The following is a 55,015-nucleotide window of genomic DNA, read 5'->3' as shown; positions in this document are numbered from 1 at the left end:
CGACCGGTCGCACCAGCCATGAGAAGGCAGTTGGTATGATGTCTGTATGACGTTCCTTTGGAGATGTTTGGTTTAAAATAAAACAATTCAAAAATCTTGTTTTTATTGCTTGAAAATTACTTCGGCTAGATTAAGGGACGTAAAAATGTCCTCTGTAGTTAGACGTGGCATTTAATAGACACCACACGAATATTGCAAGATTGTACCGTAAAATTGTGGCAACCGGAAGTGTGATGGACCGGGTACGGATGCCAAAGCACTAAGTGACTATTACAATGTTAGACATTTTTTTTGATATAGGGACAAACGCCGAATATGGTGTAATTTTCCCCCCGAATTTTTAATTAGTACAAACATAAAGAGCACTAACACAAAGAAAAAATAGAAAGTTTTTCCTCCAAAACATCTGAGCACGATTTTTCTTATTTTCTCTGAAATGGTCATTACTGAAGAGAAAAGGTGTAACAATAAAATTCCCCAGAGAAATTTCTCTCGCCGAGCACTGTAAAATTGATTAATATTCAGAAATCTATAATTTAAAAAAAAAATCAATAAATTCCAAGAATCAACAAAGATATTTATAGTATTAAAGTTATTTTACTTCAGTAAGTTTTTTTCTTCTAAATTCAAAAGGTTGGTAAACCTGAATTCTATTAAATACATCCACTTTTTATATCTACATTAGTATTTTACTTTTTCATTGTAGCTTGGTATTTTTTTTTTTTACTTCATCGTAAATACACAAAACAATTGAAAAAGAATTTGTGAAATACATGACTTGGACTTATAAAAATTTAATAGTTTCAAATATACATTCTCTTTCCAGAATTTATTTGGTTTGCAGATGGATACACCAAATTCATTCCATTTGGGGTTGAATCTTGATTCATCGATTCAGATGCCATATTCCAGATATTAGCAATAGAGGCCATGTCAATGCCTCTGTTTCCGTTGGACATTTCACTTGTTAAATCGCTTGTCATGGTGTCTGTCTTGATGGGGCCATGCCTATTTATTTTGTTCGTAGAAAAACCAGAATTAGGTGGACCTACGGCTGGAGGTCTATTCAAACCGAGCGGCTGAGGTGCGCTAGGTTGGGCTGGCTCTCTTGGGGTGGTTAGTGCGCTTACCCCAGCATTACCAATAAGAGCTGGTTGGGTTGACTGTCCTCTTGGTCTAGGCATCAAAGGCTCATCATTGCACCATGGTCCACGACAAGGTTCTGGACCACATGCAGATTGGCATTCCAATTGGCTCTGGAAATTGTTGTCATTTCCACCATTGCATCCACTAAAATAAAAAGGTCGACAGGTGCCCGAATATCTGTTGAAATACCATCGGCGGGTGTTTGGATATGAACAAGGATAGACTCCGCGATCAGGGTAGGTGAAGCATGCACAGGATCTGATACAATCTTCCCGTGAGGAGTAACTGTTAAGATTTCCTCCACAGCCAAGATAGAAGAAGCTTTCACATCGTCTGCTGTAGACATTGAAGAAATACCTTGTACCTGGGCGGGGATAACCATAGGGGCAGAAGTAACCAGAGTCACGGTACATGGTACACTCTGTAAAGAAAAAGTTTATTTACATCAGTCTACAAGATTCACGAAAACACTTAAAGATCATTGAACTTTTGAACAAGTTAAACTAAAACAAATATGTAAGAAATTGTTCTCGAAGAAAACGATCCTTATTTATATTGTAGAAATTCAAATTGTATTAGAACTTACGATAAGGAAGTTCATTTCCGGGAAATATTCCTCCAGGTTTCATGTTTTCTCCGTGCCTATTTGGTTTTTGTGGTGCATTTGTTCTGGTATTAAGCGTTTGACCAAAATGCAAGTTAGGGGTTTGTCTATTCGCTCCGTTAGCCCCTGACCCATATGTGGGTCCTGGAGGCATTATAATCCCCAGAGCAAGAGGAAGTGCCACTAACAACCCTAACTTCAGAATCATCTTACCGGAAAGATAACCTATAATATGTAAAACAATATTGCATGTAATATTCCATATTAAATTGAAATTTAAAACAAGTATCATAATAGTCAATTAAACCAAGAGTTACATCAAGAACTGAGTTTTAAGCAATTCAAACATAAAGCTATGAAAATTGACTGTACCTTTGATTCAGCAAAGATGGTAAGATGTGAATGGAATCGTACCGATTCCTTTTATAGTAAAGATTGCATAACGGGACATGTAGTAATACGTTGATTGCATCATGATCGACATCCTAAGTGTAAAAATTTACACAAAGAAACACGAAAAAGGTTAACTTTAAACATTGTAATGTTTTCATGAGGGAAAAAAAGAATGTTTATCTGTAAATTTTGGTATGTTTTAACATAAATGTTGTAATTCAAGCACAGGATAGAATTGTTGTCAGCAGGTTCTAACATCTTCGGAGAAGTTTTCTTGGCAGGAGACTAGTTTGTACAGTCATGTAGCTTCTGCTACAATGAATCAGCATTATGATAGATGATGTTTGTGTCCACATTAGCTTTCTGATATACATGTATTTTATTTAGTTCAGCCATCGGTAAGTCATCAATTGTAAGTAATTTTTAAAAGTTTGAGTACGTCTACCTTTGAGATAAAATTCCGTTTAAATTTTTATAGATATTAAAAAGATTGATGATGTTTTACCAGAAACATATGTACCTCTTTTTAAAAGGATGGTTTACATCCATTTGTCTATGCTTTCTTAATTTTTATTTCGTACTTTAGTTTTCAGCATGATTATATGGAGCTCACAATATTGACCCACTAATATATATTTTAAGTGGAAGAGATTTTGAATAATATGTTCCGGGTATTTTGAAGTATGCATAGTTATCACAGCAATTCATACATTAAAACAGGGATGTTGGAAAGTATTGTCTATCTAACCATTGACAGTGAGGGTCTTTAAAAAACTCTTCTTCCTAAACTATACTATGACAGATATTTTGTTAGGTTTATATTATTTGGTATACTGAATTTGTCGTTAGAATTTTCAAATGATAATGGCATACCTACCCCAGTTCAGAATTATAAGGTAGTACGTATACGTACACTGTACTTAAATTGGAATGAACGAAAGATTATCTTTCTTAATCTCTTTACTCTTCCAGCTCCCTGGTAATGTATTGTATATAATAATTTTATTTTAAGTTTTTATAAACGTAAATGTGACTTCCAACATGAAAGATCAAACTTATTGACTTCGACATCTTTATTTACGTCGATATGCAACTTATCGACATGTGCAACTTGTCTATGTCGACAGGCATCTTATTTATGTCGATTTGCAACTTATGTATGTCAACGTGCAGCTATTCAAATTAAAACTTACGTATGTTCAAATGCAATTTATATATGTTGACTTACACAATTACAGATGTAGCCTTTTACATATATCGTTGCATATAGAATATATTCAAGGAATAACTGTCTATAGTTTTTTTGTTTTTGTTTTTTGTTTTGGTTTGTGATGTGAACAAGCAATTGGCTTGCATGATTATTTGCATGAAGAGGTTTATGGATAAAATTATCACGCGAGCCAATTGTTGACGATCATCATAAACCAAACAAGAGGCCCACAGCCCACAACAATCACTTGAGTCAATATGTTGTTCTTCAGGAGCAGATTTTTTTCTATTATATATTCCTATGTAAAACTTTGATACCAAATACAGGGATAGACATTAACAGTTAATTATCCGCTTGCCCGGGGCAAGTAAAATCTCGGTTCGGGCAAGTGAATCTATCAGTATACTTGCCCGATTGGACAAGTGAATGATTTCTGAAAGAAACATACTAGTACATCTTTAGCTTATATTCATAGATGAAATAATAAATTTTCAAAATACTTGATTTCCATCTCTAGATTTTAAGTCATTGCATATCAACATTCACTCAATAATTAGGTTTGCTTTTCTGTTTTCTTTCATTCTAGATAGAAAATTCAAGCTCTCAGAAAGACGATTTTGTTTTTCATATTACGAGATAAGATTATGATGTAGTTTACCGGTATTTGCTAACTTACAGAATAAATCAAATAAAATAAATACACATGACACATTAATAATCCTGATCACGTTATGCAAATGTCCCTATTCAGGATGGTTTTGCAGTCATCATTATTTTGGAGAAACAATTTCTGGAGTTGTTTAAATGGAAATGATTAAATGAGTTATTTTCTTCATATTAACTTTTAGCAACCAAGCTTTATATTCGGACAAGTCAAGGTTTGAGATGACTTACCAAAAGGGCGAGTGGATCTGAAAGTTAATGTCAATCCCTAGCTGCATTGTGACACCAACCTATCCCAAGGTGTCGTGATTTGTACACTATCTGAGGATGCTTCCATATTCATATATCTAATCATGGCTTTGATGTTCTTGGGAAGCACGACTACTTCTCGAAAATATTTTGAACTGCTTTACGAAAATTATTGTTTTATAATCAACATCTCTCAAGATTAACTCTTTAACGTTTTTCTCTCTTCTCTCCCTATCATTTCTTTATACTGGCTTCTACAAGTGAAATAATTTATGTCAACCCATCTGGCCACTTTAAATGAAAGCCGAGGACGATTCCGTTTAGATTCTTAAGGAAGGAAAAAGAACGTACATATTTTTCTAAGTCCCTAGATTGGGAAATAATTGGAGAGAAACTAAAGAACTCATAACAGATCAACTAAATCACACCTTGGACATTGTAAATCAACACTGAATTATTAAGAACAAATCATCGCTATTTTTATCCTTTTTAATATAATATGGATATTGATTGTTACACAAGCTGGAAATTCGTAGTTGCAGGACTATCATGAACTGAAAATTCATTGCTATTTTTATCTTTTTTTAATATTCATTTACTCATTTTATTAACATTTGAAAGTACAGCCAACAAATCAAAACTCTGTTTAATATTAAAATGACACCGGTAAAAATCTCTAATTTAGAAACTGTCCCATTATGAATAATTACATATGAGACCAGAGTTCCACTTCCAAATGAGGTTAAAAAGGTTGTAGCCTAAATAACATGATACTCAGGTGACACTTAAGGCCTATGGGCCTCAAAAAATAAAACCTTTTTAACATATTCATCTGACGCTAATTCTTAATTTGAACTGATTTGTAAATTCTTGTAAATTAACAACCTCACATTCCATTGCTTGTACACGAAGCTGATCGTTTGCAGGAGCTGCTTTTTGGCACGAATCACTGGCGTGTAAAAGACTCCGCAGATCATTTTCTATACTTGTTGGCTAGCATATACAAATATACGTACAAATTTATACAATTTAAATATAAAACGTATATATATATATATATATATTTTTTCATTTTGTTTGAAATCAATGTTAACAAGAATTATATTGAAAGGAGAAGAGTACTTAATAGTGAAATTTACTGCCTGTATTTCATACATGTAATTAAAATATTACTCATAAAAAACTTCATATCGGGATTATCTCTTTTTTAAATTAATATTTCACCATATTGTCATTATTTTATATTAAAAAAAACAACATGTATTTATACCAGTGATTGCAGGATTCGAACAGGTTAAAGAAGACAAATGCGGTTTATACGGCCATCCTGCTTTAACCAATTGACCAATCCGGGTAAGGTATAAAACTGAGTGGTTTAACGTATACTTCTTGCATTTTAGGGGATTTTTTCTTGAATTTGTAGGATTTTAAATATGTGCCTCTTTGAAACAAAAATCAGAAATGACAGTTTTGAAGAGAATCAAATTAATTCTGTTTCCAGGAGGTAATTATATCATGAAATATATGTAGATAACGCACAGTTTCATGCAAAACATAGGGATTCCCTACTTAAAACGCACAAAATCAAATTTTGCTCTGTGACTTAATTACATTTCATTTTATCATAAGTTAGAATTCGATATGAAGCTTCCAATTATAATTCTACATAACATATACATATGATAATATCTAACTTTCAGCAAAAAATATTGTAGGAACTGCAACACCCTCTTTATCAAAAAAAAAAAAAAAAAAAAAAAAAAAAAAAAAAATCCTTACCGTGGTCAAAAGAAGATTTAATAAATTTAGTTTGTAATATTCAATTTCGTTCGAAATCATTTAAACTTATAAATATTAATTTCTTATAAAACGATGGTATTGAAAGGAGGAATTTGCCACGGATATGAGAATGGAACACGAAAAATTTATCTTAAATATTTAAAACTGGATAACTAAAGAACGTAACCTTTTTAACTTAAATTTCTATTGATCATAATTCTATGGTCCATGTTCCAATCAAATATCAAGATGGCGTTTTCATCTTTGCACCAAACATCGTCAAGATAATAAAATAGACACAACCGAAACACATTTGAAGTCTCAATTCAAAATATTTGAAAGTATGATTTATTTTACAATTTTTTTTAAACATACATGGCTTTTCGAATTCCAGAATCCATTTTATTCGTGGTGGGATAAACCATACTCATTTTATTTGCATTGGAGTTAGGATTCATAGGAGAAAACGCCATCTTAGCAAAAGAGTTCATGTCGATTCTGTTGACGAAGGTATTTGTGTTGGTGCCTGATGAACCTCTGGTGTTGGTGGGCATAGCAACATTCGGTTGATCGATGGCAGGCATTCCATTAATTCCAGTCGGTTGGCTAGGCATGGCTGGGAATGGTGCCTGTGCTCCAGTATTTCCATTAGCTATTTGAGCAGCTGCCTGTCCTCCTTGCCTTCCGTCTCCCATCCCAATACCACCGCACCATGGTCCATTGCAAGGTTCTGGTCCACAAGCAGATTGGCATTCTAATTGGCTTTGGAAATTATTGTCATTTCCACCATTGCACCCACTAAAATAAAATTGTTGACAGGTACCTGAGTATTTGTTGAAATACCATCGGCGGGTTAGATGATAACAAGGAATGATTCCGCGAGCAGGGTAGGTGAAGCATGCACAGGATCTGACACAATCGTCTCGTGAAGAGTAAGTGTTAAGATTGCCTCCGCAACCGAGGTAGAAGAAGCTTTCACACCGTCCTGAATACGTATTAAAGAAGTATCTTGTACCAGGGCGGGGGTAACCGTAGGGACAGAAATAACCGGCGTCGCTGTACATCGTGCACTCTGTCGATGAAAAAAAGTTAAAACCGGACATTCATAAAAGGAGTTAAAATATTTTATTGAATTATAATAACGCATCTGTCAAATTTAGTTAATCTGAATGGAATGACTATAGGATAGAAATACATATGTAAGGTTTCAAGACCAACTTACGATAAGGAAGGTCACCTCCAGGGAATCTTCCTCCTGGTCTCATGTTTCGACCAGCATTTCTATTGGTGTTTGGATTTGGTAATGTATTCATGTTATTTGGTGTTATTCTGGCTGTGTTGCTGGAAGATCCCGTGTTCATCCCAGAGTTTGGAATACCTCTATTAGCCCCGTTCGCCCTGGATTCATATTTGGGTCCAGGTGGCATGAGCCCCAAAACGAGGGGAAGAACAACTAGCAACCCTAACTTCAGAATCATATCACCTGAAACGTTAATAAATGTGCATGCTTGCTTTTCAAATGATTCGAAAATCACGACAAAAACCTGATTATTCGAACATAAATAAATACAATTATTGTAAATAAATTGAGATTTATAGGGGTACTCTTTTGAAAAAAATAATGGATTTATCAAAAGATAATGTCATTTATATCCTTTAAAAATTTTCACAAAAGTCCGTTTAATACTTTAATATTGTGAATAAGATAATTAATATTTGCATGTATTTTGCAAGTGATAATAGGTATACATTTAAACAGAAATGCTATTATATACATTTGTAAAAAGAGATCTAAGAATTCATGAAACTGAGGAACCCCAGTTTTCAGAAACTTATTACAGGAGTTCCTAGAAATTAATATAGCAAGCTTCATCTTTACTTCCATTGTTTTCTTCACTTAAATTCCAAACTTAAATATTCAAAAGGAAGAATTTAGGACTAAAATAAAATATAACCTTTTTGATAGAACCGGCCGGTCCCTAAAGAGATTGTTATAGTATTGGCACTGAACGACTCTTTTTATACAAATTTATTGCATAACGTCATATGCATCATATCACCATTTACATAATGTTCAACATCCTTAGTGTGAAAATTTACACGAGGGACAGTTAGCCATATCAAAGAATACTGAAAAAGGTTAATAGAACATACTGTTGAGGTTTCATGAGAGAAGAAAAGAATGTTTCTGCATGTTTCTACATAGATAACTGAGGTCAAACATGCATACGTTTCGGTTTTACTGATTTTCGCCAAAATTTGGAACGTTTATGCGTAAAAGACTAATTGTAACTAATCTTTCAATGAATCAGCCCTGTAATTGATAATTTTCGAGAAAATATAAGAACACACAGGCTTTTATGTAGATCCGATTGCTTGTTTCCCTTATACAAATTTGAATTGAAATGGGTTATATGAAATATGAAGATAAGAAACAGTAATCAAGCTCAAAAGTCTATTGAAACAATACAAATTTGAAGCAGACAAACACGGACCTCTAAAAATATCAAAGGTCGGATCTGGTGCCATGGAGAAGTAAGCATCCTTAGTCGACCGGTCACACCCGCCGTGTGCTCTTTGCAATTGCCATGATCGGGCAAACGAAAAAATCCGTAGACAATTTAATTTGAGAATAATGGCCTAACAATTTGTATAAAAACGGCAATCAACATTCGATGTAATGATAATTGTATTTGTATCGACCATAGAATGTCTACTTTAAAAGAGACTGTTGATATTTTTGTTTCATGAACTTATTTATCAGTAGCTTGCCTTGTTTTAGAAATTCTTAGTATGTAGAACAGCTGTTGTGTATCGAATCAACTGGGAGACGTAAACTCCATATATATGCAACTGACAATGGTATATTACTACATAAATAAGAGCAGTTAACGATAGAAAAGTTGAAAGTATCACTTTATCATAAAGTTTTGTTGTTAGGTTACCATTAACGTCTTTTTCTCGTAAAATATCCAAATATGAATATGTATCAGACTCAGTGGTATCTTTTATTTCGAGTTCAAATGAATATACCTAATCAATGTAGGAATGAAAATGAATATTCTTAGTTAATTGATGAAACGTCATCGATATATGTAAATGTTGAATTGAAGGCCACAGCAAAAGATTTCTTCTTTTCATGTAGAAGTGGCTGTATCAATTCTGTCTCATGAATATAAAACAAAGATCTGCTTATAGTACTCATTGGGATTCCGAATTGATTCCTCTCTGTATATGTTTTTGATCTTCAGTTTTTGTTTTATCAATATTATTCATTTAGGCATTATTTTAGCAAAGGAAAGATCACATTGAGCTTTGATTTGGAAAGGAAAAATTTAACTTTTCCAGATTGCTTTATTAAGTATTGCCTTCACGGATTTATCATGGATTTAAATTTCCTAGAATCTCTTGTGTTTTAATGTAAGAACACTGCAATATTTGATTTTGAAGAATAGTGTTTACAAATGTATATATAGCTTTTTTCCCATATAATTCATATATGCTAAAATATTGAAAAAACTGTTTTTGAAAAATGCGCCAAATGTTGCTACTTGTGACGTAAGAGAGGTATCTTGTTCACTGAGAACATCAACACATCTTGTTTCGAAAAGATATGGATGTTTATTTGCATTGACAATGTTGACAGTGAGACAGTACCAAGTTTTCTCTTGATGTGTCATTTTTTAGTTTAGCAAAACACAGAGTTAAACCTCAGATCTGTGGAAATAATCATTTGTTGAACCCAGTTCGATCTAAATTGAAAGTAGATCTATCTAAAGTTAATACCTTTTAATCTTTGTAATCTAATGAGCTTTAAAATTAATATGTTTCATTACATTTCTACTTATCTTTTTTTAAAAAACAAAATCAGACAAATTCTTTCTTTATATGATTAATCGCTTTCGTCAAACATCTTTACCTACTTGATGCGGAGTAAGAAGATGGCCCTTACATTGCGGGGTCGAATCTCACTGTAGGACATGGCGACCGGTCCTTCGGATGAGAATCGAGGTCCCGTGTCGCAGTAGGTGCTGGTACGAAAAAGATCCCTCAATGCTCAATGGCCCTCAGTGCAGAGTATAAATCTGAAATTTGCAGCTCTCCACCCCACCGGCAAGAAATGGCGTCTCGATACGATTGAAAAATTCTCGAAAGGGACGTTAAGAAGGTTGGATCCTGCTATCAAAAGTAATGAGAATTTTTTTTAACAAGTATATGTTTAGAATCTATACGCATATGTCAATTAAAAATCAAAATACAAAAAGGGGTTAATGCGCTTCTTTTGGCGCTACGGAGCATTTAGTATGACCTTTTAGCACTGTAATTTCGTCTAACACATAAATCAATTTTACGAAGTTTTTCCTCCAATATTTTTTATTTAAATAAATTATCGGAACAAACACAGTCTCATTTCATCTTGAATAGACCACAGGCACTTGGTGGCTGAATCTCCCCCCTTTCCATTCTTTTTTTCTTTTTTAAATCTGGGATCGACACATCTTTTTCCTATGTTTGTATTCATTATATGCACTATATGTTATCGATAATGCAATCCTTTTATCTCAATAAGCTGTTTTTAAATATATCGTTTTCGACTGATACATTTTTTAAAATGTGCATTATTTATTTTGTTAATTATTTACATACCTAATTCTTTCAGAATTTGTGACTCACTGCAAATCGTTTATCGGTAAAATTAAAGTGCGAACTTGAAATTGCAATTGCGAAATATTCATATGCACCGTCTTAAGTATTTTTGATAAAAGATTACATATTGTTGAAAAATTATTCAGAATATAATTCTTGACTGCATTAAAACTCAATTGTTAATGAAATTAATTTTTTCCCATGTACACTGTCACAGTTGTTTTCTCGGACGCATCTATACTTATAAATTAATGAATTTTCCGAAACGGGTGCACCAGAGTTCTTACTAACTCCTCTATGAATACACTAGATACAAGATGATGTCCGTAAACTATATTTAGATTTCACTCGCATAGTAAGTATCGTAGATTAAATTAAAATTCTACTTTCATTTTCGATAAACAGCCATGAAATAGCAAAAACGTGAGTACGGTGGCGGTTCCGGTTGGCGGATCTAAGTTACTGGCAATTTTTAATGAAACTGACAACAAGCAATCGTTTATTTATTTCATAAAACGTCATCACTGAATTATTCAATCAAAATTTGATTTAAATGATATAACAGAAATAAGTTGTGATAACCGATTAAAAAAGGGAAATATGCAAATTATTTTCGTCATTCACCGATCTTAATATTGACAGAAACTTCTAGAACATCATATAGCATCGAACCCGATGTTAAAAAGAAAAACGAGGCAATACTAGCTGCATGAACATAAAAAAAGCTTTTGTGTGAATGGTCATTGAAATAATGGTAAATCATCGATAACACTATAAGTTGTGAATATATTTATATATCGGAAGACTATTACTAGGTTTTCCTAATAAATTTTTCGGTAAAAATTTGTGTATTCACTGAGAGCATAGTGGCAACGAACCCGAAGTACAATTTGTACTTTGTAATAAATTTGCTTACATGAAAAGAGAAAATTAATGAATAAGGTATTGTTCAAATACAGTTAAAGCTGTTAAAATTTTGTGCTTTAATCAGTACATTTCAGTTTTTTTTCTGAATACAGTCTTTAGTTTCAAATACCCGGCCTATTCCAATGGCGTTAAAAGCTAATTTTTTTTTAAATCATCATTAAAATGTGCATATTCGCTTCGCTGCTTTTATGCTTTTATCCTTGACGGAAATGAAAAAAGAGCACCTGAAGTACAATATCCATAACATAGTACATGTATAACAAGTTTTACAATAAACGTCAATTAATGAAATTGTTATTTTGGAAGTTTTTTACAAGGGGGGGGGGGGTGACTTACATCTACTTTTGCTCCAAAGCTAAATGCGAGATTTTGAACAAAGTATTACTTCCTGCCATAAGCTTGTAGGCTGTCAGTTTCAACTAATATATATATAATTATATATATATATATATATATATATATATATATATATATATATATATATATATATATATATATATATATATATATATATATATATATATATATATATATATATATATATATTACTGGAATTTTTCTGTCAGTAGTGGTATAAATTCAATTCCCCACGCTTGCGCGGGATTTCATCTAGTGCCACTAAATAAACATAGTGCCAGGTAAGCGATACAGGTGATAAAGAGACAATAATTGTTTAGGTAAACGAATGAAAACTCGACCAAAATTAGCCCTCGGGCCTTCGGTTCTCGGCCTGATATTGGTGTCTCGGGCTGAGACAGGATGTGATATTGAAAAGAGTATATATTATCCTTTATTTATTTTAAAACAATTGAAGTTAATAGAACAACTAATATACTGCATGAGTATTTAAAAATAAATACCTTTTCCCCTAATGTCTGGTTAAATCTTAAAATATACTTATTGATCAGTGTTTATTTAGAATGCATAATCAGTGCTTTTATTCACAGTTCCTGAAAATATATTAGACATTTGAATTTTTCTCAATATAATATACATTGTAATGTTTTATGATGATAAACTTTGAAGAACATGAGTAAATACATTTTACTTTGTGAATTTATTGACATTTTTGTGAGCATTTTCAAGTACTTACTATTATTCGCAGATTTTCAGAACATGAGGAACTGATCATCTTATTAAATTTGGCTTTTTTTTCCTAGTAAAACTTGAATCTTAAAATTTCCTTCATATCCTAATAGGTTTTATCTGGGAACGGTTTAATTTCATTTTTCAACCTTCTAAATGAATTAGCCATATATGTGTTCAATATACTGTAAAAGTATTATATGTTTGACAATGTACTCTATATAGAATCTTTCGCAGAAACAGCTTCCGCTAAACTAAGTACTACTAGTACATCGCTAAATGTCTTATGTATACATGTATATATTCATATAAAGCACAATCAAAAAGCTTTAAATCAAATCTACCCTTACTTGCTGAAAAATCAATTTCCGCCAAATATCTTACACACTAATGAAATACATTAACAGTAGTTCAACGAGTTGTACACTATTTTCTCTATCCCTCACTGCTCTATTTTGAAGGCGACTAAGATCCAGCATTAAAATATTTAAGGTATGATAGAAATTAAATATTCAGATCCTTAGTCTGTAAAATTACATGAGTGAATAAGTAAAGGAATTTTTGTTAGTTATAATATTTCGAATATTTCATAAGATTGTGAAAAAAGTTTTTGCTAAGCTCTTTTGCAAGACAAAACCCAGATTAATTAGAATTTGTTTCTTTGTTTAATGTCCCTCTCGAGAATTTTTCACTCACATGGAGACGCCACCACTTGCGGTGGAGGGCAGCAAATTTATACCTATACTTGGCACTCAAGGCCATTGAGCAATAAGGAATCTTTTTCTTGCCAACACCTACTGTGACACGGGGACCTCGGTTTATACAGTCTCGTCCGAAGGACCGGTCTCCACGTCCCAATGTAAGCAATTAGGTATAGCCCAATTCTGTAGATTTTCTTACAAAACAAAGGTATCGTAAGAAAGAGGTTGCCAAGGATATGAGATTGATTGATTGACTGTGTGTTGTTTAACGTCCCATTCGAGAATTTTTCACTCATATAGAGACGTCACCATATACCTGTGAAGGGCTTCAAATTTTGACCTTTACTCGGCACTCAGGGCCATTGAGCAGTGAGGGATCTTTATCGTGCCAACGCCTGCCGTGACACGGGGCCTCGGTTTTTAAGGTCTCATCCGAAGGACCTGCAACTTTCACTTCAAGGTGTCGAGCGCATGGCGAAGGAACAGTTGCTACCCAGTTTTTATCGACTTAGGTCAGTCGCGGCCGAGATTCGAACTCACGACCTCCTGATCATGGAGCGAGCCCAAGGATATGAAAATGAAACACGAACATTTAAAACTAGACAATTAAAGAGCATTAATACGTTCTAAGTTAAGTTCTAAGATCATAATTTTGTGCTCTATGTTCATTCAAACATCAAGATGGCGTTTCAATTTTTTCATCCAACATTAAGATAATAAAATGAAGACACAATCAAAATATATTTGAAGGCTCAGTTCAAAACGTTGGAAAGTGCTATTTATTATACAATCGATTTTTTAAATGTACATGGCTTTTCCAGAATTCATTTGATTCGGAGTAGGATAAACCATGCTCATTGTATTTGCATTGGAGTTATGATTCATAGCAGAAGACGCAATCTTTGCAAAAGAGTTCATGTCGATTACGTTGTTTGCGTTGGCCATGCTATTTGCCATATCGATAGTCATTCTGTTGGTGCCCGATGAACCTCTGTTGTTGGTGGGCATAGCAACATTCGGTTGATCGATGGCAGGCATTCCATTAATTCCAGCTGGTTGGCTAGGCATGGCTGGGGATGGTGCCTGTGCTCCAGTGTTTCCATTAGCTATTTGAGCAGCTGCCTGTCCTCCTTGCCTTCCGCCTCCCATCCCAATACCACCGCACCATGGTCCATTGCAAGGTTCTGGTCCACAAGCAGATTGGCATTCTAATTGGCTTCGGAAATTGTTGTCATTTCCACCATTGCATCCACTAAAATAAAATTGTTGACAGGTGCCTGAGTATCTGTTGAAATACCATCGGCGGGTGCTCTGATGATAACAAGGATAGTTTCCGGGATCAGGGTAGGTGAAGCATGCACAAGATCTGATACAATCGTCTCGTGAAGAGTAAGTGTTAAGATTGCCTCCGCAACCGAGGTAGAAGAAGCTTTCACATCGTCCCGAATATGTATTAAAGAAGTATCTTGTACCAGGGCGGGGGTAACCGTAGGGACAGAAATAGCCGGCGTCGCTGTACATCGTGCACTCTGTCGATAAAAAATGCTGATTAAAATCTGGTTACATGACAAATTAAAGCTTGATTAGAAGCTTAAAAAAAGTTTAAAATATTTTTGATTTATCCTCTGTCAATGATTCTGAATTAAATGACATATAGAATAAAAATACATATGTAAGGTTTCAAGACCAACTTACGATAAGGAAGGTCATTTCCAGGAAATCTTCCTCCTGGTCTCATGTTTCGACCAGCATTTCTATTGGTGTTTGGATTTGGTAATGTATTCATGTTATTTGGTGTCATTCTGGCTGTGTTGCTGGAAGATCCCGTGTTCATCCCAGTGTTTGGAATACCACTGTTACCTCCGTTCGCCCTGGATCCATATGAGGGTCCAGGTGGCATGAGCCCCAAAACGAGGGGAAGAACAACTAGCAACCCTAACTTCAGAATCATATCACCTGAAACGTTGAAAACGTTAATAAATGCGCATTGGTTGCTTCACCTATAATTCTTAAATCACAGCAAAACCTGAATTCTGGGAACTAAGTAATTACAGTTAATGTAAATAAATTCAGATTTATCGGGCATCCCTTCGAAAAATCATTATATTTGAAGAATAAATGAATGAATTTATTCAAAGATTATGTGTTTGTTATCCTTTAAAGTTTCCACAAAAGTCCCTGAAACGTTTTAATATGGTGAATTATAACAAATATTTGCATGTATTTTGCAAGTGATTATAGGTTTATAGTTATACAGATATGCTGTCATATACATTTGAAAAAAGAAATCTGACATATGACAAATTTATATATATATATATATATATATATATATATATATATATATATATATATATATATATATATATATATATTTCAAGGAACATTAGTTTTCAGGAACTTATTACAGGAGTTCCTAAAAATTAAAGTAGCAAGCTTTATTTTTTACTCCCATTGTTTTCTTTACTTAAATTCAAAGTTGAAAATATTCAAATTGAATAACTTAGGCCCACAACACTTTGATATTAATGATAAAGTTACCTTTTTGGTAGATCCAGTCGGTCCCTAAAGAGATTGTTATGGTATTGTCACTTATAGGCTCTTTTTATACAAATTGATTGCATCATGGGATATGCAGTATCACACTAATTACATAATGTTCAACATCCTTAGTGTGAAAATTTACACGAGGGGCAGTTAGCCATATCAAAGAATACTGGAAAAGGTTACTAGAACATATTGTTGAGGTTTCATGAGAGTAGGAAAGAATGTTTATCCCAGTGTTTCTGCATGTTTCTACATAGATATCTGAGGTCAAACATGCATGCGTTTCGGTTTTACTGATTTTTGCCAAAGTTTGGACACGTTTCTGCATAAAAGACTAAATTGTAACTAATCTTTCAATGAATCAGCCCTGTAATTGATGATTTCCAAGAAAAAATATATGCAAAAACACAGAAATATGTTGGTCCGATTGCTTGTTTCCTTTATACAAATTTGAATTTAATTGAGTTAAATATGCTTTCATTCCTCTCTTTATATATGTGTTTGATTTTCAGTTTTATTAATATTATTCATTGAAGTAATTTTTTTTAGCTAAGAATATAATGTCTTGTATCTCAAATTGAGCTTTGATTTGAGGGAAAAGATTTTTGTTTCCTGATTGCTATATCTCATAATGTTTTCATGAATTTATCATGGTATTACATTTCCTACAATCTCCTACAATCTCTTACATTTTTCAATGTAAAAGCATTGCATCATTTGATTTTAAAGAATACTATTAAGGGATGTTAAGCAACCAACCAACAAAAAAAAAGTTGTGTTTTCATCTGCATAAACTGTTTTGAAAGTAATTTACTTAGATTTAAATAATTTTTTAAATGTCTTTTGAGCAACATTTTGGCTGATATATTAATCAAGAAACAATATCAGTTCTCTTGGGAAAAAGAGAAATTCTGTTGATTAAAATGCATTTAGTTATTCTGAAATATGGGAATACAATATTGTTGTTAGAAGGATATGTTCTTAAATTATACATGACCGATATTTAAGTTCCTCACACGATCGTCGTTAACCTTGGTATTAAATTAATGTCCGTACATTAACAGGCTACACATAAAAATCCTCAGTTCTTCTAGAATTACAGCCAACTGCCAAAGAATTTTAGCTTTAATAATATTTAAATAATTTAATGAGAAGTCGGTAGTCATTAAATTTGCTTATGCTTAACTGTAGCATTTTTTACCAAAAGGAAGTACAACGTAATTCGAGAAATGTTTGTAATCTTTATTAATCAATTTGGGTTCTAAAAAATTCCAAAGAACTTTAAAAAAAATTGAAATCACAAAATTTTGCCAAAACAACACCATCAAAACGTTTAAATTTTCAACACATTAGACTAATATTCCCCTCGAAAAATCATAGACCAGGCGTTTTGACATCACAGTCAACACCTGCTTCTTCTTTAAAAATGAGACACCGAAATTTTCATATCTTGTGATCACCTACAATCTTACTTTTTAACAAAGAAAACCCCCATTCTGATTCTACAAACACATACTCTGAAGTTGATATAAAGAAGATGCTTGAGTTCGTCATTGACAAAATCTATGAAATATTTGGAGACGACGTCTTCTAACAATCTGTTGTAAATCCGATGCTTTGAACCTCTATTAGCAGGCACTGAATTGTTATAAAGCAGAATTTATTCAAAAAATTAGAACTATAAACATTCTTCAGGAAGAAATCTCTTGCTGTGGTCTTAAATTCAACATTTAACCGTCATTGTAGCTGAGTCGGTAGAACGCTCGCGTTCATCGGAACTCGTTGGTTTAAGAGCCGGTGTAAAGACGAATAATGACCCCCGTAGAATAATGACCGGGGGTCATTTTTCGACGTCGAAAAATGACTCCCGGTCATTATTCGACGTCGAAAAATGACCCCCGGTCATTTTTTGCCGTCGAAATATGAACCTTTTGCCTGTAGAAAAAGTGGCATCACCCTTAAAATCTGCATACTCTACGTGAAGAAAAATGACCCCCTTAGAATAATGACCCCTGGTAGATTTTATTAGGAATTTATTTTTTTGGATTGAAAAAATTAAGAACTAAAAAATCTAGATGGCCATGGATCAAAATGCTCACCTGGGGGTAAATTGAAGATATTACGATGATTTGTTGTTTTCATTAAATCTTTCAAAAGTCTTTTATAAGGAATCGTTTATGTACACTATGTGGAAATGCTTTCATTATGATTTGACTTTTGTATCATTGTTTTTAAAAAACAAAACAACAAAAACAACAACAACATATCTTTTTATTTTCGCTTATACTATCCACCAGAGAGAGAGAGAGAGAGAGAGAGAGAGAGTTGCTTACAATGTCTATCTACCGGTTAATTAAGTTGCGTCCGAATGCCCTTTTTAAGTCAATGATTTAAATTGTGTTCTTAAAGCCAATGATTTAAATAGTGTACATACATGTAATTTTCGGACATATAGCAAGAGTTCCATACAATTTTTAAAATAAGAAGAATTTCATTTGAACTTCAGTAGCTCGAACACGGATATCTCGAATACCATGGATATGTCAAATTGATTGGGAAGTCCTAACCACGTATTTCTTATGTATTTTAGTTTTTTTTCTCAGTCCCATCGAGTTAACGAGACTTGACTGTACTTGATGTTTTAGAGACATCTAAAGTCAATGGTCATAAACGTCTATAATCAGTACAATATTGAAATATGAAACAAATGATAAAAGGACCAAGACTAGAATGTATGCTATTGCAAGCAGTGGTATGGGGGGCGGAATTGGTATTTACCACCATTAAGTGATATCACCGATTCAAATATGTGATATCACCTATTCAGTTTTTGATATCACCTATTCAGCTTTTGAATTGGTGATACCCCATATTTGAATAGGTGATATCACTTATTCAAATTAAGCATGAAATAACAACTGCTCACAAGACTATAGTGCATACATTTACTCTATACAGGAAGTAAAAAGTTCAGTTTCTTTTCACACATATAAAGAGAGAAAGTAACAATAAATGTGGCTAAACTGACTGCAAGTGAAATTTATTTAACTTCAAAGAATTTAAAACAAATGGTGTTTTAAATGTCTTGGACTAAAACACAGGGGAAAAGGACAGCCCGATTGAAGCTTTTTGAAAGCTCATCCTTTACATTGCATTGAAGCTAGATTGTCTTGATGAAGGGAGCATTCATATTTAATGTTATAAGAAATGCAAATAGGTGATACCACTAATTCAAATAGGTGATATCACTAATTAAAATTGGTGATATCACCAATTCAAAAAAATGTGATATCACCAATTCCAATAGGTGATATCACCTATTCGAATAGGTGATATCACGTTTTCAACTCAAATAGCTGATATCACCAATTCCAATAGGTGATATCACCTATTCATTTCCAATAGGCTATTCGAATAATTGATATAACTTATTCAAATAGGTGATATCACCTATTTAATTGGAATGAGTGACATCACCTTTTTAAACAGGGGACATCATCTATTCGAATAGGTGATTTACTGAATGGTGTAAAGACGAATAATGACCCCCATAGGATAATGACCAGGGGGTCATATTTCAACGACAAAAAATGACCCCCCAGCCGTAGAAAAAAATTATTTTTTTGTAGAAAAGGAGACCTAGGGGTCATTATTTTATGTGTGCATCCTATAAAAAATTGACACCGTTGAAAAATGACCCCCTTTCCAACAGAATGCATGATACAAAATTTATAACTGGTGATTGATGCAAAGGTTTGAACCTCAATGTTTGATATTCTTCTTCATGCCTTTTTCGACCAACACTGAACGAACGCGCAATTAAAATGCAATAAAACCGCATTACATTTACCTGCATATTTCTATCTTTTAAGCCTACTGTGTTCTCAGCACATATTGAAAATCGCAAAATGGCTACTATTGGTTATAACTGTTAATGTAATTTCCCTTTATGATTGTCTTCCATTTGTTTCATATTTGGATATTTGACTGATTATAGACATTCATAGCCAAATAACAGACAAGCGGGATGTTCTGGCTTTTCATTGGTAAACATGTCTCCCGAGGTAATCAGCATGCTTTGAGTAGGATCAAATTTTAAAAAAAAAATGAAGGAAAAAAAGAATGAGATAAGTTTTCAGAAATAAATACGGAAAGTTATGCAATGTAATATATATGTATATTTTGAATGACATAAAAAGTCGTGCAAATGAGATAGAATGTATCGAAAATGACGTAATAACTCGTGCGATAGACATACTGACAATAGAAAAGGCTGAAGTCACCCCGTTTGTCAGACAATTTAGTTGTTAGTTGGTCCTTATCGTCTATAGTCAGTAGAACGTCCAAATATGAAGCAGACATGACAAACATAAGAAGGACATAAAATTTCTGCATGTCTGAAATATATACAATCTTATAATGTGCATTCAATTTTATTTATAAACAGTGGTCTACTCTATGCAGATTTCTTTTCAAGTATATAGAAGTAATACAGGAGAATCCCAGTATAATGTACATTCAAGTCTGTTAACATGGTCATCTGAGAATAGGATACATACATGTAAGAGGAATATTTTTTATTCCATTTTAAAACAGTGATACATTTGTCAAATCAATATGGAAATATTTTTCAATACAGTGTATATTGAAGTAGATTAATGTCTTCAATTTATAATTAAAGACAGATTATTTTATTGACCTTCAAGGTGAATACATGTACATGTATAAGGATTTATTTTTCTTACATTGAACTAAAAATAGATTAAAAACAATTCTGAAAAGGTATTTCACCTGCATCTGAATTCTACTCAAGTGAACATAATATTCAAGCACAAAGAATAAGAGAAGAGGGAGGTATTGTTCCCCCTTTTCTGAGTGTAAATTTTAGCAATTTCTAATTTGAAAATGTTCATTGAAAGTCTGGTAACCACCCCCTCTTTCTTATACAGTATAGTTAACAAATCTCTCCTACTTGAGTGAACAAGATTTTCACTTTGATACAGTAGAGTAAAAGAAAATCCCACTTACATCAATAAACTTTTTAAGGGGTTTGTCAAAGATATTTTTAACTAAAAGTATTTTTTGCCTCTTATAATGCACCATTTCCCCTTTCGATGCTATCATCATCATCATTGTCCTTTACATCCTGTGGTGTGTAGGGCAGCAACAAACTTCCTCAACTCTTGTCTATCCTTGGCCAGCCTCGTCAATGATCCCCAGGTCGGTGCATAGCTTTCATCTCGCTATCAACTGTCCTTCGCCATGATGTTCTAGGCCTCCCCTCTTTCTTTTGCCCTCTGGGGTCCAATGCAGTGCTGTTCTTGTTGTTGACTGGGGATCTTTTCGGAGAACATGTCAAATCCATCTCCATCGGCGATCGGTAATGATGGTACCCATGTCCTCTTGTTTGCATCAGCGCAGCAGGTCTTCTTTTGTTATCTTCTCGGGCCAGAAAATCCTGAGTATTCGGCGGAGGCGTGTGGTATGGAAGGATCGTAATTTGCTAAGATCCGTCTCTGTTATTCTCCAGCATTCCAATCCATATAGGCTATTTGATACAACACAGCTCTGGTAAAGCTTCAGCTTGGTGCTGGTGCTATACTCTGCAGATGTTATTCATTTCCCTAAATACTCCCCTGGCCTTGCCCAGTCTGCTGTGGATGTCCTCCTTTGTGCCGCCCTCTGGTTTAATGATGCTACCCAGGTAAATAAAATTATCCGTCTGGCGTAGTTCTTCACCATTGATCTTAACAGCAGCAGGTAATTCCACATTAAGTGTCATTGTCTCCGTCTTCTTCGTACTGATGCGTAGCCCCACCTGATGTCCGTAGATTTGCAGCCTGTTGGTCTTCTCTTGGATATGCTGGTGTGTGTGAGACATAAGCGCAAGGTCATCCGCAAAGTCCAGATCCTCTAAAGTTGAGAACAGGCACCAGCGGATCCCCCTTGGAGAGTCTTCTGTTGTCTTCCGCATGACCCAATCGATGACCAAGTTGAATAATACTGCAGACATTACGCATCCTTGTCTGACTCCGGTTTTAACATCGAAGAAGGTGTCATTGTGTCCTACTGAGCATCTGAAGTTGTTATAAAAACTCTTGATCAGGTGGACCAGTTTGGATGGAATACCATAATGACGTAGAATGCTCCAAAGGCTATCTCGATGTATGCTGTCAAATGCCTTTTCAAAGTCCACAAAGTTTACATACAGTTGTTTCTGCCACTCTGTGCACTGCTCTATGATGTTGCGGAGTGCAAAGATCTGGTCGATGCTATGCCTGACATTTATTTTTTCTACATTGTACCAAAACTAGATTTTAAATGCAAAAGTTAATACTGGTTATGCTTATGTTAACTCCTATTCTTTCACTGTGTTTGATTAGGACTCGAGCAAATGTAAACAAGAAACTTGACATGTCTGCTTAATCAGTTTGTATCAATTTAATCGTTGAATCATATAATAAAACAATTATTACTGTTTTTTTTGTCAGGACGATCAGTGATTTTCCACCATCGAAAAACAATGCTCTCCTCACCCTTTGGAATCGATAAATCTTTAACTCCACTAGATTCTGAATTATTGAATTGACCTTAAAAACAGCAATGATTGTATAATGTAATGAGATCAATATATCATTGATTTATTCCCAATAAAGCTCAAGTCAGCATTTTGGGCAACAGGTCTCTTGATTTATTATTTTTTATTTTGCCCCCTAAAAGTTTCAACTTTAATCCGCTTTAGTTCACAAGGGGTCATTATTCTACGGGGGTCATTTTTCTTCACGTGGGGTATGCATGTTTTTAGGGTGATGACACTTTTTCTACGGGCAAAAAGGTCATTTTTCGACTTCAAATAATGACCGGGGGTCATTTTTCGCCCATGAATAATGACCGGGGGTCATTATTCGACGTCGAAAAATGACGCCCAGTCATTATTCTATGGGGGTGATTATTCGTCTTTACAAATGGCAATAAAGAATGAGTGCACTTTAGTACGTCATTTGGAACCTTTTCGGCTACCCATTTTAAGCTTTACATTACAATATATCGCTTAATTAATCTATGATTATTGTGCAAGCATATTCTTTTGATATTTATTCCTTGAATTTTTTGTCATACATATTTCTATAATTACAGACAATGTCATTGAAAAGAACATATACAAACCTTAAATTCCGGAAATTTAAACGGGACCACTTACGAATTTAAGGTATCCGCAAATAGGCGGAGTCATTTAAATCGCATGGATGTGGAATGTAAACATTAGCACATATATGATTTTTTTTTCGCACTGCGAATTTAAATGGAGAAGAGAGAGATTGTGTAGTTTTATGGTGCACAAATAATAAATGATTCTAGTGTTTAGGGATGGGGAAGATGTCTCGCCCTGCAGACCATTATACAGAGGCGACATGAGCCTGTACATGTACTTACTAATCACACTGTCAATACCAGAATTCTTTCAAAACACCCGTAATGAAAAATACAAAGTAAAATAAGAGACATATAATCTTCAAACCCTATTAAAATTTGCGCAAAAATCTTCCATAGTTTGAAGTTGAAAGTACGATATATACTGTCACAATAGAAACTTTCAATAACAAACACAATGAAATGCTCAATGAAAGCCTTAGCGTATCGAACAGTGGAATGTCACGTGAGTAAAGTGATTATAATATCAATCGTTGACACTCGGTGAACTGTTAATTTAGTGGCTAATTCGACCGTAGTTTGGAGACTTTTTCAAAAAATTAGATATGAGCCGCAATTTGTCCAACATTGTCCTTTGGATATGTTGAAGTTTAAATCAAAATACACATTCTGTGCAAATGAGACCAATGGACAAGTTGCGGCTCGATGTAAACAATGTCGTTGAAAACTGGTATGCATATGAATAACAATAGAAATGTGACAAAACCGTTAGACCCCCGTCTCAAAAGCTAGTGTCGCTCGGCATTATTAAATACTTTCATGTAGTATAATATACCAAAACCTGCTCTTAAGACATTGTTTAATACCTATAAAACATAAAGTTTATGAACTTTGGAATTTTATTTTGCGCAAAACACCGGGACCCAGCTCTCATAGCTTAAGTGCACTCATCCTTCCAATGCGGCGCCTCACACAATAGACAAACACAAAGATCCATACAAAATAATCATGTAACGGCAGTTTTGTACCTGTGCACGTTAGTTCACTCTTTCGTTGTAAGAAAATATTTGTCCAATCGTTTCCATGACAATGGAAACAGTTCCAAAAATCTTAAATGTAAATGCATTTGTGAAGTCTCACAAAGATTTTACAAGCTAACCGTAATAATATTAGTTGACATTTTTTTCCCATGACAACGGTGGTCAGTTTTAAAAATCGAAATGTATAATAAACATTTAGAGTTGCTGATCGTCATTTCTGAAACGTTTCATTAACTTTATCCAAGTCATGTTAGAGAAAATGTTCGGACAAAATAATAAGTCTAGCGATAACGATATGTAGTCCTGACTTACCTTTAACCAATAGCCACTGTGACGTATCTATTGTGCAAATTTAATTTAGAGCTGAGAACACAATAGAAAGAAACACATGCAATGTTTTTAAACAAATCTTAATTGCGTTTACGTCTAGTTTTAATCAGAAAAATGTAAGAGAATTACCCGTTCAGATCCAAACCTTAGCATCAATCGTCTATTTTGAACTTTGTATGGGGGTCATTTTTCAACGGGGGTCAATTTCTTATAGGTCGCACAGGTAGAAAACTGATCCCTAGGGTTCTTTTTCTACAAAAAATGACATTTTTCTACAGCTTGGGGGTCATTTTTCGATGACCCCCCCCCCGTCATTTTTCTACGGGGGTCATTATTCGTCTTTACACCGGTCGCAACAGACATGTCGATAAAAATAGGTAGCAATTGAGTGAATTCAAAAATGATGACCCACAAATTGATTTTTTTAAAAAAGAAAATCAACCTATAATAACATATTTTTCAATTATAATATCATACAAATGCATAGTAAAGTTTCAGAATTTTTATAAGTAGAGCATTATTTGAAAAGGGAAAATATTACTACATCCTTAAAAACTTTATGAAATAAATAATCAAAAGAAATTATAGTTTTTATCCTTCATACTTGTGTCATTGATGTAAATGATAAGATCTTAACCTTGATTTAGTTTCTTCTCTTGTACGAGGGTTAAAATATTAAAATAAACACAACCCTGGGTCTCGTTTATCGCCGCACGGCAAAAATGTATCGACATCGTTATGACGTTTCTCTTTGACACCCATTTCGAATCAGATGATGCATAAGATTTACGCAAAAAGGAATGATTTTAGAAATAACATTTGGGCAAGGTTAAAAAAATTTTAATACTACAACTCAAAATAAGACGGTTTGTAGCAAAATGGAAGTATTAAAAAGTATCAAGATATTTAAAAAGAAGCACGTGAGGGGCTAAAAAGATTTGCGGGTGAACTGAAAATGAGTGCCGAAAAGTAACGTTATAACGGCGTCGGTAACATTCTTGCCGTGCGTCGATAGACAAAACCTAATGTTGTGTTTATCTCAATATTTTAGAAATTAAAGTATTTTATGTAATCAAATGAAATTTTAAGTCAAAAATCAAAATAGATATTGGTATTTGTATGTGTAATTGTGTTGATAACATTTGATTATTAAAGATTTTAGAGCTGACATTGCTTTTGGATCAACCTTCGTATTTGTGAAAGAAATTGGCTTTTTGATTGTTATTTTACATTAATTGTTTCAATTCTGGTTTGAAAAGTTTTGATATGAAGTAATATAATGCAACAAATTCCCGAATTTTTTTTTCGTCCATTTTAGTAAATTTTTTTAAATATAGGCCATTTTTAAAAAAAATTTATCTATTTTCTTACAAAACATACCAGATTTTGAAGTGATCCTATTTTACCTTATTTTGTGGCACTCTTATGGCATCAGACTTTTTTTTTTAATTAAACATTGCTTAAAAATTTATTACACACAATAATTCATTCAAAGTTTGTAAAACAGTTCGTCGTTCTGCTATTTTTACGGCAAGTTTTTCATATTTTAATGACTTCAAAATATGATTGTTTGCTTATGTAATATAACTTTTAAAATATATGTTTGGTGATGAAAACTATTCTGTGAATTGTCCGTAAAATGTCCAAAAATATCAGTAATTTGTTGATAGACATAATGATCTCAACTACAAAGAGTATCAAACATTTTCTGCAATTTATTTTTAGTAAAGATAGATGAAGTTCATTGATAATAAAAACAGTTGGTTGCACTCCTGACTGCAGTAAAATTTAAAATTAAAACGGTAGAACACAAAAATTTATAAAGTGTTGGCAACATAAAGTTGGGACTCTACCACTTGAAATAAAAAGAAAATTACGATCAATGTCAAATTTCAGATATTAAATAAGTATTGAGAAATCTGCTCCACCATCGTATTTTGAATATGCTAATAGACGATTTAATGCTCTTTATACCAGACTTCGTCATGTCTGTGTATTGAATAACGACCTTCACAGATGCATTTTAATCTCAAGTTCTCTATGCTCGTGTCGAGAAATAGAAGATACATATCATTATTTCTTTTATATGTTCAAAGTATTTGAAATCAAGAAAGGAATTTTTCAATAAATTTTAACTAGTTGATAAATTCACATTTCAGATACACGTGTCTTATTATAGAGGATAGATTCATTGAGTGCCGAAGAGAATGAACGTCTTTTCTCTTCTGTTTAAGTATTTATTAAACATTCTGGTAGATTTCCTTGTTTATATTGATAAATATACCGGTATATGTATATACAAAATTACATACATGCATCTACAAAATGCATTGATCTGTACATTTTGCAAATATTGTATGCTTTAAATCTTCATGCTTAACTGTGACTTAATTTAACTTCAAATTTAAACTGTAATCATGTTTCACTTTGACTCAATTTAAATTTGTAATACACATGTAGGGAGAGGGCGTAATAAGTTTTTAGAACTTGTGCCCAATATCTTTGTAATTTAAAGTATAATAAAATGTGTTCAAACAACTAACCAAGTCATCTTGTTTGTCATACAAATTAGATGTTAGTTTGCGCTTATCGTTTATTGTCATTAAACATCCAAATATGAAAAAAGTGTGGCAGACTCTGTGGTGTCTTTTCTTTCGAGTTCTCACTAGGATATATCGAGTTGACATATGATTCTTATTTGTCTTTGTCTATCTGATAAAAATGCATAAACCTAAATGAAAAGTTGTTATTTCCGCTATTTTAATATAGTTCTAAGTTGCTTGCCATGAAGCAAGGGGAACCTTTAAAAATGTTACACAAAGTTTTTTACGAAAGAAGGGTGAGAATCAGTATCCTATGAAGTAGTTTAGCAGTAGATGAATTGCAAAAAATATTCAATAATTCAGAAATGAAAAAAGAATTAGATTACACGATCAGTTTGCACTGGTCCCCGCTAACAAAGCAGGTCACTTCTCCGTGGCACCTGATCCCACCTCTGATGTTTTAGAAGTCCGTGTTTGCTTTGCTCCTGATTTGTATTATTTGAATGGACTTTTGAGCTTGAACACTGTTTCTTTATTCATATTTCATTATATGACCTTCCTTTTTGGATTAACTTAAGAATAACATTTAAACTCAAAGACAAGATCGTCATGGATGTTTAACTTTGAAGTGTTGGCTAGTTTTTAGAGCTTACTTTTCCTTTTCTCATTGCCGTATGCAATACCAATATTCCATATAAATATCCAATACAAATGTGTAATGCTGAACCCGAAGTTAATTGGCAAAGCATATGGCCAATGTAGCAATTATATATGCAATATGAAAGCACCATCATTCAATTGTTTATCAATGTGCACTTATCAATTGGTACTGGGGACCAATGAAATATATGGAGATAACGAACAGTAATCGAGCTCAAAAGTCCATTAAACAATACAAAGTATGAGCAGAGCAAACACGGACCTCCAAACATCAGAGGTGGGATCAGGTGCCATGGAGAAGTGAGCATTCCTTGCCGACCGGTCACACCCGGCGTGTGCTCCTTGTCATGATCGGGAAATAACGGGAAAATCCGTCGACAATTCAGTGTATGAATAATGGTCTAGCAATCAGTATGAAAAACGTCAGTCAGCATTTGACTCAGTGATAAATTGTATTTGCTGACAAGGTCATTGTATCGACCATAGAACTTACAAAATGATGACTTTAAACGAGACAGCTGATATTCTTGTTTCATCAACTTGTTTGTCAATAGCTGGCCTCGTTTTAGAAATTGTACATATATAGAGCGTATCGAATCAACTGAGAGATATATACCCTGTATGCAGGTGATGAAGGTATATTGCTGCATAAGTAAGGGAAGTTGACGATTGAAAAGTTAAAGTCATCACATTTATAATAAAGCTTGGTTGTTAGATTACAACGTCTTTTTCAATTAAAATATCCAAATATGAAACAGATGTGTCGGACTCTGTAGTATCTTTAATCTCAAGCTCACCGGGATATATCGTATCGACATAAGAATGGAAATAGCCATTGTTAATTGACAATACGTCGTCGATATATCTAAATGTCGAGTTGAAGGCCACAGCAAGTGATTTCTTCTTTTCACGTACAAGATTTTGGACAAATTCTGCTTCATATGAATACAAAAAAGGTCTGCTAATAACGGGGCGCAATTGGTACCCATGGGAATTCCAATAGATTGTTGGAAGACCTGGTCTCCAAAAACCACATAGATATTGCCAATCAGAAACTCAACTTTTTTAATGTCAACTTCAGAGTACTTGTGTGTACAATCAGAATGTTTTTTAACAAAATAATTTTGCAAATGACCAATGACAAGGTAAGTAAATTTACGAGTTCCATTTTTATTGATAAAGCAGCTGTCAATGATATCAAAAAGCCTGGACTTTAATTTATTGTGGGGAATGGTTGTGTATAAAGTTGAAAAGTCGTAAGTTTTTTAACTGTTGATTTTGGTAAAATCTTGTGATTTCAAATTTTCCAAAAGTTCCTTGGAATTTTTAAGCATCCACATCTGATTTACACCACTTCCCGAATATATTGTTGCACAGTACTCTTGAAGTTTCTCCTTCAGTACTGTTAATATCTTAGTGAGGAGTAAAGAAAGAGCTTGGTTGGAAGGACCATAAACATACATTTAGGATACTTATACCGACACCAGAAGAATGCCTAAAGATCAGGGTGATGGTGCAGTAACATATAATAACATGTAAAGAGAAAACGTCAATAAATTAGTGAAATTAAGGTTTTAAAGTTAGAAAAAAAAGATGGTGAGGGAGAGGGGGTAATATACTTCTGCTCCTAAACCAACTGCACAAAGTATTTCTTCCTGCTATGAGCCTGTGATTAATTGTCAGTAGAAACCATGATTCAATTACAGTGTTCAATTATTATAAAATGTATTTACATGTATATATATGAATTAACAACACTTACTTTTCAGATATATAATAAAACAACAATACCTATCAAAATCTCTGTATCACATCCCACATCAACCCTTGACCAATATCAGCCCTCTGGCCTTTGGGCTGATATTGGAGTCTCGGGTCAATATGGGATGTAAAACTGAATTTGCCATGTAGTATTCTCTGTTTACTAAAATTTGTGGACTTTATTTGTTTCCAAGGACCTAAAATTGGCTCTACTAGATTTTAAAGAAAAAGGTCATTAAACGTGCACGGTACATTCTAAAATGACTCTCTTTGAATTCAGATATCAAGAATTTTAAATATGATAAATAAAATAATACATGCTGAAATCCATTTCATATGTCATATCAGCCCGAGTAGCTCCAGCCTCGGGCTGATGTGGGGCCACTTGGGCTCACATGACATATGATGTACATTTTAGTATGTAATATTCTCTTCATCATACCCTTTTCGTATCACATCCTGTATTAGCCCTCGGGTCTTCAGCCTTCTGGCTAGCTCGGGCCGGGCTGATAGAGGATGTGATATGGAAAAGGGCATGTATTATTCTCTATTTATATGTTCATCATTTAGCTCATATTTGGTTACTCATAATTATACAAAAATGATAGTAAGAACACACTTCATATGTCCAATAATTGATTTATTAGTATGCATTATTTTTCGATCCTGTTGTCATTCCATTTAACAATCCATTTCCGGATTGAAAGGTTGCAGGTCCACGAGTGCCCAAGACTGAATATATCATATTGATTGGTGAGGGTATTCCAAGTCCCCCGTTAAATGCTGAGTTTCCAGAAAATGAAGAAGATCCAGGCTGGGAAATGAACATAGATGAAGGAATCCCAACGTTTCCACTGTTAGTGAATGAGGGCATCATGCTATTCCTTTCAGTAAATGGCATGTTCCCAGCTGAAAGTGAAGAGGATCCAAAGTTAAATTCAGATGCGGAAATTCCCATGTTTCCATTCGAGGATCCTTTTTCTGCCATGATGGAAGAGGAGCCGAAGTTAATTTGAGATTCAAAGGGAGATTCAGAAGGAATTGTGTTCACTGACGCTGCATTACTGGCTTGCTGGGCATTGTTAGAAGGGATGGGTGACATATCTCTATTGGGCATAACAGCAACTCCTCCATTCGATGCACCTATTGGTGCCCTATTGATTGGGAATGGTCCTAAATCGGAATTAAAATTTGGGCCACAAGTGGTCTGACAATCAAGTTGTGAGCGGAAGTTGTTATTTCCACCGTTGCTTCTACCGTTGCATGAGCTGAACCGGAAAGGTTGACAGGTACCAGAGAACTGATCAAAGGCATATCTTATCGTGTATCTGTAGACAGGTGGTTCGAATGGACTGATGGGACAGATGTTGCCAAAGTCAATGTCGCTGAAGCAACCGCAACTCCTGAGACATTCGGTTCTTGAGGAGAATCTATTTGGAGTTCCGCCACATCCCCGGTAGTAAAAAGACTGGCATCTTTGAGTAAATGGATCGTAGTAGTACTGGGTGGAGGGAAGAGACCCAAAGGGACAAAAGTATCCCGAGTCCACAAATAACGTGCATGCTAGCCATTAAAAACAATCAATTGATTAAGAAGAGTAGATTTATGAAATCTTGAGAAATGAATAATTCAAACAGGATTCATACTTACTGAATGGGACCCTAGGACGTAACATGACTCTTGGGGGAGGGGGTAGGGTTTCAGGAGGGTCTCTTCCAGGACTACCAGGAATCCTGTTTGAAGCACTCATTGTCATTCCTTGATTGATTTTCTTTGAACCATTTTCATTAAATGCACCAGACGTTCCCGTCCCCTCTATATTGGCAGTGGATAACTTGTGCATTCTTCCCAGTACAGTGGGAAGTAATGATATCCACAAAGCAAACAAATTCATGACAGAGAACCTGTAAAAATTAAGAAATATTAATTTATCCCTCTACTAAAACATGGTTACATTTACTAAACTAAAAATATGATTTTTTTTTTATCTCTCGATTACACATTATTTATATATTTTTTAGAATTAAAAAATTAGGTTCAAGGTATTATTCACAAAATGTTAGGACGTTAACACCACCGCCTTGACTGTTAACGCAAGTTAGTGCAATATTACTGCTATTGAATACTACATAGGTGTGTTAGAGATGTATATCCTGTGTTTTCACATTTTCTCTGACATTGCCCTTTTGTTACATAGACTGTTCTTTGCAGTTTAACAAAGTAGACGGTGATTATGACATTTTGTTTCTGTGTACTTCATTATAAGAAATCAACTGTAGTTACGAATCTGGAACTGGAAGACCAGATTAATGGCACCACTGCATGTTGTCAATAAATTACAACAGAATCATCTTTATACATGTTTCTTATTATGGTGTCAGCAGAATTCAAACATAGCAAACTTTGGTAGAATAAGTCTTTTACTCTACTTTATTAAACTGATTTTTTGACAAATAAGTAATCTATTATACTTGTGTCAAGTTGTGTGCCCAACAAATTGGTAATTATAACATGACACATTGATAATACATATACATGTTTGCAAGTTTGATTGTCTCAAGTCTGTTCTCTGGTTATTTCGAACAATACACAGGCTGATAGTTTCATTTTTAAAAGACTAAAGAATATACTAAAATACGGATTAAATTTCTTACACGTAACTACTCAACCTGCAAAATGCTATAGGGATCAGACCAAAGACAACATTTTCAGATACCCTTCACAACAAAATATTATATTTACATGCACTGAATATTTTCTCCTTTATTTCTTAAGGAAAAAAACAATGTCCTTTTTAAGTCAGTAAACGCTAAGCATATCACATGTACAGATTTCTTGAGCAGTGGCTCTTCCACCAATGAAACGTAAAGAGTTGCAAATATCAATAATACAATATTTAATCTACTTAATTCTACTTAAGATGATTATTTGTACAGATATAAATATGAACAATAAATTGTCCTTGCTTTCTTTTTTTAGTATGGGAATTCACGTTGCAACTATTGCAGATAAAATTACATAACCTGCTTACGCGGGATATGCTTTTTTCTGCAACATTAATTCCCATAGTGACAACCAAAGAAAACATTTTATTGTTTAAATAATATCACAGTTTGGATAATGTAATTAACAAGCAATCATGATTTTTCCAGACTATCCTCACAAATGGCTACTTGCGTCATCCATAACCTCCTGTAGTGGTTCTCGATGACAAGTATAAGAAGCAAAAAATTAATGACCTATCGTATAAATTTTTAGGAATATTTTTTATTTTACTCATATTATGGATCAGGAGTCGATTCAACATTATTTCTTAACAACAATGCATTAAATCTTTACAACTTACGGAACTGTGACGCAACATACACTTAATGTTCACGTCATAGAAATATGACGTTACCTTTTTCCCGCAAGCACTTTATAGCGAGGTACAAGTTTCTCTAAAGTTTAGCGTAAATAATTGACATAATATCGGTATTTTAATAAGATTATAACATTTCTTATTTTATGAGATTTTAGCAAGTATAAATTGGAAGGGAATTGGCATTAAATTGAAGACTAAATTTATTTTTGAAAGTGCGTGAAAATGCGTGATTGCGGGGAAACGGTATATGCGTGATTCTGCGTTAGAAATAGGAAATGGTATATGCGTTAAAATGCGTGACTGCGGGGAAGAGGGTTAAATTAAATTATTCATAGATATCCTATATGATATGTTTTTCATTTTTAGAATAGAATATATCCCTTCAATCTACTACTTTGCTTTATTTCATTAAAGTTTTACAAAGTTTTCATGACTAACAATGTTTCAATGTAGTTCAGCGCTCACATATGGAAATATGCAGTTTCCGTATCTTATAGTTATTTTAACCATTCACCTGTGCGGATAAACTTTGAAACAAGCGTAGTTAATCTTAAATTCAAAGAGCCTATTTTGATTAACCTACCTGAAGGCAGCGAACCAGAAATGGTTTTTTATCTCTCGATTTATCACATTATTTATATATTTTTCAGTGTTTAAACATGAGGTTAAAGGTATTAATTACAAAATGTTAAGAAGCTAACAACACTGCCCTGATTGTAAACGCGAGTCAGCGTGATATGACTTCTATTGAATAGTACATCGGTGTGTAAGATATGTATATCCTGTGTTTTCTCGTTTTCTCTGACATTGCCCTTTTGTTACATACATGGTCCTTTGCAGTTTAACAAAGTAGACGGTGATACTGACGATTTTTTTTCTGTGTACTTCATTAGAAGAAATCATAGAGACAACTTCTGTCTGTAATCAATTACAGTATCATTCAACTGTAGTTACTTGTAGACCAGATTAATGGCACCACTGCATGTTAACAATAAATTACCACAGAAGCATCGTCAAACATGTTTCTTATTATGGTGTCAGCAGAATTCAAACGTAACAAACTTTAGTAGAATACGTCTTGTATTCTTCTTTATTAAACTGTTTTTTTTTTTCGCAAATAACTAATCTTTTATACTTGTGCCAAACAAATTATACCCATTTCTAAGAAATAAATTATTCAGAATCATATGTCTGTTTTAAATTTTTTTAATATTCCCAACAACCAAATAAATTTGAATTACTATACTTTTACTGGATTCCTAACATTCACCAAATTCTTACAACCAAAGATACTTAGCAGGTTCCAATGAATGGTCTACCAAGCCTCCTTCTTTTCTTTACGCTAAAATTTTAACAGCAATGAAGGAGAAACTTCAGGAGTACTGAACAACAATATATTCAAAAGTGGTGTAAATCAGATTTGGATAATTAAAACTCCAACGAAGTTTTAAAAAATATAAAATCACAAAATTTTACTTAAATAAATACATTGTAACTGCAAAACATATGACTTTTCAACACTTTATACAACCATCCCCCACGAAAGTCCAGGCTTTCTTTACATTATAGACAGCTGCTTTTTCAATAAAAATGGAACTCATAAATTTACTTCGTCATTGGTTATTTGCAAAATTGTTTTGTTTAAAACATTCTAATTGTACACACAAGTACTCTGAATTTGATATTAAAAAGATACTTGAGTTTCTGATTGACAATATCTATGTAGTTTTTAGAGAACAGGTCTCCAACAATCCGTCGAAATTCCCATGGGTATCAATTACGCTCCGTTATTAGCAGACCTATTTTTATATTCATATGAAGCAGAATTTCTTCAAAAACTTATACATGAGAAGTAGACACTTGCTGTGACCTTCAACTCGACATTTAGATATATTGACGACATTTTATCAATTAACAATAGTTACCTCCGTTCATATGTCCAATCGATATATCAAAGTAAACTTAAAGTAAAAGATATCACAGGGTCTGACACATTTGTTCTATTTTGGATATTTTACTAGAAAAAGACGTTCAACGTCAACTTCCCTTCCTTATGTAGCAGTATACCCTTATCACGTGCGTATGGGGTTTATATAGCCGAGTTCATTCGACACGGAAGAGCATACTCCACGTACAAAAAATTTCTAAAACGAGGCAAGTTATTGACAAACAAGTTGATGAAGCAAGGATATCAACAGTCCCGTTTAAGGAGGCTGGGGGGTCAACAAATTAACCACAAATTAACCACCAGATTTAACTTAATTTTTTAGATATGATATCTTAAGCTGTCAACTATCATTTGGCAAAGAAAAATTTCAAAAATTTTAGTTTTAAAATTTGATCATTTTCTATATCTTCATATGGAGCTCTTCTTCTAAAGGAGATCAATATAGTCTAAAAATGGCCACCCCCCCCCCCCGCCTCTTTAAAGTCATCTTTTTGCAAGATCTATGGTCGTAACAATGACCTTGACAACAAATACAATTTATCATTAAGTCGAATGCTGACTGGCGGGTGTGACTGGTCGACAGGGGATGGTTACTCCTCCATGGCACCTGATCCCATCTTTGATGATTTAGAAATCCTAGTTTGCTCTGCTTCCGATTCGTATTGTTTCAATTGACTTTTGAGCTTGATTACCGTTCGTTATCTCCATGTTTCAATACGCTTTGATAATACACGTTTGCAAGTTTGATTGTCCAAAGTCTGTTTTCTGGTTATTTCAAAGAACACACAGGCCGGTGGCTTTTTTTTAAAGCTAGGCTAAAATATATGCTAAAATTCTGGTTAAATTTCTTTCGAGAGGTTGTGTTAATCAGATGTGGATTCTCAAAAACTCCAAAGATCGTTTAGAACATTTGAAATTGCCAAATTTGTCAAAAGTCAGGAAAATCAAAACGTACGACTTTTTTTTTTTACAAACCATTCCTCAAGATCAATTTAAAACTTTTTTGATATCATTGACAACAGCTTCTTCAATAAAAATCGGAAATTTTCGTATCTTGTGATTGGTCATCCATAAAATTTTCTGTTAAAAATCACTCTGATTCTACACACGTACTAAAAGGATGCTGGAGTTCCTCACTGGCAACATTTATTTAGTCTTCGGAGACCAGGTTTTTCAACAACTGTACGAATTTCGAAGGGAACTAATTGTGACCCCTTATTAGCCAACCTGTTTTTATATTCCAGTGAAGCAGAATTTATTTAAAACCCTCTACTTGAGAAAAAATACTTGTTGTGGCCTTCAAATCGTAATTTAGATAAATAGACGACGTATTAATAGTTACAGTACTTCCATTCACATATGACGACTCGATATATCCCAGGGAACTTGAAAAGACACTACAGAATCTGCCACATCTGTTTCATATTTTAATGTTTTACTGACTATAAACGACAAGTGCCAACCAACAAATAAATTATATGACAAACGTGATGACTAGCTTTTCTATCGTCAACTTTCCTTAGCTATGTAGTAATATCCCGCTATCAGCTGCATATTGTTTTACATCTCCCAACTTATTCGATACTCAAGAGGATGTTTTGAGCACGATAAATTTTTAAACCAAGACATGCCACTGACATATAAGTTGATGTTACAAGGATTTCAACAACATCGTTTGAAGTCAGTATTTCGTAAATTTTATGGTCGTTACAAGGACCGTGTTAGCAAATATAACCTCTCTTTGAGTCTTTTTTGGCTAACGTATTTCATACCGATTGTTAGTCTTTTGTTTTTATACTGAATTTGACTACGAAATGTAGTTATTAAGTCTAACGCTGACTGACGTTTTTTATACTAGTTGTTAGACTGTTATCTAAACACTGAATTGTCTACGGATTCTTCCGTTCACTCGATCATGACAATGAGCACATGGCGGGTGTGACCGGTCGACAGGGGATGCTTACTCATACATGGCACCTGCTCCCACCTCTGATGTATTTTAGAGGTCCGTGTTTGCTCTACTCCCGATTTGTATTGTGTCAGTGGAATTTTTAGCTATCTCGATATTTCATTCAGTCTTCCTGTTTAATACATAGTCCTCACGGGATGCTTAATCCTCCTATGCACCTTTTCCTCTTTTCGGAATTACCAGGGGTCCGTGTCTTATGCCCTCTTCACAAATTTGTATTGTTTATAGTTTTTTTTAGATCGATCACCGATCGTTATCTTCACCTTTTTGTCATCAATTACATGTAACTACTCATCCCGCATCATGCTAAAGGCATAATAACAAAGACAACTCTACATCAAAATATAATTATCACAGTTTGGACAATGGTTTTATTATAATAAACAAACAATCATGATTTTTCCAGACTTTCCTTACATATGGCTACTTGCGTCATCCATAATCTCCGGTAGTGCTTCTTGGTGACAACAAGTATAGAAAGTGAAAAGTAATGACCTATCGTATACATTTTTATAAATGTTTTTATTTAATTCATATATTTTATAAAATAATAATCATGACAAAATGTTTGTCTTGCTATAATTTAGGATTGTCAAATGATTTATTTCTGTTGTTTTCGTTCTGTTTTGTGTTCGCTTATTATTTCAAGACGATCCTTGTATGCGAAATTATGTCAACAGTGTTCTAAAAGTTTCTTTTATCAAATATTAAGTTATTTAAATGATTTTGATGTCTATAAATGAAGTTCACTTCGTCCAGAAACATTGTTGATATATTTCGTACTTCTATGTAATTTTTTAAAGTTTGCTTGAAATAAAATGAAAGGTTAAAGGACTTTAACAATGAAGAACTTGCATAAACTGTGAGAATATCTCAATTTAAACATAACTTAACTTTCGTCAAATAATAATTAAATTAACAAATATTTCAGACGGCCACACGGCTACTCGCCTCACCTACAACTTCCGAATATACCAGGATGTGCTAGACGTGTTTACAAGTTAAAGAATTTCGCATAAATTCAGCATTCTCCCGATTTTTTAAATTAAAGTACAAGAGGTGTCCAAGTAAATCGTAGCTGTGCTAGTTGCAAACTAGTTAACGCATTTAAAGAAAATTTTATATAATTCTTTACGCAGTTTAAAAAATTAAAAGAAAACATTTCCTATAAGATAATTTTTCTTTACAAATAAAAGAAAAAGCAACTTCGTACGGCGTATGCTATCAAATGTCATATATGGAAGCTAAGGTTTCAAGGCTATACCCAAATAATATTCTCCTCAATATTATTACTTTTTGTGCTAATAAACCACATATCTACCTGATATAGCTTACCAATAAGTTTCCGAAATTTCATTTGTATATGCTGCTATACTGAAAGTCCTCATGCTACCTACGGGATACACATACAAGGTACTCTAAAGCAACCATCATATTCGGTTAAACCGAGAAAGGTTTCGCCATTGAAACAATTTTGGCTCTGTTAGTTGTTATTGTATGCCACTTGGTACAAACGTAATCACTATTTGCATTATATTTCAAAGTATGGTCTTCAAACTAGGTTTGCTCAATTTGAAACACACCATAATGAAGTACATAACCACATAGGCCACTCCATGAATATATGTCTGTGGCTACAGAAGATTTTCTGAACGCAAGAATACTTTGAGCCATGTGGACTTTCTTCAGGAACCAGTAACCAGATTTTCTTGGCATCATTTGGGGATTAAAAATGTGATTTTATACGTCGTTTACAAGAATATGAATTCCAAGTATAAACATTGGAAATACAATATCTCTTCTAAATAAGTTAATGGCAAAGTAAGCATTTCTACTACAAATGATAAAAAAAATTAATATGTACATAATTTAGGATCATTAAATGTGGCTTAGATAAGTGTGATAAGAGGAACGTGACCCTACATATTGTTTTATCAATGGATCTTGTACTTAAATTACGACATACATGTACATGTTTTTTCTGGTCTAGAGGTAAGTTGAAACGTTATATTTTAAAATGTTCATGCACTGCACATAGCTAAGTAACTAATCATATATTTTTTAATGTAGTAATTTCAACTGCTCGAGTGTCCGTTTTATTCACATTCGATTGTTATTCAAAAAGTCTTCCATATTTATTCTTTGAAAATTATTTAATACTCGGTAGTGTATTGGTGAACGAACCATAGTTTATTTTTAATCTAAAATATAAAGCAAATTTATGATGAAGTCTCTGGGAAAAAAGTATTATTGTTTTGAATAAACAAAAAAGCAGTTTTAATATTAATACGCGCTTGATATTAGATTCACTTCGATTTGTTTTAGGTGATTTCAATACATTGTTCACCGTCCATGATGTGTCCTACATAGACACTTTGTGACACCAGTCAGCGATTGTTCCATTTGTCACCGCCATTTATTTACCTATTTAATTCTGCAGATATGGACATGCTGAACAATGACGAATGTCAGTTTTGTTATGATAAAGTTATCTTTCGTTGTATGCCTTGTAAGGTAGCTCTTTGTAAGGACTGTGTAGCTGTCCATATCAAAATGACCTCTACGATATCCCACAAAATTGTTCTCTCAGAAGAGGGAAAAGAAGAAAAAAGGAGGCAGTTATTTAAAAAAGATACCCTATCATCTGGGTTTGAAAATATGTGTGATGTAAGTTACCAAGACATGGGATTATTTTACATTTGCTCGGAACAATGCAAAGTGATAAAGAAACTTAATCTCTCTGGAAAAGAAATTGATTCGTTTAAGGCGACCAAAAGTCCTCTCTGTGTAAAGTCGTGTTCTAATGGTGTACTTTATACGGAATTTGGGATAAAAGCGGTGATGTTTTACATAAGGGGACGTATTAAACATCTCTTCTCAACAGGAGACTGGCAACCACAAGGAGTAAACACAACTAAAGCTGGTAATATTTTGTTGACTCTTCGACGAAATAAAGAAGCAAAACTAGTCACATTTAGTCAACATGGAAATGTTTGCAGCGAAATACAGTATCAGGATAGGGAACCTTTGTATTGCGATCCATGGTATGTAGTTGAGAGTCCAAGAGGTTATCTCTGTGTATCCGACCAGGGGAAAAGCTCGGTAATTTGTGTACGCAGTGATGGCGAACTAATATTTCAATATTATGGACACAGAAATTCATTCTACCCACGTGGTTTGTGTTCAGACGCCACTTCCCATTTTATTGTTGCTGACCCATGGAACAACAAACTTCATTATATTTCTTCATGCGGAGAGTTTATTTGTTATCTTGAGTATGAGTCGATGGATAGTCCTACAAGTATATCTAATGTTGCTGATAAACCAAACAATTTTCTTATTTGTGAAATCGGGGGATTTATTCATAGCGTAGAAATGTAACAAAAAGGGATCTGTTTTTCTTACGTTTTCTGCTTCAGCCATTATAATTATTTACCATATACAGCTTCAACTGCTTTAGTTCAACTGGTTTAGAATTGATTTTGAAGATCGTAAAGAGACACTCAGTTCAATGCGTCTGATTATGATTCTTGATAATCCTTAACAATGACATCTTTTGACAGAGTAACTTGTATTTTATATTGACATGTAATAATTTTTGAACTTCAATCTAAAATGATGGTACAAGATATGGTGTTTATGACTCCCAAATGATTCAGTACGCAAGAGCATACCCTGAGTACGGTCAATTTTAAATAGGGACATGCTACTGACAAATGAGTTGATGTTACAGGACTTTAAACTATATTGCTTATAGTCAGTATTTCGCAAATTCTATGGTCAATATAATGGCCTTATTTACAAAAACCTCGTTGGGTCGTATTTTGACAAAAATGTTTTAAAATAATGTCTAGGCACTTATTTTAAGGCCCGCATGGTGCAGTGGTTAGAGCGTCTGCTCTAGAGTCGCGGAGTAAGGAGCTGATCCTTTCGTCGGGGGTTCGAATCCACTGTGGGACATGGAGGATGCTTGTAACTCCCCCTAGGCTTGTGATACCACTTCTGATGTTTCCATGGTAGGATTTATGAGATCGATACTGTCCATTATCTTCATCTTTTCATAGAAAAAAAACTTAAAGCAATTTCCCGTTTGGTTTTCTTTTATTTATACATCTAATAGATCTTTGTATTGTTTGAAATATATTTTTATACATATCTTTTTATGATTATACAGAATACGAATTACAAAAAAGTTGATAAACAATGAATTTATCATATCAATTAGAACAAATAGCAAATATATGAAATAATTACAGCTACATGAATGTTAAAAGGTTATTTTCAATGTTTTAAATAGCAAAGGTGTTCCACGTCCTATATAAATGTCAATGAATACCTTGATATTTTCTCAGAAATATGTTTTAGTTTCAATTTTTCTATCTATTAAATAGATAACAGTACCCGTAATATTTAAATCAAATACTCGGTTATGATTTTCGAATATTTGTATTTGTAAGATGTTATCCTAGTGTATTTAAGAGCAAATGTTTGAGGCCGACTTGAAATAACAAGATCACAGAGAAAATGTCATTGTTTAGGCCTTAAACTTTGTTTTTAATTTGACTACAGACTACTCCGTCTACCTGATCTATACGTGTACATAGAGCTCACGGCTTGACCGATCGACAGGGGATGCTTACTCCTCCCTGACACCTGATCCCACCCCTGGATTTTCAGGGGTCAATGTTTTATGCCCTGTTTACAGATTTGTATTGTTTGTAGGATTTTTTTTTAGATCGATCAAGTTCGTTATCTTCACCTATTTAATTCCTTAATCAGGGAAAAATAAATAAAATATTTTTTTTTTATTTGGATGGAGGTGTTTTGTGTAATGCTTAGCTAGACACTGTCTAGGCACCAACCAGATGTAGAATATTAATACTCGTTGTTAATGTTTTAAGTTTAAATAAAATACAAGAGGCATTCAACAAATCCTTCAGTCTTGATAACCATGTCTTATTTCAGAAAGGCAATCATCCTTGAAAACTCTGTGGTTTGATGCTAATGATTTCCGTCATTTTGAAAGCCTTATATTGGCAGAATTTTGATTTATAGACAGTTGACTAATAAATATCATTTACTTTACACCTCAGAGAGAAAATTGATTAAGTGCAATGTTTTAATAAATTGCTGAACCTTCATTTTAGATAGTTTTAATTCAAACATATCTCGGAATATGTATACTTATTTTAAATATCAATTGTTTGTTTCTAATATTATGAATAATATCAATTTATTCTACGTACTTTTGGAACCTTTAATAAAACATAAATTCATTTTTAAATAAATTACTCAATGTAATTTATACAAAAATACTTATAATTGCTTAAAGAATTTTTTAGCAAACGTATATACATGTACTTTTGTAATATAATTTGAAACATTGCAAAGTAGTCATATTATCATACCCCGTTAGAAACCTCCTTGTTTGAAAGGCGTTGACTATTAGTAATAAGATAAAACCATGGCCGTAGGAACCCGGAGCACGGGGGGGGGGGGGGGGGAGGGGGTCATATATAGAATACTATAGAAAACATAGCTATTGTATGCTTGTGCCCCCTCAATAATAACGTCTGATGACCATTTTTTTTTGGTTTGTCAAGGAATTTTGGTAGTTGATTGTGCCCCCAACTGAAAATGTATGGTTGTGCCCCCTCAAAGTGAAATTGCTTCATACGGGCCTGAAAACGCTTTACAATTTGCAGACTTTTATTTCTCGATAGGTCGGACAGCATTAGGTACAGCGTACCGAATGTTAACAAAATTTCGTATTAACAGACATAACTGATAATTAACAAAAATGAGTGACAGATGTCATAACTTATATATTTTACGGGTAGAATTTAAGATTAGTATTCTTAAATAAGCAATGATTAAGTCACTCGAAGTACGACCATCTGATCATCGCACTTGTGGCTAATTGACATAATTAAATACTATATAATTATAAAATCTGGCTCACTGAAGCAATTATGACAATTCATCACTAAATTACTATTCAGTAAAATTCGATATATATATCCTACGTGTCGGATCTATTAAACAGATACAATGTCGGAGATTGAATTTTATATAAAGCACTAAAAATGACCAACGACACGAACAATTAAAAATTGTCAAATTTTCGGGACGCCCTGTCCCTTCCTCAGGACAAAGAAAAAGATAAGTTAAGAAGTCATAAAAACAAAGGAAATAAAGAAACAAAAAACAACTAGCACTACTACTAAACTACCAAACACTGTGTATTTACAATGTTACATGTTTAATTTGAAGTTTATAACCAGTTGTAAAGAAAGAAATTCGGACAGCTATGAAATACGTCCGGTCTGTCGGTGTTCTCTGGTGACTTTACAAATCGGGAGCAGAGCAAACACCGGCCTCCAAAGTCATCAGTGGCGGGATCAGGTGCCATGGAGTAGTAAGCATCCCCGTCGACCGGTCACACCGCCGAGTGTTCCTTATCATGATCGGGCAAACTGAAAAATCCGTAGAATTCTCAGCGTGTAAACAAAGGCGTAACAATTAGTATGAAAAACGTCAGTCAGCATTTGTCCTAATGATAGATTGTATTTGCTGATATGGTTATTGTATCGACCATAGAACTTGCCGAATGATGACTTCAAACGAGATTGTTGATATCCTTGTTTCGTCAACTTGCTAGTTAATAGCTTGCCTCGTTTTAAAAATTGATCGTACGTACAGCATGCTCTTGTGTATCGAATCAATTGGGAGACATAAACCCCATATGCAGGTGATAAGGGAATATTGCTACGTAAGTAAGGAAAGTTGAAGATAGAAAAGTTGAAGCGTTTATCATAAAGTTTTGTTGTTAGGTTACCATTAACGCTTTTTTTCTAGTTAAATATGCAAATATGAAATAGATATCTCAGACTCTGCGGTGTCTTTCATTTCAAGTTCACTGGGATATATCGAATCGACATATGAATGTAAGTAACTATTGTTAATTGGATAATACGACGTCGATATATCTAAATGTCGAGTTGAAGGCCATAGAAAGCGTTTTCTTCTTTTCATGTAGAAGTTTTTTTTTAAAAATAAATTCTGCTTCATATGAATACAAAAATAGGTCTGCTAGTAACTGAAGAGATTTTGCTGTGATAGATGCTAAAAAGTAATTCCTTTAATGTTTTTCTCGCCTTTTCCCTCAAATGTAAGTAAATGTATTCATTATATTTTTAAGCATTTATCTAGAACTCAAACAATTCAGTCAAAGGGCCGAGATCTAGGGTGAAATCCAAATTTGGTGACAAATTTCCATCCTCCATCGATTTTTTTCACCCGATCTAACAAAATTTTGATATCCCAAAATTAGGTTAAACAATTTAATTTTCAGAAGATAATTTCAGTTAGGATATTTTCAAGCATGATCTGCTTGTATCACATCAAATCCTCTAATGAACACAAAAATAAAATGCGTGTATGAATTTTACTTTTTGCTGATTTTTGTCCCTGAAGTATTCACATACATCCTTACAAAGTTTTACTAAAAATATTGGTCCTTCTGGAAAAAAATTTCGAAAGGTTTTCTACATTTATCGAATATCGTATATACATCTTATAGAAATAAGTTTTGAAATATTATTTGTAGATAAAAAAAAAACAATTGAACACTCAGAATGACAAATAGGCTATCGACACTTAAACGATGTATAAATTCATATGGTTTTCTTAATAGAGCTTACAAAACCTTAAGATATTTAGAATGGGTGGTGATGCTAATTTGATAAAAAGATAATTGAACACTAAGGGAAAAAAAGAAATACGGTGAACACCAAGTTCATGTTTCATAATGTAACGAAACCTTGAAATATTTACAATGCATGATAATCCAAATTTTACAGAAAGACAATTTGTTCCAACAAATTCAGCATGTAAACTTCTTTTTAATTAAACATACACTTTTTGTAAATTTTCCATTTATTTTCCGTGATTTTTTTTACCTAATTATGTATGACTTTCTCAAATTCAAGAGATTTGATAATTGAAACAGTTATATTTTGCCGTTGTAAAAATAGACACATGTGTTCATTAACATTTGAAATAATAATTAACTGAGTTGGAAATGTCAGGGGATTTCTTTTGTGATATTCAATTTTGTCTTTTCGACCACTCTTTATCGTTTATTGTGACTCTGTGATCCACTATTGATACACAGCCGAACCTATGAACGACTTTAAATGATGAATAAAATGATGAATAATTTTTTTGTCAATTCTCTTCCAGACGACGTCCTCTCTTTTCCACAGATAGATAGTACTATCTTTCGGCGCCGCTGGATGGAATACGAACAAATACATGTATCTACTATGTCCAAACAAATTTCTAATATGTCCGAACAAATCTCTAATTCGTTCAAACAAATATCTAATTCGCCCGAACTTATTTCTAATTTGTTCGAGGCGAAGTCTAATTTTTCAGTATTTTTTTATCTGTCCCTCCAGCGGCACCTGTAGATATTGTCACTTAATCAAATTCGCCAAGGACAAGAAGATAGATTTTGATGTTGATGCCAATGGAAAAATGTTGGTGAAGTATTTATATGGAGTTGAAGTCAATTTCTGTTAAAAAATAAAAATTCTTCTTATACTTGTTTAATCTTTAATTTAAATAAACAGACAATAATATGAATATGAATTTAAAGGAATGTGAAAAATTATATCTAAAAATATAAAGTGTTTAATTTGAATACCATTCATGTAAAATTTTAAAAATAGTGTTATAGCAAATAACTCAATTGCATTATATGCATGGAAATTTTCTATAAAAATAACTTTAAGCTAATTACATGTATATAATACATGTAAATATAACATTCAATGAAAAGTGCATTAATTGCGCATCATAAGTTTCAAGAGCTAGGACTTAAAAAACTAATGAATTATGCATCTTTTCACATATAATCTAATGAAATAAAAATAAAATGTGAATGCCATCATATCAATTTCGATGTTAATGTTAAAAGTTTTAGTTATCCCCGTTAACATCAATGTATGTCGTTAGTATACTAAATCACAATGATTTCTTGTCACTTTTGTTTCGTGAAAATGACAGATAACGGAAGTCAACTAAGAAATATGAAAAAATAATTTCCAAAGAATTCATAAAATTTTATAAAAACAGTAAGGAAAAATGACATGTATGTATCTATTCCTATCAGTCAAACAACTTTGATAAACGGTGGCAGGTTTTGCTATTAAAACAATGAAAGTTCGCAAAAATCTAACCACGAGCATTATAAATAAATCAAAACAGAAATTAATTATTGTTGACAAAGAATCATTTATATCAGTTATCCAAGATTGATCGTTTATTTAATGTCAAAAGCATGGAATTTGTTTTGCTAAGAAGAAAATGGTACTGGTCGAACACGGACCAAAATTATTATTGTTATATCAAATAATAATAAAATTAAAACTCTCAATCTAAATAGCATTTTGTTGTGAACTCTTTGGCTGGGGCAGAGACAAAAATGGTACTTCGATAAGGCTTTTGGTTTCTTTCTGTTACCCAAGTTCAACGCATGGTCTCGTGTATCCTTGTGACTTTGTGATATTGTTTCGCCCATAGATTACTACAGATTTTCTACAAGCCTGTGTCCAAGGTCGAGAATCAAATGGTAATTTACTGCTCTTAGATATATTTTGTTTCATAACATTACAAGATAATAAGGACAATATCATAAGTTAAAAGATTGATAATTTGATATTATTCAATTTCCTTCCACGTGGATTCCAAAACAAAAATAGCCACTGACGTGTTCTCTGTTACCTTTGCACTAGAAAAGTTAATTGAAAATCAAAAATAACATATTCCAAAAAATCATTCGTTTTCTTAATTGAATATGCTATTTATTCTGTATTTGTTTTGTTTTTTCGTTATTTGAATGAAAGCTGTTCTCAATACTAGTAGTGAAAAGAAAGTACAAACCGCTTCAAGTCTTAATTCTTTAAATATGTGCTCTTTATATATATGCTTTAAATTTCTACTGATTGTTTTTGGGAGATAAAGATACAAGTACATATTGGTGTTTTTTCTTCTGTCTTTTTAATTTGAGTCGTGTAATGTGAGCACGACTTAAGAATTATTTTCATTAATAATATTATATTTATCATATGTGTATTAATAAGTGATGTTTACTGCATGGAAACTTGTATAAGACATTGCATGAGAAATTGTTGCCTAACAAGTTATTAAACAATATAGAGTTGCTTAAGTTTATTCCAATTTTAATGTTCAATAACTGTCTGTGTTCTAAGAGAAAAGAAAAAAAAAGATCAAAGTTTTTTGTTTGAGTGCTAAAACCAAAAATCTAACATGTTTCATTCCTGTGGTAAAAAAGATAATCAAGCTTACATCTCTACCATACAGAAGTTAAGTTGTATCGAATTTCTTTTTTCATTCTTTCTTTGAGTTATGAAAAAAGATAATTAATTGACCTTTAATTCTTTCGAATAATGTCTTCATAAAATTTCAGTAAAATTACTCTTTCACCTGTTATTTTTTTTAATATAGCAGGACTGCATGACTCGGGAAATATAGATTAAGCTAGATACACGTTTTTGTTGATGTGATCAATTACCTTAGAGGGAAAGACATTTCTTTCCCTCGATTTTTGTGTTCATTTTGACCTGACGATTTGTAGTTAAGTCAATTACAAAAAAGATCAATATAGAAAGTTTCAGATAAACACGGTGTTTATTCTAAATGCGGATCTTTTTTGTTTTACCGTTTAAAAATTGCAACGATGGAAAACACTAAGGAATATTTTATATGAGTGTCTTTAGACTTATAACCCATGTAGAAAATAGTACCTTGATGTTTCAAAGGATGTACACAGTATCAGATTAAGGGGAAAGTAAGTAAACAAAACATCAATCCTGAAATAAAATTTGTGTCAAAAGACAACATAGAGAGACACTTAAAGAGTTTTTTAAAAAAATTATTTCAAATAATTAGATGTTCCATCATATTTATAAAGCAGTTTGAATCTCATTTCATGTGATGCTGGAGGTCATAATTCTACTAGATGTGACTTTTTTACAGGGTACCATGTTTCCAGGACTGGTTCTGGTGGTGTTATCCTCCTTCTGTCTCGGAGCTAATATCGAAAAAAAAGGGAATGAACAGATTACTTCCACACATTCCAACTTAAATTTACTGCTTACAGTACCCAATGGAGAACATGGTCATCTTAAATGGCTCTTAAATCAACATGAAGGAAGAAAATCTGAAATAGAAAAAGCCCGTGCTTCATTTATAGAGGGTTTATTGGATGCACCATTAGCTGAGAATGGTAAAGAAGGGTCCAAGCCTAAATCTTTTCTGGAAGAGTTGTTAAGTGAGCCTTTATTTGAGAATGAGCTAACAAAAGCAGTTATTAATTCTCAAAAGGTTCCTCAGAAGGTTGTGAACATTCCAGTGCCTCCTGCCTCAACGACTGACAAATTGCAGAACGAGATTAATATTGTTGACCTTGTGGTTGATAGCCTTGAAATTGTCAAGGACACTCGAAACGTACGAAAGACGAAGTCACACCCAAATAAAGTTTTTGGCCCAAAGGACCAATTAAGCAAACTTAAAAAAGGAAACGATCTTAATCTCTTGCAAAATATTCCAAAGAATAACTTTCGTGTTGACAAAGCAATTGGCACACTCACAGCGGAAAATATAAAAGACTTCAAGGATGAGAGAGAATCTAATGATTTAGTACAACCTATTGACAGCAGGAAAAATCTGCTCAAGAAAACTCAAGGGTCAGACCTACCACCACAAAATTTCATGGATAAAAAAGCTACTAATGATGCGCCAATTTTGTCGGCTCCTACTCTTGCACCATACGCCAAAGAAATTACACATAAAGAGTCTGTAACTAAGAAAAGGTTTTTACATCATTTAGTTTATATTTTTCCATCGAAGATGAAAATAAAACCCACAAAACTTTACAAAGCAGAGAAACATTCTCAAAGATTTTTGTCGAGTTCACATGAAAAGAAAGGCATGAACAAACAAATATCTTACGTATTTCCAAGGAACTTAAAATCTACAACAATAAAGCCTCACAAAGAAAATCATCAGTCCAAGAGAAAGGTTTGGAGTAAAAAGAAAGAGGAGGATAAAAGTAAGCAAAACCCATCCAGAGTACAAATTAGTGATACGTTGAAAAAGTTCTTTCTTCCACAATCTCAGCTGGAAACATATGTTTCTTCAGACAATTTTCGATATGGAACTCTGTTTCCGGTTTATAATTATAATGTTTACAAATACAGACCATGGATTTACGTTTCTACCGCTTTTGATGACCAGACTGTGTTTCCTCATTTCAACATTCAACATGTTTCACAGCCATTAAACCGCAAACAAGTGGTAAGTTGGCTTCATTGACGTCTATGATTAAATAAAATGAACATATCAATTAGACACCAATTATTATTATTATGATAACCCGATATTAAATCCAAAGTCCTCTGTGTGTCTTAACTTTATTATGACTTTATCATGATAAAAATCTTTTTCAGTAGTTTCAATTAGGTATATAGAATGAGTGCAGACTTAATTACCAACTTCATTGAAAGAACAAAATATAGTAAATGTCATTAGATATTAGCTATATTAAATTAACAAATTTCATTTCATAATATAACATATTATCATATGTTCGCCTATTTCGTTTACAGAACTCCTACTAGAACAAGGATTCCATTTGACATATATAATTTATTGGCCAATGTCTGAAGAATTCAACCACGCAATGCCAGGGAGTTCATGAAGCCCACAAGAAAATTCAATTCTAATTACTTTCTTTTCATTATCAATTTCTCGCTTAAATTATTTTTTGTAGGTTTACAATATTTAAAATGTGCTGTCTGTTAAGTGTCTGGGCACGTCACACATCCACAATTATATTAGTATATGTCTTAAGGAGAGATTCTTCTCGTGTTTATCATATTTAAAAATTAATGAAATTTTCACATATTCAAGAAGACAATATCACCAAGTGATGACATCAATTATATTATATTTTACCCTTTCATTAAAAGGTCAAGGTCGTGTCAAGGTCATATTCTTTTCCTTGTCATTAAGCATCAGAAATTATTGTTGCCAATCATGTAATACTTATTTTTACTTTAAAAAGATTTAATCTTTTTTTTACATAAAAAGTTGATACAACAAAAGGTCTACCAGATGATAATATCAAATTGAGATAAACAGTTAAACTAAATAGATATTGGGTAACCCAAATCTCCTCTATTTTTCTTCATTTTTTATGAAATACTAGTTATTTTAATTTGCTTTGTATATTCAAAATTTTATGATTTTACATATGGTAAAGTAGTCATGTAAAGGTACAAAATGATACGAAAACCAAAAGTTTTGACCGTTTAATAAGAGAAAAAAAAACAACATTTTTTACTGATTTTTTACTCGAATCTGTTCTTAGAATCCTTAGCTTTCAAATTCTATAAAATTGCTATTTGTGTAGAAAATCCAATTAATTTGATGTTTTTTAAAAAATTTTGTCCATTATTATTAATTTCAGTACTTACAAAAACTTCAGTAGGGCTTTAATTGTTTAAAAATGCCTTTTAAATTCCTTGTTCTATAGTAATTTTGAGAGGCAGAAAAGGAGATATTTTCATACGTCGCCCCCGCCAAAAATATAGTCCCTGTTAGATTTCAAATTTACCATTACTATTTCCAATTGTACAATTATGAAAATGAAAGAAAAATATGATCTTTAAAACCCTTAACATCTAAATATAAAAGACATATAAGCATATATATTTTGAGTATTTCATTTAGTCAGAAACCAGAAAAGAATCCCTACTTAAATTTTGTTATTTGATTTATAATTTTTTTTACATCACATTTACACATATGGCATTAACTTAACTTAATGATTAAATTTAAAAAAATCAAAACCTTTCATAAATTTTCATTTTCTTTTTGTTTTATTTAATTGTTGATATTTTGTCATTGGACAAACTAACTGATAGAATGGACAATTTTAGATGAAAGAAAGGAAATAGTTTCATTTCAATAGCTCGTCCACCATTTTTCTTCTCTTTTTTCTACCAGAGCAGGTATTCAAAATTTCCTTCATTAGTTACACGAGCAGCTGTTGCTGCTGAAAAAGAATATGTTTTTGGGGTATAATAATTTATCCTTTTCAATGAAAATGAATGATCATTCAGTGTGTATTTATCAACTCAAAAGTCTTTTTATTGAGTGTTTTAATAGTATTATTTTATATTAAAAGTTTACCGACAAACATTTTATCAAAATTAAATTTTCACCATGAATGGAAACGGTGAAGATAACGTACAGTGATTGATCTTCTAAATCCTTTAAATAATACAATTTGAACAAGCAAAAAAAAAAAAAAAAAAAAAAAAAAAAAAAAAAAAAAAAAAAAAAAGGTGAAACCAGGTGCCTAGGATGTGATATTTTTATTTGTTTCTATTTTTTCAGATTTACATATAGATAAAAATCATCCATTTATCTGTCCTCTATAAACAATAAAAATAATTAAACAATGTTCATACCCTACACCTAATTTTTTTCACCCATTCCCACGGGTGGAATGAACCGTCGACCGGTCACACCAGCCATTACCCCTCTGTATTGATCAGGTAAACCGAGTATTTAAAATTCCAATAAAAAATAGCCGAACAACTGAAACATATCAGTCAAAATACGACCCAACTATAGGTTGTATTTGCAAACGAGGCCATTATAACCACCACAGAGTCTACAAAATACCTTTAAACGAGATTGATTAAATCCCCGTAACATCAACTTATTTGTCAGAGGCCTGCCTCGGTTTAAAAATTGATCGTACACAGAGCAAGCTCTTTGTACCAAATAGTTGTTAGTAGGCCATTAACGTCAATAGTCAGTAAAACATCGAGTTATGAAGCAGATATGGTAGACTCTACATGTATGTCTTTTATTTCAAATTCATTGGGATATTTTGGTCCAAAAACAAATGAAAATAACTATTGTGAATTGATAAAATTAATGGATAAAATCGTTAATATATATAAATGAAGACTAAAACAAGATTTTTCTCATATCATGTAGAATTTTTTGTATAAATTCTGCTTCATAACAAAAGAATAACAGGTCGGCTAATAATGAGGCAAAATTAGTACCCATCAAATTTCCAACAAATTGTTGGAAGAACTAGTCTACAAAGACCACATAGATATTGTCAATGAGGAACTGTAACATTAATATAAAATTCAAAGTACTTATGTGCAGAATCACAAATTTTTTAGCGAAGTAATCAAGTAGGTGACCAATCACAATATATGAAAATTTCCGGGTTCAATTTTTATTGAAGGAACTGTTATCTGTGACATCAAAAAGCCTGGTCTTTAATTAATCTCGAGGATTGGTTGTATAAAATGTAGAAAAAGTCATACGCTTTAATGTAATTGATTTTGGGTGAATTTGAAGAATTTCATCTTTTGAAAGGAAAGTGTGAGCATAAGTTAGATTATCAGATGTAGAATTAAAGCCAAGTTCTTAAAAGTTATAATAATACTAGTACCCCGTATGCAGGTGATGAAGGTATATTGCTGCATAAGTAAGGGAAGTTGACGATTGAAAAGTTAAAGTCATCACGTTTATCATAAAGCTTGGTTGTTAGATTACCATTAACGTCTTTTTCAAGTAAAATATCCAAATATGAAACAGATGTGTCAGTCTCTGTGGTATCTTTTATTTCAAGTTCACTAGTATATATCGTATCGACATAAGAATGGAAATAGCCATTGTTAATTGACAATACGTCGTCGATATATCTAAATGTCGAGTTGAAGGCCACAGCAAGTGTTTTCTTCTTTTCACGTACAAGATTTTGGACAAATTCTGCTTCATATGAATACAAAAAAGGTCTGCTAACAATAATATGTAAGGATTTTTAATGTTGTTTTTATGTACAGTAGAATTATGGTAATTCAAATTCAATTTGATCGTTGGAAATATTAAACATATTTAATAGTGATTTTGAAGAATTTCCTCCTTAGAAAGGTATGGATAACACTTGCAGAATTAAATCCCAGTTCCTCTAAAATACAATTAAAATAATGAGCCTTACATGTACAAACAAAGACAATATTGTGACCTGCTTTCTCGGGTCGTGTTTTGTCTGATATGTATGATACCACTTGTTAGGTCATTGCTTTTATACTACATTGGACTACGGAGTACTCCTTATAACTGATCAATACTAAGGGCTCACGACGGGAGTGACCGGTCGACATGGGATCCTACGACCCTGATCCCAACTCTAGTGTTTCCAGGGCTCTGTGATTTTGCCCTGTTCACGATTCGTTTTGTGTATTGTATTTATGAGAATAATAACATTTTACAAATAATAGTAAAAATGAGACTTGCAGACAAAATGCATTTTTGTTACAGTCTATCCTTTTATCACTTCCAGTCTACTAAAACATGAAGGATAAATGGTGCGCATTTTGCTATTTAATTGTCTAAAATTCTTCAATACTTCTACATCTCTTCATCCATTCTAACAAAGTGTCGAATTCTTCCTCTTCGCATTTAGCCCATCGTCTGGCATTCATTGACAAAATTCAAAATAGAAATGAGTTTTTTGGTATCGTTTGAAAGATCTGGGCTTCCTGAGTTTTGGATCTTTCAAAATTATTACCTTCTGGTCGCCACTTTCAACTATATTTACATCATCAGTAGTGATGCGCTTAACAGGACTATAGTTGAAATAAGAACAAGAATACTTAGGAGGATTATATTTTAGATACTCAATATCTAGGCACTGCAGAGTCCGCTTATCATTGTAAAGTTTAGATGCAACAGTTCAGGAATAAATTTATCGACTTCAACATAAAATATGGTAAATTGCAAGAATGATTTTTTTGTGATTAAGAATATTACTTATGTTAACAGCATAAATCTTTTGGTTAGAAAATTTAAGCTTGAAGAACCAGCAGCCTGATTCAGAATTTTCCGTATTGTGAATGCCAACATCAAATATCACAAACACTAGTCTGTAGACTGGTTGTGAAGAATCCAATTGTGGACAGTAGGTTAAAATTCTAAATTAAGGGACTTAAAGGGGAAAATCATTGAAACATTTTTTTTTCAGGAAGAGAAATATGACTCGAGATAGCGTCGGGGCTTTTTGTCGATCAATTTTGCTCAAGAACGTTAATATATGTAACATCTTATATTCAATATCTTGAAAAAACTGAATTTTGATCAAATGACTATATTTCTAAAAAGAGCCTTGTAGGAACCAATATGAAGCGTGGTGTCTGTAGATAGGCTTCTTGTATTATTTCATTTAGACCAATAAAAAGGCATATTCTGGGGGAAGATGGGGACTAGGTGGTTAAGGCTCATACTTGAGATTCAGAGAATTAAGAAGCCAAAAAGGGCAACTCAGAGGTCTAACGCTCATAAAAGATAGCAAAAACAAATCTTTGAAATCTTTCTTTGAATTCCGTCATTGTGAAAATGCACCTTCTTTAAGAAAAATAAAGTTACAGATCCTAAAATACATCTTGCTTTATTAGACTTGAATTGCAGATGAATATTTCTGCTTAGTTGTTATATCTACACATGTGTATGATATTAAACTAATGATAGATTTATTCTGAAAATCTAGTTTTGATTAGTTAAAGCAGTCCTTTTCGATATAATTGTACATCCATAACAATTTTATCAATTGACAGAATTTAAATTAAGCTATATCTTTTTCCTTTAACTAAATTCCTCTTTATACTGAATTTGTAAATTTGTTTTGATATTAACTACTAAAAAAATAAAATTTAACAATAGTTCTATTGAAATCTTAATTGCCTGGTTTGATTTAAAACCTCATTTTAATACTATTCGTTTCTTTGTTTTTGTTCCCTTTGAATAAATATACGCATTGTATATCTCAGGGAATAAAATCCGAAAGAAAACATAAAAAAGATCAAAAATATTCTGTCTCTCGTTTAAAGCTTATGTATTTTGCGTAATTTAGTTCAGCAATTCTGGATTTCTTGGAATAAATATACAAACAAAGTGAGTTACATGTTTTGGTAAGGATTTTCAAAAATTTAAATGTAAGTATCTCGCTTTCTTAATTTTTTTTTATCACAATCTCTTGCACAATTATTACAGTGTATTTATATAAACCCTGAACATATTTATACATATCACATGATAAAACATTTATAAATACCTAGAATAAGTACGGCAAACTCTGGAATTTTTACGAGTTTCGGTAAAGTATACCTGGAAAC

The 55,015-nt window shown here is 33.0% G+C and overlaps 4 protein-coding genes across 4 annotated transcripts; 1 reads left to right on the top strand and 3 right to left on the bottom strand.

Annotated features, from left to right (window-relative positions):
* Positions 1 to 803: 803 nt before the first annotated feature.
* Positions 804 to 15,357, bottom strand: LOC133182547 (uncharacterized). The gene is made up of 7 exons (XM_061317395.1): positions 15,101 to 15,357; positions 14,206 to 14,934; positions 7,267 to 7,527; positions 6,467 to 7,116; positions 5,156 to 5,258; positions 1,733 to 1,975; positions 804 to 1,567 (listed from the first exon to the last, which is right to left on the bottom strand). The coding sequence occupies exons 1-7, from the start codon at positions 15,354 to 15,356 to the stop codon at positions 804 to 806; spliced, it is 3,006 nt and encodes a 1,001-aa protein (XP_061173379.1). The 5' UTR covers position 15,357.
* A 6,191-nt stretch (positions 15,358 to 21,548) lies between these two features.
* Positions 21,549 to 21,965, bottom strand: LOC133182546 (uncharacterized). The gene has a single exon (XM_061317394.1). The coding sequence runs from the start codon at positions 21,963 to 21,965 to the stop codon at positions 21,549 to 21,551; it is 417 nt and encodes a 138-aa protein (XP_061173378.1).
* An 8,116-nt stretch (positions 21,966 to 30,081) lies between these two features.
* LOC133182545 (papilin-like) lies at positions 30,082 to 31,281 on the bottom strand. The gene is made up of 2 exons (XM_061317393.1): positions 31,089 to 31,281; positions 30,082 to 31,001 (listed from the first exon to the last, which is right to left on the bottom strand). The coding sequence occupies exons 1-2, from the start codon at positions 31,279 to 31,281 to the stop codon at positions 30,082 to 30,084; spliced, it is 1,113 nt and encodes a 370-aa protein (XP_061173377.1).
* Positions 31,282 to 39,063: 7,782 nt separating this feature from the next.
* On the top strand, positions 39,064 to 40,158 carry LOC133183476 (uncharacterized). Its single transcript, XM_061318433.1, has one exon. It carries the CDS (start codon positions 39,162 to 39,164, stop codon positions 40,098 to 40,100), a length of 939 nt encoding a protein of 312 aa, XP_061174417.1. The 5' UTR covers positions 39,064 to 39,161; the 3' UTR covers positions 40,101 to 40,158.
* Positions 40,159 to 55,015: the final 14,857 nt, after the last annotated feature.

The sequence above is a fragment of the Saccostrea echinata genome, unplaced genomic scaffold (assembly GCF_033153115.1).
Source record: "Saccostrea echinata isolate AGI-Se365-2 ecotype Australia unplaced genomic scaffold, CSIRO_AGI_Sech_v1 ptg000009l, whole genome shotgun sequence".
Lineage (NCBI taxonomy): Eukaryota > Metazoa > Mollusca > Bivalvia > Ostreida > Ostreidae > Saccostrea > Saccostrea echinata.
Note: the sequence above shows the minus strand (reverse complement) of the source record. Positions and strands in the feature narration are given on the sequence as shown.

Coding starts and splice junctions, on each gene's coding strand:
- LOC133182547 (XM_061317395.1), bottom strand. CDS start 15,356: ATGATTCTGAAGTTAGGGTTGCTAGTTGTTCTTCCCCTCGTTTTGGGG. Junction 1,976..5,155: donor TCGTGTACAAGCAATGGAAT/GTGAGGTTGTTA, acceptor TACATATTATAG/GTTATCTTTCCGGTAAGATG. Junction 1,568..1,732: donor CGGAAATGAACTTCCTTATC/GTAAGTTCTAAT, acceptor TTTTCTTTACAG/AGTGTACCATGTACCGTGAC.
- LOC133182546 (XM_061317394.1), bottom strand. CDS start 21,965: ATGTCTGCAGTATTATTCAACTTGGTCATCGATTGGGTCATGCGGAAG.
- LOC133182545 (XM_061317393.1), bottom strand. CDS start 31,281: ATGCACAAGTTATCCACTGCCAATATAGAGGGGACGGGAACGTCTGGT. Junction 31,002..31,088: donor ACGTCCTAGGGTCCCATTCA/GTAAGTATGAAT, acceptor TTTAATGGCTAG/CATGCACGTTATTTGTGGAC.
- LOC133183476 (XM_061318433.1), top strand. CDS start 39,162: ATGGACATGCTGAACAATGACGAATGTCAGTTTTGTTATGATAAAGTT.